The sequence below is a fragment of the Schistocerca piceifrons genome, chromosome 8 (genome assembly GCF_021461385.2).
Source record: "Schistocerca piceifrons isolate TAMUIC-IGC-003096 chromosome 8, iqSchPice1.1, whole genome shotgun sequence".
NCBI lineage: Eukaryota > Metazoa > Arthropoda > Insecta > Orthoptera > Acrididae > Schistocerca > Schistocerca piceifrons.
The window spans coordinates 235,436,359-235,508,447 of NC_060145.1; positions in this window are offsets into that span (position 1 = coordinate 235,436,359).

Below are 72,089 nucleotides of genomic sequence, written 5' to 3' on the forward strand. Positions count from 1 at the left end.
GTTTGTTCTGCTGTTCTGTCCATTACTAAATATACAAGATAATCTGGTCTTTCACGTTCAGAGCAGTTGGCCCTTAGGAACACGTTTGGACATACTTCAAACAGTTAGCATTCAAGAGTACTCGCCGAGTGGTGCAAGAACCAGGTATGTGCTAAGACGACGAATTTCTTTTTCTGCATGTATTCTGTTCATTGTCGTTATTACAAATTAAACAATTAAGACGAGTTCATATTTTTCAACAATCAGCATTTTCTGATAGATTTGTTGTCGTTTAAAACAGCTACGGCTCAGAAGAGCGCGGGTAACAAACATATATGGCCACATTTACTGTTTCATCATTTTATAATGGGCTAAATGGTTCAAATGGCTCTGAGCACTATGGGACTCAACTGCTGAGGTCATTAGTCCCCGAGAACTTAGAACTAGTTAAACCTAGCTAACCTAAGGACATCACAAACATCCATGCCCGAGGCAGGATTCGAACCTGCGACCGTAGCGGTCTTGCGGTTCCTGACTGCAGCGCCTTTAACCGCACGGCCACTTCGGCCGGCCTTTACTATGGGGAAATGCGCTTATCTGCGTTTACACACTACTCGTACAACCCCAAATATATCATATCATTGAAGAAGAAGTTATAATGCTCCAAAAGGGCTCTGCCATAATAAACATATTTAACAACTGTATAGCAGAATTTCAACCCTTATACAATGACAGAATAGCTCCTTCCACCACAATGTAGAAAATCCTCAAAATTGTATGTGTATTATTTATTTGTGACACTCATTTTCATCAGATAATGTCGGCGTGAATCGCCAGCACAGTGTCTACCTATTCAGTATCACCTACGTTTGTTACGGAAGAAAGTGATATGAGGAAAGTACTGAATCGTGGACAACAAAGACTTACATGCATTACAAAAGAGGAAATTTCATTTCTAAACACTCCCATCATTGCCAGCGCATGCTATAGGTATGTATAACTGTTCTAGGTTTTGATTTATTATGGTCAGTACGGTCTTAAGTGAACACAATAAGAACGAAATATGGAAATCGTGTAATATGCAATTAGTTAAACTCGTCGAAGTGAAAAAGAAAAGTAGCATACGACAAATACTATCTTATATGCTGATGACCAACTAATTATACAGGAAACAGAAGACAGTTTACAAAGAGCAATATACTGATTGAGCCGAAACGCAATGAACTACAACTTAACCACATCTGAAAATAAGACAAAGATAACTGTTTCCAAAAGGAAAAATACAGTCAGATCGGAAATAGCAATAAATCAGGAAACTTTAGTAGGAGTATCCCGCTTCATTTATGTAGGATGTGATATTAGCTTCAACTACGACAAAGATATTGAGAAGAAGGCTAACAAATATCAAACCACCTGAGGAACAATGTGAAAAACTCTGGGAAGAAACACAAGGAAGTAAACATAACTGAAATTCTATATCGTTATGGCTACAGCTACTCTTATATATGCTTCCAAATCATGGACAGTAAAAAAAAAATAAAAAAAATAAAACATATCACGAATACCTGCAGCAGAGTTGAAGTTCATAATTATGTAAGACTGTAATACATTGGGAAAATATGGAATGAAACAATATGATCAGATATATAAATCTTTACAGTAAATGGGAAGTTGGGAATAGAACGAAATAGATCATGTTGCTTGAATTACAGGCGGTTGATTGATAGAAAGATAATGGATTGTCAGCCAACTGGAAAGAGAGGATTAGGTAGACTTCGTAAGTGAAGAATGAATATTGGAGACTGTAAAAGGTCTAATCATTGGAAGAAGATGATAGTGAGGATTTGGTTTTTGTATTCTGTATGTTTATCAATGCTGCAACTAGATTCTGTTACTCCATGCTGTAAATTAAAATGCATGGGAAAGTATGCTGGACTGGGCTGATAATCGGTCGGATTGGCAAGGCGAGAAGTCACTTCTGGCACTAGATTAGCTATGCAACAACGGGTAGTGGTTGGTAGGACCATATGTGGTTGGCCTCCCTCGGGAATGGGTGTGTATGTGTGTGTGTGTGTGTGTGTGTGTGTGTGTGTTGGTCTTCGCATAATTTAGTGTAAGTAGTGTGTAAGCCTAGGGACCGATGAACTCAGTAGTTTGGTCCCTTACGACATGCCCGCGGTGCAGTACTTGCGAGTAACGGCAGCCTCGGCTGCTAGCCACGTTGCCACTACCTGCAACGATGGCTATGCAGCGCGGGTTGCATACCGAGCAGGGAGGTACACCTCTCCCGCTCTCTACCGCATGTCGAAGAACTCTACCCACCACGCAAGGCCACCTGACTGCTCTTCTGATGAACACACAGGGCCTATGACCACCAAAAATATAAAATTTTGTTTTGGTTTCTTTTACCTCGTGGGCTCTCTCAAAACGGCTTATGCTATCAGGTAGAATGAACGTATTACTTCAATACAAGAAAGCATTCGAAACGAAGTTACGTAAAACAATCTTAAATGAAACAAAACAATATGAGACACAAATATTGTTAAAGAGAAGGAAACCACGATTATTACTAAAAGTGAAGCTTAGATCTGGTCGTAATAGGATCAAATTTGGTTTTACGACTATGGAGTGCCACATTGCAGTCCAGAGACGTCCCCAAGTTACTTCGCAATGCAAGCTCGTACACTGACCGCGGAAAATGAGTTTGCACACAGCCACTACAGCTTGCTAAACTCCATAAAATTTATCGAGGGTAAGACGGAAAAAGCAGTCTAAAGATGACGAAAAGCTGTGGAGAACCGTACTGCAAGTTACGGCAGCAGGGACACGACACCGAACGAAGTGGTACTACACAGATTGTACAAAAATATGAAATATCTCGAGAAACGTATGCTTTAAGGTAAATGCAAGTGACAGTCACGCCTACAAGTTACGCTGTTGTATTGCACACCGAACGGAACTTGTACAAATGGCCTCTCAGTCGTGGGCAGAACAGTGTTCCGCGTAGTTATGAGTGGATTACAATCGAGGCAGGAACATTGTTGGTGCACGTATGGAGCTGCTTCCGTAGCCAAGGGAGCCAAAATGTTTGTTGTTTCAAGAAGTACTGTGTCGAAGAATTATACTGCCTACAGGGAAAGCTGAGAAACATGATCCGCAAACTCACAAGCCGGACGAAAGTGTGGATCGACTGCTCGTGACAGTTGGTTATTGAAGAGGATTGTGAGGAAAAATATAACGACTGCTGTAAAAGTCTCTCCACGAGCTGTAATTCCAAAACCATGCATCAGTTATGCAAATTCAACAGGAAAACGTAGCACCAAAGCTGGAGCCGAAACCACAAACCCTATAAAATGGAGCAACGAAAAAATATATTGCTCCTTGGGTCCTGTTTCTAATATCTGGCCGAGTTTACGTCCCAAGAGTGAGACATGGCGGGCGTTCGGTGACAATTTGGGAGCTATATCGTGGAATTCCATGGGCCCCACGGCTACTCTACAAAGTCGCATTTCTTTCACTGATTAAGCGACAATTATGGCTGGTAACGTCCTTAACATGGTGGTATGTTTGTTCGCCAACGGTGATAATTTTTCCAAGAAGTCAGCATGCTTCTCCCAATATTCGTTTTGTGAGCACGAGGATGAATTGTCGAATCTCCCGAGGCCACGTCATCAGACAATATTATTGGACCTCTATGGTCTACTTTAGAGAGAAGTGTACATGTATATCCGCCCCCAATATCGTTACCTGAACTGGACCCTATTTTGCAAGAAGAGTTATATCATTTTCGAGGAAGCCATACAAGACTTATATTTTTGTGATCCGTGACGAATGGAAGCAATATGTTAAGGGATACCAGGGGTTTGTAGTTGCCTATGTTTTAGGTTGCACTTTGTACCACAGGTTAGTAATCACGACGAAAAATCGCTGTTAAGTTTCTGATCTTATGATTCCCTGATGATGATGTGAGGACGTGCTGAAAAGAATTGCCTCCAAATTTTATACATGAAAACTCTAATGATTTTTAAATAAAACTAACGTTGTTAACATTCAGTATCTACATTTTTGCAGTTCTGTGTCTCTAGAGGGTTCTGAATTTTAGCGTTTAGCATGATGGTGTGTAATGTAACCATATCGTTACATGAGAAACAGGTTCTTGTAGTCGAGTCTCTAATGCGAAGACTTCGTGCACACATGGAGCATTCCCTCCTTCACCATGACAATCGCGAGCGCTGTGACATCTGCAACAATTCGACGCCTTCGTTTCGCTGTCATCGATCATCCTCCATACATTCCCGACTTGGTCCCACTTGAGTTTCAGCTGTTTCCAAAACTTAAAGGACACTTTGAGGACTTTAGTTTGGTAGTGATTAAGTGGTGCGTGTGGTTGTGGCTCCCTCAACTGTCACATATTATACAGTGACGGTGTCAACAAACAGGTTTCTCGCTGGGAAAATTGTATTCGTCGCTAGGGTAACTAAGTTGAGAAATAAATATGTAAAGACTAAGAACGAAAAATGTTTATAACCTTTGTTTCATTTAATAAGCTATAAGGCTTTTCACATAAAATATTTGGAGATATTACTTCACAACACGCTTTCCCAACTGTTAACGAAATTCGTAAGTCATTAGACTAAAGAAAATAAGATTTTGACTAAAGCAAAAAAAAAAAAAAATCTATCTTTATTAGAGTTTTATGGGGAAATGAAGCATCAAAACTATAGTCGCCACTGGTCTAGTCAGAGAAAAAGTTGATTCACACACTTTACACTACATGTAAATGTTGTCAACGTGATAGTGTGCGTCTCTGCCTTGAGACCGTAACGTGTAGAACATACAACTTCGGGATCTCATTATCAATGAACGTGCGATAGCTGTTGCGAGATTAGTGCCTGCGGAACGCATGTTCATTTGTAGGTATGTTTCACCTTGGAGGAGATGTTTGTGTTGGATGGTCTAAGTGCCCGTGTAATCGTGTACCTTTAGTTCGTTGTATAAGTCTAAGCATGGCAGACAAAAAGTCGTCCCTAGCAGAAATCACGCTAAAATCTTGTAATACGACGACAAGCCATTAAAATGGCCTCGAGTCCCATAGGAAGTGATTCCACGAGTTTCTTCTGGTGTTCCATATCCAGGTGAAGACACTCATTGATAACTGGTTTCCGATAGCTACCCAATTGAGTACAAGGTACTGCTTCAAATTGTCTGACGCAGTGTCTATGGGATAAACGTCTGTAGGTTATGAGGGTTAGACGAGGCGTGAGAGTGTTATTGAGTATTCGTCCAAATAGGAATATATGCATTCTGCCCTGTGGTCAAGGATGTTGTCATCTAGGAATATCGTAACGTCGGCATATCACACATGAAGATGTAGACGATAGAACACACGTCCGCCACCGGATATGTCAAAATAAACATACTGATTTATTTTCACTGTGAACTGAATGATTAGGCCATAATCATGGTATAAATAACACTCCTAGCACATCACAGGGTGTCGCTGCACTCGACGCGTTGCATCATATAAAAAGAGACACGGACCACACTGTACATCGCCAGTAAGTTACTGCACAGATTCTGTGTTCTTTGGTCAGTTGGAGTCTTGTATCTTTAAGCGTCACTGTGTTCAGTGGCACTTTCTGAGGTACCCAACTGCAGATGACCATTGCTTGCAGCTGCCATCGTAATATTTGGTCGAAAACACCTTAATGTGCACTAGCATTCACTGAGAACATCAATTATAAATCTGACGAGTTATTTTACAAGCGTTCCACTGCCTGCTGCGGCTTGGAGGCGTACTTCAGTTCGCGTACGCAGCATGTACTTCAAATACTGAAGAAGAAGCCCTCTCTATAGTCGAGTTTATGCTACAATGCGCTGCTCAACTGATACACAGAACATTGAGGATAATAGAAAACAACCCGTATGAAGCAATTGTATAACGACTGGAATTCACAAATCTAGAGATTTAAGGCGCTCTACGACAAATTTGTTTATATGGATAAAAGCGTATGGTGCCTGAAGATGGTAAAATGAAATCCCAAAACTTGTTGCTTTCAGAATAAAATTAAATATCTTAAAGTGTACGGCTGTTGGTGAATTTGACATTCAGAGTTACCAGCCGATGTCCATGACCCTGATAAAATAACAGAGAATACTGTCCAGAGTACGCAGCAGCGACCAGGGACCATGAAAAGGTTGCATACATTCGGTTACATGTGACAATACTGCTTGCAACGGAGCTATATAATTGGTAGCGCCCTCAGTCCCAGTGAGGAGACTGCAAAGAAACTGTATGACCCTGCCAGAACAACTCACTCAAGAATACCACTGAGCAGAAATCTCTGTAGAATCGGTGGAAAATCTTGCGGTAAAATGTCTCAGCGCGTTTTCTTGTCACCATAAGTCCGCCGCACTTGGTACGAGGCTGTTAACACGATGATACCGACAAATAAATAACTTGAAAGTATACATATGATCCGAACAGACGCTTACGACGTGCATGTTGAACCAGACTCTCTGAAGCATAGGATTTCGTGTCGTAGGGTCGAAAACGTTTAACATAATAAATAGTCTGATTAAAAGTCTGGGCATTGTGACACAACAATAATCACTGCCATTTCCAGCATGCAAGATATGAGTAGCTACATGGATAGTCATCCACACAGTACACTCCATCCTCCACCTGCGGCACACCGAGAAATTATGGATTCTAACCCATCTGTAGGACTAACATCAACAGCTAAGGAAAATACCAAAATGTAGAGAAAACTCCGTGCACTTCGAATGCAGTAGACGCAGAGTTTCAAAAACTGTAACAACAACCAGCTGTCAACATAGAAATATAGAGCATGTTGACCTGAGGGGAAAAGTAAGCTGTAACGGCCGAACAAACGCGGAATCTCTGTAAACGAAATCGGCCTCCCAGAAACACTCAGATACAATGTACTTTCAGCTGTGGGTTAGACGAATACACAAGGGTGATCAAATTCGAAATTTGAAGAATTTCTCGTCAATTTCTTTCCAGTAGTGTTAAGTGTCAAATCATTTCCAGTGGGTTAAATGTGCAGGGTGACGAGATAAAGATAAAATCTAAAACATCCTGGCAAGTTAAAAATTTCTGCCGGTCCGGGATTCCAACCCGGGTTAAAATCAGTTCTCACTCAACTGCAGAGTGAAAATTCATTCTGGAAACGGTGTTCTAGTCTGTGGCTAGGCCGTATCTCCGCTTTATCCCTTCTTCCAGGAGGACTAGCCTTGCAAGTTAGGCATGAGAACTTTTGTGAAGTTTGGAAGGTAGGAGATGAGGTACTGGCGGAAGTTAAACTGTGAGGACGGGTCATGAGTAGTGTCTATGTAGCTCAGTTGGTAGAGTAGCTGCTTGTGAAATGTTACCATGACAGGTCAGAAGTTCATATCAGCGCATACTCCGTTCCAGAGATAGAATTCATACTGGAAACATTCTCCACAACTTTTCTTCCAGGAGTTGGAGCCCCGCAAGTTTCACAGGAGAGCTACTGTTGAGCTTGTAAGGTAGGAGATCGAATTCGAGTCTGAGTCCGGCACAGTTTAAATACACCCGGAAGTTTCAATTCAGCGCACACTCCGCTGCAGAGTGAAAATTTCAAACTCAGTTGCTGCTGGGACGGTAGCCCAGCGCGTTCGGCCAGGAAACTGGCTAGCCCCTGAAAAAATAAATAAATAAAACTGAATGAAGGTTTCATCAATGAACTTGAAAAGACGGTCATGCGACAGAGCTAATGACGAAATATGTCGAATAATTGGTAAACAGATTGAAAGAAAAATATCGTTGGTAGGGTACTTGATCACGAAAGACAAAGTCCCCGAGTTCGAGCCCAGGTCCAGCACACGGTTTTGATCATTCATGGACCTTCATATTAACGCGTATACCACTGCAGAGTGAGGATAAAACTAACTTAGAAACAAATAATACGTAACACTCTGTTCCATTGCCTGTCGGTGATCATATTTTCCTTACGCTGTCCTTATGCTGGGTTACGTGGTTGCGAGCGGCGCTCCATTCTTTGTAGACACTTCGGATAATCTTCGTTATTACACTAACAACACGAGTAACTTCATATAATGGTCGATCACAGGCCTCCCGAACACTGCTGCGTCTCACCGCCATTTCGACACGTCTACGTCGACCCATATAACCACTCTGACTGTATACAAGGTACAGCAGTTACTTACGTCGGCAGTGGAGGGTAACATGACATCCCGGCGCCAGTTCTGTACCATGTAAAACACTCGAAAGCTACCCTGTCCTCTTTCAAGCGTGTCTAACATTTAGACTGGCAATCTTATAACGACCTGTCCCTTTTTCCATTTTCTATCGGGCTCTGAATGTTTGCGCTTGTTATCCTTATTAGCACGAGCTGAAGGATAACTATTCTGTCACCAGAGGTCGTGTGTCCTTGGCGAAGTGTAGGGCACTGATAATCCAGCTGTGGCTGCGCCAGCACTACAGCTCGAGGACGCATTCAGCGTGTGAGTTGCTTCACCATCGCCGTCTGGAACAAACGTGGGAAGCCGGCTGCGTCAGAAGGAGAGAATGCTGGCTACCGGCGAGAAATTGTAAGGCAGCAGAACACAAAGTGCTGTGGAGCGTTCAAACACGAAACGTTGGAAGAGACGATTGGTTGGCCGTTGGCTGGTGGACATAGGCAACAAGAGTGTGCTGTTTGATGGATGCAAGTACGTGAGGTCCGGTGTGGTATCAGCCTTGTGCTCTTACGGAGTGTGTGACTGTGGCTAGTGTTTGAGCTGTATGCATACAACCCTTTCCAGGCTCTGAACCGTATGAATCTTCCTGTTGCAAGGACGGTATCGAATTTACAGAAAGCTGATGGTGCGAGGTGTGTACGAAACCGTTCTGTGTGAAGTCTACTATGTTCATCTGTTTTGTTGTTAAATGGTTATGTGATTTCAAAAATTTTTCAAATGGCTCTGCGCACAATGGGACTTAACATCTAAGGTCATCAATTCCCTAGAACTTACAACTACTTAAACCTAACTACACATCCATGCCAAAGGCAGGATTCGAACCTGCGACTGCAGCAGCAGCGCGGTTCCGGACTGAAGCGCCTAGAGCCTCTCGGCCACAGCGGCTGCTTATGTGATTTACTGACCACATCTGGTTTTGAGTACAAGTTTAAGTTGAATTGCCAGTTTATGGAAAGGTACTCAGTGAACTGAATTGTATTTGTCGTGCTGAAATGTACGCATCGTGCATTATACTGTTCCACATATGGCAGGAATCGTGTTAATTCTACACGGTCCTGTCACATTAATGTGACAACCTGTGAAAAACCAGCATAACCAACTTTTGCAACGAGGACAAGCGGTTGGAGAGTCGCTGCGGTTTCGGGAGGCATCGACAGAGATGTGGAACCATGCAACTCCAGTGCTGTGGCCAGCTGCACTAAGATTCTTGGTTGAGGATTCATGGGGAAAACAACCCTACAGAAGCTAGTCCCACAGAATCAAATGTTCAAATGTGTGTGGAATCTAATGGGACTTAACTGCTAAGGTCATCAGTCCCTAAGCTTACACACTACTTTACCTAAATTATCCCAAGGACAAACACACACACCCATGCCCGAGGGAGGACTCGAACCTCCGCCGGTACTAGCCGCACAGTCCATGACTGCAGCTCCTTAGACCGCTCGGCTAATCCTGCACGGCACACAGAATCGCGAATGGTATTTAATTCGGGGAGTATGGTGGCCAGGGGAGTACGATAAATCATCCTGGTGTGCTTCGAATAACGCACGTACACTACGAGCTGTGTGACACGTTGCATTATCCTGATGTTCGATATCGTGCTGAGGAAAAATGAAACTGCAAGTAGGGGTGAACGTATAGTTGTGCTGGCTCTTCCAGAATGAGGAGATAACGCAGGTAAGCCCACGGAGACGTTCCCGACACCATGACGCTCCATACGCCGGTCTGGACCTTGCGACGACTGTAGCAGGGCCGTACAAGCCAAGAGTTATCAGTCCGACGATGCATAAAACGTGACTCGTCTGGAAAGGTTGCCTGTCGACATTCAGTGGACGCCTGGCGTGGAAATTCCAGCGTTAGTAGCAATGAACAGCAATCCGCAGAGATGCATGAACAAGTCGTCAGCTATGGAAGCCACTACGTAGCAGCGTTCGATGAACAGTCATTCAGCAAACGCTGTCGGTAGCCCTTTGCCTCATCTGCGAGGACAGCTGCCCAGTAGTTGCACGTGTATCCTCAGGCATCGTCCGTCTCTGTCATTCATGGTACTTGGTGCACCATGGTTGCCTCGGCAGCAGTTTTGGAGAGCCCCTTTTGCCAAGCATGTTATGCTGTAATAATCACTGTGGCATCCGAACAAACTTAGTCGTTACGGAAATGATTGCACCGTTGATCCGAAAGCCATGATCATACTCTATTGGATATCAAATAAATCGTTTCGTCTCGAAGTACAACGACTGCACGGTTTCCCGCGTCCCTCCTCCTCCCCGCTCCAACCAACTGGCTATATATATCCTCAAATGCTGGTGCTGCCACCTGCCGTCTGTAAATGGTTACTACTTGTTGACGTCGAACATAGGAGTCGGACACATGAAACTATATTTTGTAAATTGTTGAAAGCATAACTTCACTCACTGCTCATCCTATCTCTACCACTACCACCAGTTCAATAACGATCGTTTTATCACCATGTGGACTTTTCGTCGCGCCTGAGGGTGAGGTGCGCCATCATCGGTGCGACAGACTCGCAGGGTGCGTGCCCTCCGCGATGCAGTAGGCCGCCGGAGATGGAGCAGCAGATTACAGAGTCTGGTATGAAGGGGCGGGGGGTGGGGGGGGGGGGTGGGGGGGGGGGGCAGGGGGCGAGCCACCGACCCTCAGTTTCTCCTGACGCCCTACCCGCGGGCCGCCACATCGATCGCAGCTCCTGTCGGCGTGAAAGGCACACCTCCCCACTCCCACTTCCTCTTCACTGACAGTTATGAGCTTATCGTCCATTTGCATCGTACAGCGGCGATTAAATTCGCTTAAAAAGAACCACTTCGCCTTTGAAAAGCTCCCAGATGAAATGCAGATAATTATCCCTGAAAGCTACTTAAAATCCAATGCGACTTCAATGATCCTAGAGCGATTCCCTATCTTTGTCTTCTACACAAGTAAGCTTTAGGATATCTGGGTTTAGTGTGGAGCCGGTCGGAGTGGCCCTAGCGGTTCTAGGTGCTACAGTCTGGAACCGCGCGACCGCTACGGTCGCAGGTTCGAATCCTGCCTCGAGCATGGATGTGTGTGATGTCCTTAGGTTAGTTAGGTTTAAGTAGTTCTAGGGGACTGATGACTTCAGAAGTGAAGTCCCATAGTGCTCAGAGTCATTTGAACCATTTAATGTGGACCTCAAAATACTTAATGTATGTATCGTCACGGTGAAAATTTAACAAGTATATTTTTATGCAGTTAGTCCTTGTTGCGTCGCCACAATCCTCCCTTGAATACACACTCTTTTGCTTTCCCTGCCTGGCTTCGTGTAACATGTTCCGAAGTTCTTGCAAATTATGTAACGTTGTAACAAAACATCTTCCACGAGAAAACCGTGACCAGTCATTCGTGATGTATTTGTTTCTTTCAGTTAACTGTTTTGTTAGAATTTTAGAGAAAATATTCAGGTTTGGCATAAGGCAATTGTATGTTATCCAGTCGGTTTCTTCATAACTAGATCCAAAAGCATCGAATACTATTTAATGAAGCAGGTTGTAGCTATAATTGCAGCCTTATGATCATTCTCAAGTATCTTCATGCGAGTCGTTCTATGGGCACTGTTTACAGAAAATATTGCTGTTACTGAACAGTTATGCACCTTAGTGAAACCTGATAACTAATTTTCGCAGTTGGTTGACACGTGATTATCGAATCATGTTCACTAAGGTTCACAAATTTAGAATAACTGCCGTCCGTAAGCTGCCATTCCACAACTTTGGCTGGAACATGCATTTGCATGCCTTTCAATTTATTTTTTAAATCCTGGTATGGTCTAAAAGTAGTAGACTGATTACCAGTTACACAAAAATGCATGCTAATAACCACTAGATAGAAATTGGTCAATCAAAAAATGGTTCAAATGGCTCTAAGCACTTAACATCTGAGAAATTCGAACCTGCCACCGTAACAGCAGCGCGATTCTAGACTGAAGCGCTAAGAACCGCTCGGCCACAGTTGCCGCCTAGATTTGGTCATTCCATACTAAAACTATAAATGCGATAGTAATTTTGTCCTTTATGTTTTCACGACTAAACCGCCGCGTCGATATCCATGCGGTCTGGTATGCAGATAGCTTGAACCTTGAGGAAGAGCGTAGGCTATTTCACAATGTGAAAAGCAAAGAATATAGCGACGCCTAAGAGGGTGAATCAGAGAACGGAACACCTCTTTTTATATCAATACACATAAGCCGTGTTAAAATTATTAAATTTATTGCATAAGGTACACGTTGTACAATGTATAACTACTTCAGTAGTGCGATGATGTGTGCGCACGCCTCTGAGCATGCCCCGCTCGCCAGCAGAGCTGCATGTGCTACTGCGTCGGCAGACGTCGGTGCGAGTACGTTATTACACCGTGGTATACCCACGGTCCGTTCACGTTACCCTTATGTCAACATGCAACAACCACTCAGAAACGGCAAGTGGCAGCACCAGCAGTAGAGTCTAAATGAAGCGTGTCGGTGCAGACGGAAACAGTGCAGTCGTTGTTTTAATGCGGAAACGGAACAGTTTATCATACGTCCAAATGGGGATGATCACTGGCTCTCGGTCCAAGAGTGGAAGCTTTCCCTAAACGGCTAAGTATTTTGGTGTGCCGCCGTGGTTAAAGTACAGGGTGTATCAAAAATAATCATCCGATATGACACGTCGATATTTCTGTAACTAATAAACACATACTACGAATATTGCTTTTTGATGAATGGGAAACTCAAAAAGATTTTTTCGTACCTTTTCATAGGTGTTCAATATGCCCTCTTGAGATGCACGGCATATGTCAAATTGTTCCCACAGTTCAGCGAGCATCACTTGATTACAGCTTCTGCTGTTATGCGATGTCTCAGTTTGTTAGTTGTTGTTGGTAAAGGAGGCAGACAAACAGAGTCTTTTATAAACCCCACAAGAAATAATCACTTACAGTCAAGTCCAGTGACCCTGGAGGCCAGTAATGTAAGGCCCAATCATTTCGTCCAGTGCGACCGATCCATCGTTCAGTAATGCTTTGATTTAAAAATTCCAGCACTTCCAGACGCCAGTGTGGCGGCGCCCCATCCTGTTGGTAAAAGAAGTGGGGAAAGAAATTTCTCAAGCATATCGAGGTATGTGCTTCCTCTAACGATTTTCACAGCAAAGAAAAATGGACCATACACACAAAATTTTGAACAGTCCCTCTCTTGTTTTACAAATTCATGTGGTTGCTTGGTGCCCCATGTTCTCACATTTAGAAGATTCACCTTTACATTTAAATCGAATATTGCCTCGTCACTAAACACTAAGCGTGGAAGGGAACTGTCATCCTCCATCTTCCCAACAACGAAATTACAGAACTCCGCACGTAGTTGTTTTTCACCTTCACGAAGAGATTGCCGTAGCTGAATTTTGTGTTGTTTCATATGTAAACGTCGACGCAAACACGCCAGACGGACAACGGTGGCATGTTGAGCTATCGAGCTGCATGGTGAACGGTTTCCTGCCGACTCCTTGTGAAACTATGTCGAGTGCGCTCGACGTCTGCGTCAGGCACTCAGGAACGGCTCGGCGAATTGCCTTTACACAAACAACCTGTTTCTCGGAATTGTTCATGCCATCGCTAATTCTCTGTGCCGTAGGAGGATCCACACCATACCTAGTACGAAAAGCCGCACTGAACTATTATTACTGACCCGCACTGCAGAAAACGTACGTCGAAAAACGCTTTCTTTTGCCTGGACACCATTTTTATTAAACCGAAGTGAGTGCACACCGCTGCTACCTAGCGGGAATCATGTACCGTTCGAGAGTTTGCTCTTAGCAACACTTCGTTGTTCATACATCTAAGTTAACATAATAGTTATGATTTTTTGAAATCGGATCTTTTTGATACACACTGTTTACTGTGCACGGCACGGGCCATATATGAATAGGATGAACGTCGGCTGCTGTTGAGAAGTCGACCACCCTCATGAGCGAATGGGCTCCCAACTCTCAAGAATGTCACCTCAACGAGCTTTCAGCGAACGTTGCTGCATATGGACTTTCCACCAGGCGCCTGCATCTTGTACCCATGCCGGCTGCTAATCATCGGTGACGAAAGCTGGAGTCTCCAAGCTAATACAAGCATTTGAACGAGGTCTGACAGCGAAGCGGTCACAGCTGGAGCCAGCACTGGGAGCTGTGATCAGTAGCTGCAGGCCAATACTTCGAGTGCAGTTTCAGTCCATCTATAGTACACCGTCCAGTGTAGTTTACATCTTGGAGGGGCTTTGTCAAGGAGTTGGCCAGCAAGCAGCAACACCAGCTGGCGTAGAGCGCACACCTTGGAAGGTGAATTGAGGCAACAAGTTGACAACACAAGCATATGCAGCCCCATATGCAAGGAACAGGGCCTGGTAGGTGTTTCTTGTGGGTCCAGCAGTTAGGCGGACAGTACTAGACTGAATCTTGCAGTGGATGCCTGGAGAAGTCGAGTGGTGGTGGACTTTGTGCAGCTGGTGATAGCAGCCTTGTATGTATGGAGGATTGGATGGTCATTATTAGCAAGATGACTGGAATTGGTAACGTAGTCTACCTGTGGAGAGCTACTGAGGAAAGACAATGAGGGCACAACAGAGACCGGCGAAAGCCGTATGGAGACTGCAGCGAGTTTGCGTGGTCAGTAGTAGGGCAGCCAGCAACGGGTCAGCCTGATGGAGTCTAGGCCTGAGTTACAAGCCAATGAAATTGTTATTAATGCGTAGTATTCAGTTGCGGATGGTGACTTACGGTTGGACTCCAGTGGAGGCCATGCTGATGATACGCAAGGGGGTAATATCCATGGTGTGGTTTTGAGCGGCAGTGCACAAGAGGTATGTTGTGCTGGTGCTCGATGAAAACATTGGTGGTACTGTCGCTGGCATTCTGGTTGTGATTCACCTTTTAGCTGTGCTAGCAGCTAGAGGGTTTGGTGTTTTTACTTTTGTCCTGACAGCAGGGCCACTCCAAAGACTAAGTGTGTTGGTTACAATACGTTTCGGTTGTTGAAGATTTATGTAAATTAGATCCGGGATTCGAGCTCTTATATTATTGTTAAGTTGTGTTTAAGTGTTGATCTTGTTATACGTATTCGTTTGGGGTAAGGATTGATTTCGCTGGACCTCTGTATCTTGTCTACGTTTCAGCACTGTACAAGCCTATTCCTGTGTCGTATAAGTTGTCAGTTATGCGTTGCCTTTAACTGATTGCAGAATTAATATTGGTTTCACGTGTTTATGAGTGAGTTCATACTTGCATATTACTTCTGAAACGCTTCCTGAACTTGTGCCCAACCATTACTGTGCAATCCATCTCTCATAGTTAATTACTGTATTTATAGCTTTGTTGATATACCCTGTCCTTCTGTGTTCTTGCTGTGGAACGTTAATTTTATGGGCATGGAATTTTTCCGAGTTGGAATTTTACGTTAGATATTAAGTTCAAGTTTATTTGTAAGAATCGCTAGCAAGTCATATTTCCTTATCTTTTTATTATGTTCGTGGCCTCTGATTTGCTGTATTATATTATCAATCATTTTTTTTTAAATGTTGGCAAGTAATAACGGCCGCACAATCATCAGATTCGCGGTGTAACAATTTTAAGCAGTTAGCCTCACGAGAAAGCATATTCTGTGCAATTGATGTTGCCAAAAGCAGCCACTCGTTTCCAGAACAACACAATAGAAGTCAATGTGTACCTTCTGTTCACGTGAAGATGAACCTAAATGGGTGGCTGGAGATGGTAACGGATTAAAAGGACTAAATACGAGGAGATCCGCGTTTGCATCAGTCTCTCGCAGAAATATGCCCTTGGCACGACACATATTCATTGCACAAAAGATTTAGTGTTTTTAAGCGGCTGTCACACAAATACTTTTGGACTTTTCCTCTAGAATGGACTCCACTATTTTCAGTTCAGTGAATTTGAGGCTTTTTGGTACATGTTGGTTTCCATCCGCTGTCGGTGTATGGTGTCGACGTTTCTCTTGCACGAATTTGTATTTTTCACTCTAGTGGAATCTTTGGACGGCGCGCATAATTTTACGAAGCATACTGAACTGCCATACATGCGTCTGAGTGAAGGGAAGAAAGAGTTTTTGTCCATTGGTACAGAAATCGTCCGAGATCGTGCAGTAAAGGAAGCACGAAGATGGAATAGAGGATTGACATGGATAAGGACTTAACGTCTTGACGGAAGAAAAAATGGCTCTGAGCACTATGGGACTTAACATCTATGGTCATCAGTCCCCTAGAACTTAGAACTACTTAAACCTAACTAACCTAAGGACAGCACACAACACCCAGCCATCACGAGGCAGAGAAAATCCCTGACCCCGCCGGGAATCGAACCCGGGAACCCGGGTCTTGACGGAAGAGAGATAAATAGAATGAGAACAGGAAATTACCCGTTTACAAAGGAAGTATAACTGCTTTCAAAATTGGTGATTTCGATAGATCACGAAAACATCTAAACAGTCGGACACATATTGCAATACCTATTCTCACTAAGGCGAATGTGTCACACTATCTCACTATATTTCGAGTTCAGGAAGGAAACAAAACCACCTTCTTCCGTAACGATTCAGAGGTATGTCGAAAAATCTGAGTTTGGATTTCTGAGTGTTCTTTCAGAAGTCCAGTCCACCTAATTGCGCCATCTCAGTCGAGTGAACTATGACTGCTTAACAATGTTCGTAAGTATATACACAGACTGAAGCGGCGAATGAAAATTTGTTCTGTAACTGGGATTCGAATCGGGGTCTCCTGCTCACTATGCAGAGGAACTTACCACTACGCCACCGTGGCACAGGGGTTTCCACAACTTCACTGACTACCGCAACATGACCCCTCCTCGGTCCAAACTCCCATACACATTTCAGCTCATTTGGCATTCCTTCTAAACTCGAACAACATTGCAATTGCCATAAAAGTTTTCTGGGCATGGTACCGCGTCAGAATGTAAAAACATTACTGCTGTTGGACAAAAACCAACGTTTCGACAACGATTGCAGCGGCCTTCTTCTGGGTCTACTTTTTTTACTTTATGACGCGGTACCATACCCAGAAAACCTTTTTTGTCGACTGATTCTGGCCGCGGAGCTAGCGCCTGATAGTGTCCCGGATATTTTCCACCTCTTCATCTCAGAGTAGCTCTTCTAATCTACGTCCTCAATTATTTGTTGGATGTATTGTTATCTGTGTTCTCCTCTACAATTTTTAACCTCTACAGCAACCTCTAGTGCCGTAGAAGTTATTCCCTCATGTCTTAACATATGTCCTATCATCCTGTCCCCTCTTTTCATAAATCTTTTCCACATATTCCCTTCCTCTGTGATACTGCGCGAAACTCATCATTCCTTACCTTAACAGTCAACCTGAGTTCCAAAATTTCCTGTGGCACCACATCTCAAATTCTACGATTCTATTCTTTTCACGCAATCCACTTTTCACTGCCTCACAATGCTATGCTCCAAATGTATATTCTCAGAAATATCTTCCTCAAATGTTTTATTTCCATCATTCTTCTATGTATAGATTGAACAATAAGGTCGAAAGTCTACATCCCTGTCTTACTCCCTTTTTAATCCGAGCATTTTGTTCGTGGTTTTCCACTCTTTTTTATTCTCTCTTGTCACTTGACGTGTTGTACATTACCAGTCTCTCCCTAGTTTCCTCAGAATTTCGAACATATAGCACCATTCGACATACATTGTCGAACGGTTTCATATAGGCATTTATCCTGCTTGAACCTGCGAGACAACACATGAAGCAATGCAGGTGGCTCGCAGTAATGTTCACGAAGACTACAGCTACTTTTGTGGCGTATGTTACTACTGCAGGCTGCAGAGAAGACCAGTAACAATTTCACCATAAAACTATGTTCGAGACGGCGTTCATGCTTGGAAGATCCTATCTAATCAATGATTAATTATATGGAACCAGCCATCTACCTGGTGTAAGAAATGTGTTTCTCCCGATCAACCACTATCTTTCCCTTCATCTACAGCCCAAACTCTATGATCCCTTGTGCCGTTCTGTTGTAATTGACGATGTCATTAGGCTATCATACAAATGTGTAGGGGTGGTCTGCTGCGCATCCCCATGTAAACAGTGTGTGCTGCACGATGTTAATATTTATCGACTTTTTTTTACCACCTAGTATGATGGTGCATTCATAATATGCTTGCGGGATTGACGGACTCTTTTACATACAACTCACAATGACAAAATTAGTACACGAGGGCGTACTGCAATGTAATGCATCCAAATTTTTATGTGAAAACACTTAAGACCTATTAAGTAAAGCAAACTTTATTAACATTCTACATTTCTATTCTTCATGTCTCATACTCACTTAGCTAGAAAAAAATTTCCACCCTTTTAGAGGTTTGCTACTCACTCAGGATTTATCGTTGCAACAGTGCACATGGAGTGCATAAAATGACTGTATTTTCAGATCAATAGCACAAGCGATTCTATGGTACCAAGATCCACTCTGAAACACCTGTATTAGTACATGGTGTAGCCTCCACAAGCGGAAATGCAGGCGAATATTGTCCTGGAATATTCCACGCCTGATTGACCTAGTTCTGCGACGACACATCCGAAACACTGACTGCAAAGAAATGCCGCCGGCGCCTTTTGCGCCAAATATTCACAAATCTCAACGTCACACTGCCAATAAACTCTTCCAGGTACTGGATGGCATTTCGCCGCCTTATTGGCACAACACATTCCCCCCTCCTGCATGACAGTCACCCTCTCCCCGAGACCTAAGCAAAGTCAGCCATTTTGCGTCCTTTGTCAGTGACACCTTCACCTTCCCATACGACCACCATGTAGATTACTCATTATGCGCGACAGCCCACCAGCGTTCAAATACTTTCCTCCCACCCCTTCCTCCTAGCTTCCAGCACATCGACAACGTCCCACAGGCACAACTCCGTACTCCATTAATAACACAAGAAATTCAACAGATACTCCATCAGAAACGCACAACGGCTCCCAGTCATGACTGCGTAATCTACAGATGCATGCAAGAATGCCCCCTATCCTTCTTAGAAATCCTAGCTGTCATTTATAATATAATATTTCACACAGGTTTCTATCCTGAGCTGCGGAAAACCTCTAGAATCTTCCTCAAACATAATAAACCGGCCACTGAAACCTCCCATAACCCTCACCTTCGTGTTCAGCGAGCTCCATCCTATCCCGACGTATCCATGAACACCTACAACAACACCTACCGAATCTTGTCCATCATTGTGGCTTCCGTCAAAAATTTTCTTCTGATGACAAATTCCTGTTCCTCACTCATCTCTCCCACCAAATCAACAACCGGAAATCCGCCAGGTTTGTCTGCCTATATCTTGATAAAGCTTGTGACTGTGTTAGCTTCCTGGGCACATCTTTAAGCTCCAAACCCTTCCGATGTGTTATGTCCGCCTCATTGCATCCTTTCCCTCTAAACGACTCTGTTATGTGACCAGCAACAACATCAACTCCCGTAGTTTTCATCCCATTGCAGGTGGGCCCCAAGGTTATTTCCACCCACCCTTCCTGTATACATTGCCGATATGCTCAAGCCCCTTCGTCCTGTTCATCTCCTCTAGCACTGCCTTCCTCTACCTCTGCCCTACACTCCAGAAATGACAACGACCTCTCTGGCTCTATTTCAATTGGTCCAACCAGTGGATCGTCAAAATCACCGCTTCCAAAACCCAGGCAATAGTAATAGGGCGAACCACCCGCAACTTCCATTCACACGATTCTTACCTTACCATTTACGACGGTCCTATTATTATTCAGTTAACTAAATGTAACTGAAGCCCAACGGTACCGGCCGGCCGCCGTGTCATCCTCAGCCATAGACGTCGACTGAAAGCGGGCATGGACGGGAATGTGGTCAACACACGACTCTCCCGGCCGTATGTCAGTTTACGAGGACAGAACCACTGCTTCTCAATCAAGTAGCACCACAGTTTGCTTCACAAGGGCTACCTGTTTCGTTAACTAACATCCTAAAATACCTTCGACAATCATTTGATCGCCGACTAGCAATGAAGCCCCATCTGCTAGCATTCAACGAAAAGCCCACAATAGATTGAAATTACTGAAACTATTAACTGGCCAAAAAGGGTTTTCACCCTTCCACAGTAAATGTGGCATAGACATCTACTCCTCCCTCCTTTTATCCCAGTCTAGATTTCTTCGAACGTCATGCACTCAGGCTAGCCTTTCGAATCCACTTACCCTTTCCCAGTCGCAACGTTCATCAACTTGAAAAATTTTCCTCTCATCTATTCAGCATATCCGAAAAAACAACGTTAACGGCAAACTCGACACTGTCCACCCGTTATCACCCCCCCCCCCACCCTGCTCACTGCTCCTGATACTCTACCATCACATATCACATTCCCTTCCCCCCCCCCCCCCCCCGGCCTTTCGCGCTCTTCACATCATCTCCCAACTCACCATGTGTGGACCAAACGACATCATAAGTATCTATAAGGGAGAAAATCGTTTTTACCTTCTCCCTAGCCAACGGTCCTGCCTCGTCAGATCACCGAAGTTAAGCAACATAGGCTCTGAAATCCACCCTGTATACAACCATCCAACCAGGTCAAAAATAACGCATCCCACCTCTCCATGGTCAGGACTCCCTTCTTCTCAACACCTCTCCACTCACATCCTAAGCCTTGGTGGGGAATATCATCCGCCTTCACTCTCTCGAATTCCTCGTCCATCCATCAGCCCGCACAGACATCCTCTTAAGCACTATCCCAACAGCTATATCACCATGGTACCACTTCTCTGAACAGTCTAGGCCCATTCATCACTTCACATTCGCTTTTTTTCTTTAACTTATGTTCTGGTCACTCTGTCTTCTACCTTTCGTGAAACATTCTGTTGCGTTTTCATGTGTGTGTCAATCTTTTAATTAATGAACTAATCTGTTTTTTGTGTTTTAAATTATGTAACTGAATCTATGTCTTATTATAGTGTCAAACATTCATTTTGTCAACTTCCGTGCCTAATTTTATACTGTGTTTTAAACTTTTGCTCTCATAAGGTTGAACACCGGCAACTGCCCGGGTATCTGGTTTCTTTGTAGTGTACCCCTGATCTATCAAGGGAAGTCCTAGGAATTCCCACACGATAACGCAGGTCTATATATCAGCAGCCAACACCGTCACATAGTCGACAAAGCCTTTGGCCGAAATCGTTCATTCGGCTTCAAACAAATCAACTCTGTGATCAGTGCTGCAAATTGCGTGCTCTGCTTGCATCCTGCAGGTGAGGTCAGCATTCTTCACCATCTCCACCAGCCGCCTGTACGAACTGAGGATGACGTCAGACCCTACGCGACTGGAATCGTTGGGCCGATATGAGCCACAACTTTCAGATTATTGCATTCTCCACGCCGACAGTCGCAGGCTAGGCCGCCTCCACATCTCGGATGGAGCCCCCTCGCAGACAAACAGAGTGCACATTGGCTTTCTTTCCACCCCTGAACGCTATCTGTCTAAGGGGTTACATAATGCGCCTAACGTTAAAGGACCCGAAAATCAGTAAAGCCCCACTCCCTTGTGCTTGCTCGGATCGTATTGAAGAAGTGGCCACCTGTCCATTCAGAGGGCGAATGGGCGAGGCCAGGAGGGCAGTCTCCACACTGGCTCTCCGACTTTAGCGACGCGAACGCGTTTCTACCCGCCTTCATTTCTCGTGACATAGCCCAATTACGGACAGCTACAGGTCACGTAAAAGCTTTCGACTCCAGAGGCGTCCTTTTACCGCATTACATAACCTAAGTACACAGAAGCGCCACAGAAAGTGGTACATCTGCCTAATATCGTGTAGGGTCCCTGCGAGCACGCAGAAATGCTCAACAATGTTCATGTCTGGGGAATTTAATGGACAGCGGAAATGTTTAAGCTCAGAAGAGTGTTCCTGGAGCCATTCTGTAGTGATTCTGGGCGTGTGCCGTGTCACATTGTCCTACTGGAATTCCCCAAGTCCGCCAGAATGCACAATACACATGAACGGATGCAGATGATCAGACAGGATGCTTACATACGTGTCACCTGTCAGAGTCAATTCTAGACGTATCAGGGGTCCCATATCACTCCAGCTGCACACGCCACACACAACGACAGAGCCTCCAGCAGCTTAAACGGTCCGCTGATGACATACAGGGTCAATGGAATCACGACGTTCGTGCACAGATTCCTGCACCAACAACACAAGTATGGCCGGCTATAAAAGCAGTATGGCTCAGTATTTTTTCATCGAACTTTCAACGACCTCGAGCTGCTGCACTACTCAGGGCAGAAGGAGATCCGACACGATATTAGCAGGTATCCCACGACTTCTGTCATCTCAGTGTATACGATATATACTGTAGAAAAATATTGCTTCCATTACGACTTGCGCAAGTGAAGAAGGAAATCGGCATATTAAAACAGGTCGTAATTTCAAATGAGCTGGAAATAGTGTACACTATTTATAATAAAATTAAAAAGAATATAAAGAAGAGGAATAAAACACGGATACAGACGGCATTCGATAAGGTGAAATACGCCAATATGAAACCTAAAAACAAAACAGCACATAAAACCGAGCACATATTCCACAAAAATGGGATTAAAACTGTGGTCAGGATATCAGATAATATAATAATGCTAGTGCAGCACAACTTCCCACATGTGAATAATAAATATGGGAAATCTGGGGTCTATAAAATATCATGCCGTGACTGTGAAAAAAAGCTATATCGGCCACACAGGCAGGTCCTTTGAAACTTAAAGAGCACACCTACAGCAGCAATAAAACAACATTACGGTTACTTATGCAACACAAAACAATAATAAATTTGGCATAAGGTTTCAAAAAGTAAATGGTTCGATATTTTGGAAGAACTGGAGAATTTTGTAACGAAGAGGAAGAACCGGGTAATCTCTTCGATGAGTAGAATAAGTGTGCAACAAATGCATATTTTAATATTTACGACGATCCATTAGTTTGAGGCAGTCACTGCAGCCTTCATATGTACTCTAGCTAATGATGGTCTCTCCCCGCCACCGACCGCCGCAACGTGTTTCCCGGGTTGCGTCTACATTTGGGAGAATCTGCCCAGTTTCCGTGAACACCTTGTAGCCGGAGGAGGAGCACCAGCGAGCTGCAGCTGAAAGCAGCCTTGTCGTCCTCTCCGTATCGTCTCTTTTCAAGTTATGGCCAATGGAGTAAACATTTAGCAGATGAATGTGCAGCTCCATCAGCCGATGGAAATATGTACCGCAGGGATCGCACCTTCGTATCTTTCACTGTGGAGACTTTGTTCTATTTTCAAATATGATTTACTGCATTAACGAAGTTCTGTATTTTTCTATTTTAGACATAACTGATTGGGAAACTATTGTAAATTTATAAAAAAAGAACTGTAACGCATTCTGATAGGTTGCCACTCACATGCCCCTACTAACGTATCATTCTTGACTGTATGTGTGACATTGTGTGTGAAACTGTCTCAACAAATTTTTATTTTGATCATCTACTCATGAGCTACACCAGAAAGGCGCAAGAAATTAAACTACCATCTTGCGCATTAATAACGACATCTTAGCAATGGTTATAAGAATGCAGAAATACAAGTCTCTTAGGAACGAAATAAACAGGAAGTTCGCCGAGGGATGTGGCCGAGCGGCTCTAGGCGCTACAGCCTGGAACCGAGCGACCACTACGGTCGCAAGTTCGAATCCTGCCTCTGCCTCTGCCTCGGGCATGGATGTGTGTGATGTCAAAATGGCTCTGAGCACTATGGAACTTAACAACTGAGGTCATCAGTCCCCCAGAACTTAGAACTACTTAAACCTAACTAACCTAAGGACATCACACACACCCATGCCCGAGGCAGGATTCGAACCTGCGACCGTAGCGGTCGCACGGTTCCAGACTGAAGCGCCTTTAACCGCGTGGCCACACTGGCCGTCTGTGTGAAGTCCTTAGATTAGTTAGGTTTAAATAGTTCTAAGTTCTAGGGGACTGATGACCTCAGAAGTTAAGTCCCATAGTGCTCAGAGCCATTTGAAACAGAAAGTTCATGGAAACTAATGCTAAATGGCAGCATGAAAAATGTGAAGAAGTCGCCACCAACTCAGTGCTCGTTTTACAACGTTCAATCATATGAGCATTATCAATGCATCTGTGAGACTCTGACAGACTACACCTATTCAGTTCAGTATGTAGTCGACTTTTATTCAAATAACAATATAAATTAAGAACGTTAACATGAACGTCTTTAGTTTTATTTATTTTCGTCTGACAACTATAAACCACACTGTAGGTTTCGCGAGTTACTGTAGTTTGTAATTGTTGCGGTACAACAGCACTGAATTTACACCCTGCAAGTCCGGGGGTTAGAAAAGGTCCAAGGTAATCCTGCCTGTCGTAAGAGGCAACTCAAAGGAGCCTCATACGCTTCGACCTTTGTCTATACAACCTTCGGTGGTATTAAAAGCAAGGGCGGTAACATTAAGAGTGCAAAGACAATTCCACTGTTAAAAGCAGACGAGAAAGCGGATAGGTGGAAAGAATACAATAAAATCCACTATGATAAGGTCTAATGACGTGATAGAGGGAGGAACAGTAGTCGATAGGGAATAAATGAGGGGATACAATATTAGATATAATGAGGCATAGACATTCAATCGGAATTTCTAAAATCATTGGTAGGAGTCTCAACCTATCGACTACTCATGCTCTTGTGAGGAACGTATGACACTGGCGATATGCCATCAAATTTTGGGAAAGATGTCATCCTCAGAATTCCAAAGATAGCAAGAGCCGAGAAAAACTAGAATTATTTCACAGACAACTTAACAGCTCATACATCCAAGTACCTGACAAGAATTATATGCAGGTAAATACAACAAAAAATTGATGATGCGTTAGCCGACAATCAGTTTGACTTTAGGAAAGTTGTGGCTACAATGGAATAGAAACTGAGGGAAAAACGAGATGCGTTCGTAGGATTTGTTGATGTGTAAAAAACGTTCGACACTGCAAAATAGTGGCAGATGTTAAAAATTCTGAGAAAAAATATATGGACAAACTTTAAGGAAAGACAGGTAATCTAAAATATGTTGAAGAACACAGAGGTAACAATAAGAGTGGAAGACCAAGAACGATGTGCTCAGATTAAAACGACTGCAACAGAGGGGTGTAGTCATTCACCCGTATTATTCAATTCATACATCGAAGGAGCACTGACGCAAAAAAGAAAGATTCAAGAGTAGCATTAAAACTCCGGAAGAAAGGGTGTCTGTGATAAGATTGGCTGAGTGAAAGTGAAGAAGAATTAGATGATGTGTTGAATGGAAAGAACAGTGTAATGAGTACAGAATGTGGGCTGAGAGTAAACAGAAAAAGACGAAAGTAATGAGAAGCAGCAGAAGCGAGAATATCGAGAAACTTAACATTAGGACTGGTGACCACGAAGTGGAGGACTTTAAGGAATTCTGTTACCATGATAGCAAAATAACACATGACAGAAGAAGAAAAAAAACCAGAGTAGAGCCTTAGGAAGGGCATTCCTGGCCGAGGTAAGTACAGAAGTCCACTGGTAACTAAAATAAGACATAATTTGAAGAAGAAATTTCTGAGAATGTACGATTGGGGCAAAGCACATGGACAGCTGGAAAACCCGTCTAGAAGATATGAAGATAGTAACTGTTCCGAAAGAACAAATACCAATGATGACCATGCAGCATCTCTAGAAAGAACTCATAATTAATCGAAACCCTCAGCTGCCAACAGGTGTTGTTGATACACGTCAATGGTGACAGTCGCTCCATCCTCTGGGCTCTCAGTGGCTCAGATGCGTCTGCCCTGTAAGCAGGAGATCCCGAGATAGAGTCCTCCATATAGTCCCGATTTGTCCTCATCCGATTTTCATTTGTTCCCGAAACATAAAAAACAACTTCAAGGATTTTTCTTCGATTGTGATGAAGTGGTGCAAGCGATGAGGTTGTGACCTCGTCATCAAAGTCATTCAGCAGGGACGGTGTCAACAAACTGTTCTCTTGAAATCTTAAACATTTTTGTTGGCTGAGATCCAGAAACTGTACGTTATTATGTTGCAGGATGTATATATAGCCATACAACTGATGTGGCTATATTTACATCCTGTAACAAACTGTTCTCCCAATGTGAGACCAATGTCATCATATTGAAAAGACATGAGGAATAAGATACAGAATGAACGTTTCTTTTGCTTTAAAAGCTTTACGAATTTTCACATAAACATTTAGGCGGACTTATTTTTTAACACTCCGTCGCACATGACAGAGAGCGAGGCGGACTGAACGTTAATGGTAGAATTTATCGAGAAATTTAAAGGATGTAGATGTTTGTGGGAAAAGTCGCACAATGGGTATAGCAAAGGAGACGTAAGAGATGAAGCATTTAATGGTTTCACGTGGCACATAGAGAGAATAAAAAATATATTTTTTATGAATAACATTTCTGATACTTATTGAAAATTAAACTTAAAACACGAAATACGGACAGGTCTTGGATTTTATTTCCTATACTTGTCGGCAACGAAACCTAAGATCCGAAATATAGACCGTCGATGGACTTTTATACGCAAAATATACTTGCTTCATTTTTACAAGTGTTAAAAAATGCGGCCTGTATCCTAGTCTTCTGTTATGAAGACCGTAGTGAGACACTTTTTTACAATTCTAAACGTTACTACCCGTACATGCTTCATTTATTAAGCACCTGTTGTTGCATTTATTAGACGATGTGCGCCACCACCCTTTGTAGTCATTCTAATGTGAAATGAGTTTCTTAAACTGACAAGGGACGTAATTTATTCTGTACACAAGTACATAATGTTGAAGTTTTCCTGAACATCTTCTCTTTTACTTATTTTGCTTCAGAATGGTGTATTTTCGCAGGCAGCTATAAATGTTGCTGCATGTTGCAGGAATCATTTTAGATACCTAACTGTGTGGATACCGCTGCACTGAATTTTATGTCCTCGTAACTTCGGCCGGTGGCTGGATACCTTAAAGAAGCTAACAGCCTCTCCTTGAATCTCTCTTATGACTGTATTCTTTTTCGTTAAGACTAGTTTTATATTCAGCAGCTCCGAAAAGCATGTTTCATCCTTTCTCAGATAATTAATAAAATCATCGGTTCTAAGCTCCTTAAGGAAAAGAGCATCAATGAGTTTGTTTCGTTGCATTAGCCACTTCTGTATCCACAAATTTCTATCAACCTTTTCCGTCATTATTGCTTCTAAAACAGCCAAGAAAATCACTGTCTTTAGTTCTGTGTAAAACCAAGCAGCATATCAGCGAACATAGCCTCGATGAACTTACCATAACAAATTCGCAGCGAGCGAAAGAAACAGGGTGGAGCTCCAACTGCTGAGTAAAGTCCGTCGGGACGTATCTAGGCTGCACACCAAATTGGTCGGCCGGTTGTAGTGTACGTAGGACCCTTAAAAATTGCCTTGATCCGCGCATCTACTGCAAAGCGTAAAGAAGAAAAGGTGCACGTAGTTGTATCAATTCAATTACCCAATTTTTTGCATTAGTTTTAGTTTCACAGGGTATGAACATTTGCTCATCAAAGGCCGCACATGGGCATTACCCATGCGTATTTTGATAGTACATTTTTCACTCAAAAGTAGACCAAGTGAAAAAGGTTTTACTGTTTTTCAGGTCTTCAATTTTTTCCCTTTTGTAGCATATGAAGATGACCACTGTGTGCCGAATTTGCTTATGATTGTGTCATAAACAGTGAATGCGTTTTCAAGACATGCATTATACAGGGTTCAGCGTCACCTCCAAAATAAATATGACTGTGATGTAAATTTTCTAACAATAATAGTTTAAAAAATAATCGTTTTCATAACTTGAAGCCAATGTACTGTCCCTTACACAACGCAGGTGTCTATAAAATTAGCTGTGCCACATGTCCAGCTTCTTGTACAGGACAAACAGGACGAGCAGTTTCTGTTAGATACAAAGAACATCTCTTAGGAAAAAAAGGAACAAACATATATAACTCATCCTTTACCGAATATATTTTAATTACAGACCACAAACCTAAAGGAGTTTTTACAGAGCACAAGCCCAAAGAATTTCATTACGTCAGTATCCTGCACACAGAGAGGAAAGGATTCGCACTTAATATTCTTGAAGAGTGAGAAATTTTCAGACCTTTTCTTTGAATGACTGGCTCTCTCTTATGAGCAGTTACTATTACGCAATACATATTCTAGTGGTATAAAACCGTTACTTAGAAATGCCTAAAGTGGACACCCTTTTCCCTAAAGTAGACTCTGATGTATCGTTTCCGCTCTGTTTTTGATTTATTATGAAGGTTGCCCAGAAAGTAATGTACCGCACTTTTTTCTTCAACAATTCTTTATTGAACATAATAAGAATGACCCACATGAAAGAATGATGTTTCATCTACACACCACATTTTTCCCCATAATCTCCATCTCGCTCTATGGCCTCCTTCCAACGCGAAACAAGGGCTTGTATGCCCTGTCGGTAACAATCCTTGTCCTGGTGGCGGAGCCAGTGCTGCACTGTGCGAATCACCTCCTCGTCGTCCTCAAAATGTCTTCCACGTAATGCATCTGTCCTCGTGAATGACATCAGCTCGCTGCAACATGTCAGGTCTGACAGCCGTGGATGGTCTCACCGACCGCTGCAAATCGTGGAGCTCTGGCGAACCTCCTTCTGATGACCTCACCCTCTGTGCCCAGCGACTAACTGTACTTCTGTCGACTGCAGATATTCCATAGACTTTGCACAAGCGTTTCTGAATATTCCCCACAGTTTCTTTCTCCGCAGTGATAAATTCAATGACGGCACGTTGCTTGTAACCTAAAATCCCCTACAGACACCATTTTAAAACTGTCCTGCAGCTACCCTATCCATCAGAAGTGACGGAAACTTGGCGCGCTCACCCAGGAGACTTACGTAAGGTTTCCCATTCGTTGCATTGTTTTGGGCTGAGAAAAAAATGCGGTGCATTAATTTATTGTCAACCCTCGCACACTGTGGTTGTCTCGTATAAAATTGTACCTAATATTTTCTGTTCCAATATCTTTAGAAGGCTTCATAATACTGGCTGCTGTCGTGTGAAGTGAACACTTAAATGCTATTTAAAATATTTTTCGTGTGTATCTTCAACTGTTAGCAGATGTCGGGATTTGTTTCGTGTCCACATTGTGGCAACTTTGACATACGAGCCACTCTGTCTGATGCCACCATCAGTGACTGTTTCGTCTTGCAGCACTTACAAGTGAAATATCTCCGCTCGAACAGGAATTCGGTGCTCCATATGTATTTAGATGCTTTACATACCACTGTGATGATGATGGTGAAAGCATTAGATCGTGTTATTCTTAGCCCCGCGGGAATAGCCGAGCGATCTGTGGCGCTGCAGTCATGGACTGTGCGGCTGATCCCGGCGGAGGTTCGAGTCCGCCCTCGGGCATGGGTGTGTGTTTTTGTCCTTAGGATAATTTAGGTTAAGTAGTGTGTAAGCTTAGGGACTGATGACCTTCACAGTTAAGTCCCATAAGATTTCACACACATTTGAACATCGCGTTATTCTTAGTTCGCCTGTCGACGGTCTTTAAAAATGTATGTGAGGTTCCTCAACAAAATGCTTGGTCCTCTATGTAGAACCACAAAAGTCACATTTGGGTAAAGCAATATCTGGACATTCCTCAGAATCACGTTCTTGAACTGCAAAAGCAAATGTCACTTGATTCACATTCTTGAATTCAGCAACATGTGTAGGAGTATTGTACCCAGCTCATGCCAGGATTACTGAAGCATACGCTGATACACTGGAGTAGACAATTGGTTACGAATAGTAGAACGTATTTTCATTATGAAAAGTTGTTTCCTGATTCACTCCAGAGAGTGCTTATAGAGCCTGCTATCCTTATTGCGCATGTTTTATGTTGCCTGAAGAAATGAGCATACGTAGGCTGTACGTATTTTGTTGTTTTCGGCGGAATGATAGTGCATTCACTGTTTTTACATTTCCCCATGTTTGCTAACTCTAATGGTTCAAATGGCTCTGAGCACACTGGGACTTAACTTTTGAGATAATCAGTACCCTAGAACGTATAACTACTTAAACCTAACTAATCTAAAGACATCACACACATCCATGCCCGAGGCAGGATTCGAACCTGCGACCGTAGCGGTTGCGCGGTTCCAGACTGTAGCACCTAGAACAGCTCGGCCACTCCGGCCGGCTGTTTGCTAGCCTCCAAACGTGTGTGTGGTGGAATGTTGTCTTCAATAGCCGTTTTAACTTTCAGACCGAAAGTTTCTTGCTGAAGACAAATAAAGTTTTTTTAATATTTTTATATTATTTATCTTTTTAAGGTGTTCAATCACTGAAAGTGCAACGTCTATTGTACAGCCACGAGTCGTACTGTGTGCAACATGAACCAAGGCAACTACTGACTTTTCCCCGCTTTTAGATATCATCGCACCAGAAATTAGTTTGTAATGAAATCCACTTCGATCAGTGTTCCAAATGTCCGCGCCGATAGCTGAGTGGTCAGTTGGCCGTCAGCGACGGAGCGGCAGGACACTTCCTGCCGTCCCTCCCGTCTAGTAGCGTACCCGAGTTTGTTTACTTCGCGCTAGCGCGATACACTAGTTACGAGCTCACGGTAGTAACACGACGAACTCCTTTAGGAACAAAACTATCAAAATTACGCTCCAAGCTGAATGTCCGAGACCGCGAGCATATGAAGTAGGAAACGTCTTGCGTAATGAACTACTTCTAGATCCAAAGGACATAATTGGTATTCACTTTTCGATCGCGGCCAGTATAGTAAATGTTAATATGATTAACGAAGAAGCGTGCACGAAGGTGGTTACCGGCGCAGCCGGCAAACTACAGTTTAGGCACTGAGATGGACATGTCGGCAATGTTACTGTTGAACATGCAGGCCTAGGCGTGAGGACCCTTTGAGTATTCAAGCTACCTTTTGAGGTACCCGCCGAGACCATCTTCGCTCTTAAGCCGTACAGAACTGTCATTAGCCACGTGGCTAAGCGTTTACTACCACTTTTAGAACGTATCCCGTACTAAACGGAGTAAGACAGGTCAAAATCGAAGTAACGAAGCATGTTTCTTCATACTTAAACATTACCGGTTGTCGCGCAATTATCATGTACTATGGACAACCGAGCACATGCTCAGGATGTGGACAGGAGGGTCACTTTCGCTCTGATTGTTTGCAGCTGCGGATCATCCAGCTTCTATCAGGAGAAGCGGTACAACACGTTCCTCTATCGATGTTACCCACTACTTATGCACAAGTGACGGTACCTACTACGTCTGGAGCATAAGTGGCGGCAACTGCGACGTCAATCGGTGGGGATCGGGATCGTTTACTACCGCAGAAAGACGGACAGGTTACTAATGAGGCACATGCCGTCCGCTCTATGCAGACGGAGTGGACATATAAACCCGAACAGCTGGTGCCACCGCACAACGAGCGGATGGATGTTGATACACGAGTCGTGCCAACCAGATCTTTCCTCTCTGAAGGAGCAGAGGAGTCGGAGCTACACGCACATTCTGACAAGTCGGATCTACACTCACCTTCTCACACGGAGACGCACGTCCCAAAGAAGCGTTCGCCCCACAAGCATAAGAAATGGCGACGGACGCCGTCTGTCGACTGTCTCTTGCGTTCAAATACAAAGGATTGGACTACTTTCGACAGTGAGGTGGATGCCCATGATCCGGAGACGTCTACCGCCACTGCTCACTCTTTGGGAACTGAGAGAACTGAGACGATGGACTTTTCTTCTCCCGGACATCCGTGCGGAGATGGAGAGGACGATAGAACACCGTCGCAAGGAATCACAACAAGGGCCTCTTTGGAAACCGACGAACCACTTCCACAATATTTCTCCAGTAGATCGTGGTGGACGAGGTGGAAGACGTCTCTTTGGAGAGCACATCACATACAAATGTGGGGGAGTTACATAATCCTTCCCAACTCCTACCGACAGCATGATAATGGAAACGTCAGGGTGGCGTGGGGGTGACCAAACCTGTCGCCACTGCGTACATCGATGAATGCCGTTGCCTTCGAGGGTGAACGACAGCCAAATGGTTCAAATGGTTCTGAGCACTATGGGACTTCTGAGGTCATCAGTCCCCTAGAACTTCGAACTACTTAAACCTAACTAACCTAAGGACAACACACACATCCATGCCCGAGGCAGGATTCGAACCTGGGACCGTAGCGGTCGCGCGTTTCCAGACTGTAGCGCCTAGAACCGCCACCCCGGCCGGCTGAACGAAAGTCATATCGATTAGTGACGATTAACATCAATACCATACTGTCGTGCGAGAAGCTGTCATTACTACGCGACATACTATATGCGGCAGATATTGACGTGGCCTTATTGCAGGAGGTATACGTTCTTAGCTTCCAAGACATAACCGGATACACGACATGCATATCTCACGCGTCGGATACGGGCAGTGCTGTAGCACCACAGATATACGTTACCTACCGAATGCCAGGTGCATGGCACTTACGGTCCAAGAAATACACCTCTCAACGATTACACACCGTCCGGTATCAGTAAGAGGTGTGAAGCTTCATTGTTCTTTACTGAGGAATTGACGCAATTACGCCACGGCATGGTGATCGGGGGCGATTTTAGTTGTACGCAATCTCTCAAGGGCCATATTCTTCAGCATTCACCATGCCCAGCACTCGGAGCTGTCATTCGCGAGCTCGGTTTGGTAAATACTTGGAACATCATTTATGCTGGTAGACAGGGTTTCACGCTCTTTACCGAACATTCGTCTAGCAGAATTGATAGGATTTACACATCCCACTCTCTCAGGGATGCGGTCAGGGCAGCCGAGCTGTGGCCAACAGCATTTACTGACGACACTGCTTACATCTGTACCATCACGCTTCGACACCAACAAGTGTGCAGATACCGCAGCCCGCGGAAATTTGACACCGCTCACCTGGCTTCACCGGAATGTCAACCGGCAGTGGGAGACACACGGAGACTATGTCTACGACGACGAGGAATGCATAAATGGCTGGACTTCGCCAAGCCGAGCCTGCGACGTACCTTGAAGACTTTTAGTAGGGAAGCATCACTACAGATTTCTACTACGCCATCCTCAGGGAGCGTTCCATTATGCCCCATCACCGGACCGCCAGATAACTTTCAACCGAGCAAAAGCGAAGATTTTGACTTTGACGCGTCAACACCTGGAATGGTCACCACAAACGTTAGGAATCGCCAATGAACGGCCCTCCATGTACCATACTGCCATGGAAAGAAAGCGCAGACACAGGACATTGATCCATGAGGTGACGACAGAAGATGGCGGCCGTCACATCCAAAAGGAGACATAAGCAATGCATACGTTACCCATAATTAACTGCTGTCGCTGATTTGACGCAAGCAACGCTTACTCCGGAACTCCAACGGAAACTGCTATAAGCGGTGACTGAAGGGGTGTTGGATGGCATAGGAAAAGGGGCATCCAGTAAGTCACCAGGAGCGGATGGGTTACCCCTCGAGTTTTATAGGACGTTCCAGAGACTATTGGTGCAATGTTGAACTACTATATGTCAAGAACTCATGATAACAGAGGTACAACCTCCGGCTGCATTTGTGGAAGGTATGATCATTCCAGGACGTAAACCTCGCGGAGGTTCACACCTTACAGATTAACGACCATTAACTTTTCTGAACTGTGCAATGGGAACCTTCACACGTCTAACGGCAGCTCGAATTCGGCGTACATCCCATGTCCAATCAGTGGATCAGACATCGATGGGTAGGACGCATAGTATCCGCTCCGCCCTGTGCACCTACAGGGATCTGATTGCCCTCGCTAAGGTGCGTCGCCTACCGGGAGCTCTGGCTGCTATAAACTTCAGTCAAACATTTGATCGCGTCGGTCATACGTACTCAACTGCTATTCTTCAGAATATGCATAGCCCGGGCGCTTTTGTCGAGGTGGTACTCAATCTCCTGCGTGGCGCTACATCGACAGTGGTTGTCAACGGTAGATTGCCGAACACCTTGCAAATTCGCCGCTCTGTTCGACAGGGATGCCCATTATCGACAATACTGTACATTTTAGAATTATAACCTTTGTTGTGCGGGCTGCGACATGCCTCACAGGTATGTCACTTGGTGGCTTCGTTTTCAGGTGCACTGCATATGCTGCTGATCCGATGTTAACTCTTCGTGACGAACATGATGTTCGAGGAGCCTTGGATTGGTTAGCCACTTATGGCGAAGCTTCGAGGAGCCTTATAAATGTACAGTACATAACTCGATATCTTTGAATATTGGCACTCGAATGACACCTGGAAGCGTCACCCCACTCAGACTCTGCGATAAAATCCGCAGTCTTGGTCTCGACTTCACGGACAATTTCTCACGCTCGACGACAACCATCGGAGCCTCTTGCAACACATCAGGCTAGACTTGTGGATCACTGGACCTTCATCAACGAACCGAATTTGTTAACGTCTATCAGGCATACAACGCAAACACCACTGATGCCTGAACACCTAGCTCGGAGCATCATGGCGGCATTCGGTGCCTTCATCAGCGCTGGAATGATATTCAAGGTTCGATACGACTCCCTCCTAAAGAACGAGGTGGACTTGGTCTTGTCAGTGTTCATTATCTAGCAGTATCTCTATTCTTTAGCAGGCACGTTAAGCTTCGGCGACGATGTCCGACCAGCCTCACTATCCTACTGATAGAGGCTCTGGCACCATATTCGCTTGACCCTCCGGTGGCACTTACCGAGATACCGGTGCCCTTTTCCTATTTTGTGGTGTTTTACCTGGAGTATAGCTACCTACGGGACGTTCCAGTCTCTCGCTTACCAACGGCCAGTAACATCTGCCGCACACTGATTCGCCGCCAGTCGCCTGATGTCATCGATTTGACATGCGCTACCGTGCGTTGGAACATACTATGGCGCACTGTCAACGCGGTAACACTCGTTCTACCTGGAACTTCATGGTGAACAGAAAACAAATTACTTGAGAGAGACTAAATTGGATCCATATTGTATATTCGCCTTTATATGTGAACTGCAACGTCTAAGACACAGACGGGACGGGCTCTATTGTAAGCCGGCGGAAGAGATCTGGTACTTTGTGCGTCAGATTTTGCCTCTCTTTTTACGAACGTCGCCCTCCTGTGTCGATTCCCGCACTCTACTCAACCCGGACGATGTTTTTTACCCGAGGACGAAACGCAACTCTGTCACGTGGATCAGAGGCCAAGCGATTCATTATTTATTTGGAGGTGTTGTCATAGAACTCACGGATTTTTTGAACTATTTAAACGACCGTCATTGTGCTGTTTTGAAGAACCCAAAGTACAGTCAATATTTTTCGAAGTTCTTGCGGGGCATCTTACACGATCCGCCCCATAGCTGGATTATCCATCGCAGGAGATAAATTTGATACATACCCACAAGGAGATGAACTGATTAGTACCTACACCGCATTACAAAAATATATGCCTTGAAAATTGGGCGGCGGCGTCCGTGGAATATCGACGCCGCATGTGCTTGTTACAGAGGTGTAGCTTTTTGTTTATTTTGCTTTCTTTCATAGAAAAGTCATGGAAAAAGCGGATTTATTTTTGTCAATAAATAAATGAATACTCTACTATGGCCATTTACCTTTCTATATGATACAGTTTGGCGACGGAGGCCTCGTGGTCAGGCCTTGTACAGTGATCCCTGTCCACTTTGCCCCCGAGGCCAAAGCTTCTATTACCTATAAAAAGAAATTATATATTAAAGACAAAAAAGCGGTCGGCGTGACGGAATGCCATGCAAAGGAGCCCGGGTTCGATTCCCGGCTGGGTTGGAGATTTTCTCCGCTCAGGGATAGGGTGTTGTTTTGTCTTCATCATCATCATCATCATCATATCATCCCCATCGACATGTAAGTCGCCAAAGTGGTGTCAACTCCAAAGACTTGCACAAGGCGACAGGTCTACCCGACGGGAGCCCTAGACACACGGCATTTTATTTCAGTGTTCCATAGGCAGTGTGGCTGTAGCTGGAAATGAGCAGGAGATAAATTTGTCGCAGACCTACAAACATCTTGGTCGTCCTGTACATTTCTGACTGTTAAGAAAGCAGCGATGTTTGTACAGCACATTCTGTATTCTTTCTTGAGACGTGCTATGAAGGCTGCAGAACTTGTGAATTTTTTGTGCCCAAATTCTCTCACTGGGTTCGCAGGTGCCAGTAATGGACATATCTTACTTCATTCCTTGTCAGAGTGTGACGGAATGTGTTGTTTGGTCTCCAGTTCTTTGGTTGTCTTGTTTTCTCGAAGTGGGTGTTCATTACGTGTTTCTTTCTCCAAATAATCCAGTATCACTTTGGTGTTTAATTTGCTTTTTATAGATGGCTGCCCCTTTAATAACGAGCTGATAATCACCATCAACGCGTACAAGACGTTCTCCCGATAATTTTGTTAAAATACAATACTGAATTTCTTTTCTGATGAGAGTTCGTAGACAGCAGTACTGTTAGTTGCTCTTTCATGAGCACCGTTTCCGCCAGTGCCACCAGCACTTCAATCTTGAACACTATTAATAGCGTTATTATCTATAAAACCCTTTTCTTCATCCACTATCCTATCCAATTTACCTTCAGTTGAGCCGTCAAATTAATATTCATCTTTCTGAATAGTCAGATACATCATCATCCCGTCCTACATCGTCTTCCGGTGGGTAATGCTACGATAACTCGGAAGCCCAATACTAAAAACGATCCAAACTTTAACGGTTTCTTTCATTTTGGTGTAAACGTATGACAAAACTGACACAAGTATACTAAACACGTTAACTACTTGCTGGAATAGCTGATCGACTGGCTTGTTCATCATCCCATCATCAAAGGCTGCAAGCGATATTGCGTACAAACCAAGAGCAACATGGTTCGGAGCGTGAGGTGCGTCTGTGTTCAGATATTTAAATACAATTTCCGGTTCCAACCGAGAGAAATAAAAATGGTTCAAATTGCTCTGAGCACTATGGGGCTTAACTTCTTAGGTCAGCAGTCCCCTAGAACTTAGAACTACTTAAACCTACCTACTACTTAAACCTACCTAAGGACGTCACACACATCCATGCCCGAGGCAGGATTCGAACCTGTAGCGTGTATAACCGCTCGGCCACCCCGGCCAGTTCTAGCCGAGAGACATGCTTTGTTAGCGACATATGATGTGCTGCGTCACGTAGCTCTAATTTTACTGTTTTTATGTAAGTTTCCATTACTTTAATTTTAAGTGGTTTTAATCTTAGTCTTGTAAGGGAGTGTTTTTATGTGTAGAGAGAATTATTGCTCTTCAGTTTTTACGTCAGTTGCTACATATGAATACAGTTTTCTTATACACTGAGGTATCAAACGTCACGGAATAGAGACATATACAGGTGGTGGTAGTATCGCATACACAAGGTAAGAAAGGGCAGTGCAGTGCAGGAGCTGTCATTTGTACTCGGGTGATCCACGTGAAAATGTTTCCGACGTGATTATGGCTGCAAGACGGGGATTAACAGACTTTGAACGTGGAATGGTAGCTGCAGATACGTAGACACATGGAAAGTCGTTAAGGAATTCAGTATTTCGAGATCCATAGCGTCAACAGTGTGCCGAGAATATCGCATTTTAGGCATTACCTCTCACAACGGACAACATAGTGCAGACGGACTTCACTTAACGACCGAGAGCAGCGACGTTTGCGTAGAGTTGTCAGTGCCAACAGGCAAACAGTACTGCGTGAAATAACCGTAGAAATCAATGTGGGTCGTATAAAGAATGTATGTTTTAGGAAAGTGCGGCGAAATTTGGCGTAAATGGGCTACACCATCAGACGACCGAGGTGTATGCCTTTACCAACAGCACCACATCGCCTGTTACGCCTCTCTTGGGCTCGTGACTATATCGGTTGGATCACTGACGACCATGAACCCGCGATCAGGTCAGATGACTCAAGATCCGGGGTTCAAGTGTGGCACAAAGCCAACGAATCCATGGTCTCAAGTTGTCAACAAGGCACTGTGCAAGCTGATTGTGGCTCCATAACGGTGTAGGCTGTGTTTACAAGGAATGGACGGGAACGCTTGATCCAACTGAACCGACAGTTGACTGTAAATGATTATGTTCCGACCTAGGAGACCGTTTGCGGTCAAACAACGATAGAATTTTTGTGGATTAAAATGCGCCATATCACCATATCGCTGCATCACAATTGTTCGTAATTGGTTTGAAGAACATTCTCGACAGTTCGAGCGAATGATTTGGCCATCCAGATCACACAACACGAATCCCATCAAACGTTTAGGCGACATAAGCCAGAGGCCAGTTTGTGCACAAAATCCTGTCCTAACAACACTTCCGCAATTATGAACGGCTGTTGAGGTACGGGTAAAATACAGGGAGCGACAGGCTATTTACAACATGTACAGAAAGCAGGTGGCTTATAACAGTCGAGGGGCATGAAAGAGTAGCAATAACTGAGAAGCCAGGGAGACAGGGTTGTAGTGTATCCCCGAAGTTGTTCAGTCTGCACACTGAAAAAGCAGTAAATGAAACCAAAGACAAATTTGGTGTAGGAAAAGGAGTAGGAAAAAGAAATCAATGAGGTTTGCCGATAATATTGTAATTCTGTCAGAGACAAAACACTACTTGGAAGAGCAGTTGAAGAAAACGAACATTGTCTTGAAAGGAGGATAGAAGATGATCACCAGAAAATCAAAACAAAGGTAATTAAATATTATCTAATCTAAGGGAATCAGATTAAGAAACGAGGCACTTCATGTAGTAGATGGGTTTTGCTATTTGAGCAGCAAAATAACTGATGATGGGAGAAGCAGAGAGGATATAAAAGTAGACCGGCAATGGCAAGAAAACATTTGTGGATAAGAGAAATTTGTCAACGCTGAATGTGGATTTAAGGGTTAGGATGTCTTTTGTGGAAGTATTTGACTGGAGTGTAGCCAAGTGTAGAATAAAACATGGACGCTAAACAGTTCAGACAATAAGAGAATAGAAAATTTCGAAATTTAGTGCTACAAATGAATGCTGAAGATTAGATGTTTAGATCACTTAACTAATAAGGAGGTACTGCATAGTGTTGGGCAGACAGGAAATTTGTGACACAACCTAATCAAAAGAAGGGATCAATTGATGGGACACATTCTGAGACATCAAGCTATCACCAATTTGGTATTGGATGGAGATGCGGAGTCAAAAATCTTAGAGGGAGACCAGGAGATGAGTACAATAAGAAAATTGAGAACGATGTGAGTTGCAGTAATTGGAGATTAATTGGAGATTAAGAGGCTGCACGGGATAGAGTAGCTTGGAGAGCAACATCAAACCGGTCTTCGGACTGAAGAGCACAACAACAACATAAGGGCAGCAGGGCTCAATATTTATGCAGGGGTCTTCCAACGATTTGTTGAGTGCGTGCCACGTCGAGTTGCTGCACTACGCTGGGAAAAAGGAGGTCCGAACGACGTTACATTTACATCTACATCTACATTGATACTCCGCAAGCCACCCAACGGTGTGTGGCGAAGGGCACTTTACGTGCCACTGTCATTACCTCCCTTTCCTGTTCCAGTCGCGTATGGTTCGCGGGAAGAACGACTGCCAGAATGCCTCCGTTCGCGCTCGAATCTCTCTAATTTTACATTCGTGATCTCCTCGGGAGGTATAAGGAAGGGGAAGCAATATATTCGGTACCTCATCCAGAAACGCACCCTCTCGAAACCTGGGCAGCAATCTACACCGCGATGCAGAGCGCCTCTCTTGCAGAGTCTGCCACTTGAGTTTGCTAAACATCTCTATCACGCTATCACGCTAACCAAATAACACTGTGACGAAACGCGCCGCTCTTCTTTGGATCTTCTCCATCTCTTCTGTCAACCCGACCTGGTACGGATCCGACACTGATGAGCAATACTCAAGTATAGGTGGAACGAGTGTTTTGTAAGCCACCTCATGATAGGAGGTAACCTAAGACTTTATCACGTTAGTGTAAATCTTTTCGAGATAAAATGTTTTATTCCTTGGCGTTTCCCTATGTTAATGTTTATTTATAATCTTTTTAGGTAATTGTGTATTTTCTGATGAATATCCAGATACCTGGTGTCGAAAATTGGGTAAAGTAAAACTTTGTTGCCACCGGTTAGCTGTTACCTACTCACGCCATTTCAAACGCAACAAATTCAAATGATTCTGAGCACTATAGGACTTAACTTCTGAGGTCATCAGTCCCCTAGAACTTAGAACTACTGAAACCTAACTAACCTAAGAACATCACACACATCAATGCCCGAAGCAGGTTTCGAACCTGCGACCGTAGCGGTCACACGGTTGCAGACTGTAGCACCTAGACCCGCTTGGCCACCCCGGCCGGCTTTTCAAACACACACACAGTTTTTCTGTCACTCACTGTCACTAACGACAGATGACACTAGGTCATTATGGAAGTAAAACTAGGTTTGCTGTTCCAAATCCATCACCGCTCAGCCACTGAATGAGGTCATCCGATGTAACATAATACTGCTGAGCGGATGGATCACTGAAACATAAACAGAGCTCCGCTCTCGGTGCCGGGGTTACATTACGGGCGGCCGGCAGTGCGACACGTGTGGGCATTAGCAGGCGGTGGCATGACGCCAGAGACCGCGCTCCCAGGCAGCACCTGGTGCGACCGCGCGTCACCCTGCCACCCGCAAACACACAAACTGCCACACACGCGGTCTGCAAACGCCGCGCCCTGTCCAAACACTTTTTCTTTTGAAGTTCCCTAATGGGCAGTTAAGTGAACCACAGGGCGGCCAGCGCATTGCAGCACCAACTAGGGGAGTGATGACCACAGATGTTAAGTCCCATAGTGCTCAGAGCCATTTGAACTATTTGTAGACGACTCAGTTCCAGCCAGAGTGGAAGGAAACCTTTTATTTCCTTCACAACAGAGAGAAAGAGCAAGAGTGAAGCACATGCTATACGTCTAAACTGTGGGATACAGAATTGAAAATGAATTGAAATAAAAGGCCAATGAAACAAGTAAAATGTAGAATGAAATTTTCAATCTACAGCGGAGTGTGCGCTGATATGAAACTTCCTGGCAGATTAAAACTGTGTGCCGGACCGAGACTCGAACTCGGGACCTTTGCCATTCGCGGGCAAGTGGTCTACCTTTTTTTTTCGTTGTTGATAGTTGTGTTTGGTCGCTGCGGACGTCACATAACATCCACTCAGTTTCATTTGTTGATCCTTCTACTCAGTTTTTTATTACACACGCCAACCGGCTCTCTGACCAAACACGTTGAGCTACCGTGCCGGCATCCAACTGAGCTACCCAAGCATGACTGACGCCCCGTCCTCACAGCCTTAATTCCGCCAGTACCTCGTCTACTACCTTCCAAACTTCACAGAAGCTTTCCTGCGAACCTTGCAGAACTAGCACTCCTGGAAGAAAGGATATTGCGGAGACATGGCTTACCCACAGCCTGGGGGATGCTTCTAGAATGAAATTTTCACTGTACAGCGGAGTGTGCGCTGATATGAAAGGAGAGCTTCTGTGAAGTTTGGAAGGTAGGAGACGAGATACTGGCGGCATTAAGGCGTGAGTCGTGCTTGGGTAGCACAGTTAGTAGAGCACTTACTCGTGAAAGGCACAGGTTCCGAGTTTGAGTCTCGGTCCAGCACAGTTTTAATCTGCCAGGATGTTTCAAGTATAATATAAGTCGCACCTTGGCATACGTGCTACAGCTACTTCTACAGTCCATGAGCCACATTATGGTTTGTGACGAAGGATACTTCGCGTATGTATCACTGTCATTTCTCCGCTCGCTTTCTATCCAGTCACGAATGGCTCGTTAAAGAATGGTTGTTGGTTAGCCACCGCGTGTATCCGACCATCTCGTAACATCCTCGCTGCTGCAGATGTGCTCTTTGCATTCCGTGCTAAGGGCGGTATTGTTTAGGACTGAACTGGTGCCTCAATGCTCGTATCTGTGCTGTGCGACAGCGTTCCAGCCGATATGAAATACTCATCATGCGATTTTTCGAAAACTTTTAGATCAAAAAGATTGATTTTTGCACAATTTACAGCCTGATATCTTCACTCGCCAAAGAAATGAATTTATTTTCATTATCCTTTATACTTTCCGCCTCGCATTAAATTCAGTAAAACATTATACGCAATTTTGAAGAGTTTACAGAGGCTGAAACGCGTTGCGTAAACTTGATGTGTTGTTGACTTTAGCCCACACATTGCAATAAATGAAATGCAGATAAAATATCGAAAGTTTAGTTAAAATTAAGAAGAAAACCCTATCTTGCAACGTTCTCGAGGCATTGGGTTTCATACCCGCCATTTCACATCCTTGCGAATCGTGTGCTCACAACAATCGTCATACGTCATAAATGACTCTACAGATGGGAACGAATTTTTTTCTTCAAATGTTAGCACACAGTGAGGCCCGTATGTTGTATAATAAAAAACTCGAAAGTTTCTCATTCATTGTGACGTGGCACTAACTCGACCGCAGCTGCGAGAGATCTGTGGCTCAGGATGCATACAGACGTCCACAGCATTGTAGGAAAAGCGAAGTGACGTGCTTATACACGTCCACAACACATGAGGAAATGGCGCCGCAGAACGCGTGTAGGAGTACACGTAAAGAGCAGCGAAATTTTTTTGAATATTTGACTTGTGGTCTCTTTGCAAGGCGAAGCATCTACAGCTACAGCTACATCTACGTTTACGTGATTACTCAGCTATTCACAATAAAGTGCCTGGCAGAGGGTTCAATGAACCACATTCAACCTGTCTCTCTACCGTTCCACACTCGTACGGCACGCGGGAAAAACGAGCATTTAAATTTTTCTATGCGAGCCCGATTTCTCTTATTTTATCGTGATGATCATTTCTCCCCATGTAGGCGGGTTCCAACAAAATGTTTTCGCAATCGAGGGAGAAAACTGATGATTGAAATTTCATGAGAAGATCCCATCGCAACGATAAACGCCTTTGTTTTAATTATTGCCACTCCAATTCACGTATTATGTCTGTGACACTATCTCCCCTATTTCGCGATAATACAAAACGAGCTGTCCTTCTCTGTACTTTTTCGATGTCATCCGTCAGTCCCACCTGATGCGGATCACACACCGCACAGCAGTACTCCAGAATAGGGCGGACAAGCGTGGTGTAAGCAGTCTCTTTAGTAGACCTGTTGCACCTTCTAAGTGTTCTGCCAATGAATTGCAGTCTTTGGTATGCTCCACCCACAATATTATCTATTTGATCGTTCCAATTTAGTTTATTTGTAATGGTAATCCCTAAGTATTTAGTTGAATTTACAGCCTTCAGATTTGTGTGACTTATCGCGGAATCGAAATTTAGCTGATTTCTTTTAGTACTCATGTGAATAACTTCACACTTTTCCTTATTCAGGATCAATTGTCAATTTTCGCACCCTACAGATATCTTACCTAAATCCTTTTGCAGGTCGTAATCATCATCTGATGGCATTTCAAGACGGTAACTGACACCATCATCTGCAAACTATTTAAGACGGCTACTCAGATTGTCTCCTATGTCGTTGATATAGATCTAGAATATTAGAGGGCCCTTAACACTCCTTGGGGAACCCCGGATATTATTTCTGTTTTACTCGATGACTTTCCGTCTATTACTACGAACTGTGACCTTTGTGACAGGAAATCACGAATCCAGTCGCACAGGTGAGGCGATACTCCGTAGTTACGTGGTTTGGTTAGAAGACGCTTGTGAGGAACGGTGTCGAAAGCCTTCTGGAAATCTACAAATATGGAATCAATTTGACATCCCCTGTCGATAGCACTTATTACTTCATGAGTATAAAGAGCTAGTTGTGTTTCACAAGAACGATATTTTCTGAAACCGTTCTGACTATGTGTCAATAAATCGTTTTCGTCAAGGTAGATCGTAATGTTCTAATACAGTATATGTTCCAAAACCCTACTACAAATCGACGTCAGCGATACAGGCCTGTAATTCAGCGGATTACTCCTACTTCCCTTTTTGGGTATTGGTGTGGCTTGAGCAATTTTCCAGTCTTTAGATACGGATCTTTCTGTGAGCGAGTGGCTGTATATAACTGCTAAATGTGCAGCAATTTTATCAGCATACTCTGAGAGGAACCTGACTAGTATACAATCTGGACCGGAGACCTGGCCTTTATTAAGTGATTTAATCTGCTTCGTAACTCCGAGGATATCTACTTCTATGTTTCTCATCTTGGCAGTTGTTCTTGATTGGAATTCAGGAATATTTACTTCGTCTTCTTTGGTGAAGGAGTTTCGGAAAACCAAGTTTAATAACTCTGCTTTAGTTCAAATGTTCTAATGTGTGTGAAATCTTATGGGACTTTATCTGCTAAGGTCATCAGTCCCTAAGCTTATACACTACTGAGCCAAAATTATCCTAAGGTCAAACACACACAACCATGCCCGAGGAGGACTCGAACCTCCGCCGGGACCAGCCGCACAATCCATGACTGCAGCGCCTCAGACTGCTCGGCTAATCCCTCGCGGCTTTGCTTTAGTGGCACTGTCAACAGTTACTTCACCGTTGTTATCGCGCAGTGGAGCTATTGATTGCGTCTTGCCTCTGGTGTGCTTTATGTAGGACCAGAATCGCTTCAGGTTTTCTGCCAATTTTCGAGACAGAATTTCGTTGTGGAAAGTATTAAAAGCATCTCGCATTTGAAGTACGCGCCATATTTGAAGTTCTGTAAAACTTCGCCAATCTTGGGGATTTTGCGTTCTTTTAAAATTGGCATGCTTTCTTCGTTGCTTCTGCAACAACGATCTGATCCGTTTTGTGTACCATGGGGGATCAGTACCATCACTTATTAATTTATATTTTATACATCTCTCAATTGCTGTCGATACTGTCTCTTTGAAAACATTCCATAACTTTTCTACACTTACATTATCAGATCGGAAGGAGTGAAGACTGTCTCTTAGAAAGGCGCTAAGAGCATTTTTATCAGCTTTTTTAGGTATATATACTTTGCGTTTCTTTTTGATGGGTGTAGGTGTTACGGTATTCAGCCTAGCGGTACAATTTCGGATGACGTTTTGGGGGATATCATTGTAACATACGAGTAAATTAATATTTTTGATAAATATTAAGTGGTGTGTGTGTGTGTGTGTGTGTGTGTGTGTGTGTGTGTGTGTGTGTGTTTGCGCCCATTGTGCTTGCGCAAATTTAATAACGTAGGCGGTTGCTGAAAACAGAGATTATTCTATTGTAAATATTGTCATTGTTGTCATTTAAGATGGATTCAGGTCGTTCTGTTAGGTGTTTGTATATTCGGAGTGTTTCACGGATGTCTAGTCTTTGAATCTAATCTCAGATGATCTACCTGTCTGCCTTATATGCTCTTCTGCAATACGATCCTAGCACCTAATAGCTTCCAGACGTGATATTTGTTTACAGAATGTGTCAGTATACATGTGATGTGCTACGACAGTGAAAGGAACCTGTGACCACTCTAGGTATTCTATTTTACTTCTTTTATTTTTATCGTTAGATATGTGTATAATTTTTTTTCCAAAGGAAACTCAAAAACCATGTTCTGAAAGGACTTTTCGTTTCTCCACTAGACATTTCCATAAGTTATTCCAAAAACAAAAAAAAAAAAAAAACAAAAGATCGTAAGACAACACATACATACAAACACACACACACACACACACACACACACATCATATACTCATGGTGATTGAGGTTTAAAGATTTGCAACTCGTCGTGGAGATAAATAAATAAAGACTGGCAACAGTAAAACGGTTGTTTCATTTAATGTCAATAACAGTCACGAAACAGCCTAGCCTAAAACGTTCGCATTTAAAGATCTTCATTCACTCATAGCAGGAATTCCAGTAGGGCATGAAACCGATAGTTACTGACAAGGTGTGACACTTGTCTTCGCTCCCTGCCGGTTAGGATCCTTTTATATCATTGATGATTATAGTGTCAATGTTTATACCGTGTCATTATCGTTGTACTACAATGTCTTTCTGACGTATCTGAATGTCCATCTACGAAACTGTGGTCAGGGAGGTTGAATGTCAGCCAGTGAGCCCGGATTCGATTGTCGGCCAGGTCGGAGATGTTATCCTCCCGGGGACTGGGTGTTTTATTGTCCTCATAATTATTTCATCATCATCGACATGGAAGTGGAAGCAGTGGTGTCGAATAAAAAGACTTACACCAGGAGCAGAAACTGTTTTTGACGATTACAGCTGTTGTAAATATTACGAAATGGGTTTGCAACTTGCGAATATGTGCTGGCGTCAGTTTTCAGTGCCTCATGAAAATCTATGCCAGACCGGGACTCGAATTTACATTTGCCGCTTAAAGCGAGCAATCGCTCTACCATTTGACTATCCATTCACGACTCAAAGCCAGACACAAACTTCCATCTGTCGTGTCATCCATTTGTCGACAACCTGTACTCGTACTGTATGTCCATTACTTATATTCTAATACAAAAAAATGGTTCAAATGGCTCTGAGCACTATGGGACTTAACATCTTATGTCATCAGTCCCCTAGAATTTAGAACTACTTAAACCTAACTAACCTAAGGACATCACACACATCCATGCCTGAGGCAGGATTCGAACCTGCGACCGTAGCAGTCACGCGGTTCCGGACTGAAGCGCCTAGAACCGCATGGCCACCGTGGCCGGTTATTCCAATACATCTGCGACACTTAACTTGAACGCCTATTGCGCGGCGTCGGCGGATAAATACAATATTTCAGTGCCTGTGTAATTCCTTATGTGACGAATGTCCCAAGGAACTTTGCGTCCATTCTGAATAACCCATTCAACATGAGCTAAACCAACAGTAGTATCAGACAACATTTCCAGATGATATCATTACTGTGAAGAGATGTGTGCGAAAGTAAGATAACAGGAGCTCAAAGAACATTTTATTGTTAAGTGACACTTCCCAAATGAAATAGTGTCTGTGAAGAAAAGTATACAGTCGTAATGTAAATACTACGCTAGATAAATTACAATAAAATCGGTAGGGGAACTTAATCAGTAAAAATACAGTAATCACTTTACAAAACACCGTATCACGCTACACTTGAAGAAGGAATCATCTCTGTGCCAAGAAGTGTATGATCTTAAAATAAGTACGACACCCCGACCTAACTACAATACACCAACGAAAAAAAAAAAGTTAATAACATAACCACTCTATCAATTGGTCAAAGCAAATAAGTATCACAGAGCAAAAATTACTCACTGTCTGCAGCTCGCAAAAATAATCGATATCGTGAATTCTAAAACGAAAACACAGTCAAGCCTAATGTCAAAATGAACATCAAACTCATACATGCTAAATAGCAACATACCTATCTCAAGTACTTCTCTCGAAAACTTGACTGCATCTGAGCACACCTACAGTCCAAGAAAGTGGTCGGAGATGTTACCACGGAGTCAAAAGATACTTGCCAACAGCGTTGATATCCTCGAGGACGGGCAGAATGCATAAAACAGAAAGAAACGCAACATGAAACAGACGGCAGGAAGAAAACAGACGGCAGGAAGAAACTAACACGCTACGGTGATGCCCATTTAGTGACAGACATGAAATTCACGTAAAGACATTGGTCCCAATGTACAGCCTCCAACGGCCAACTACGAAGGGAACTTATGGAGAAAAATCTAAAAGAATCCAGAAGTAAACCATACAACCTCTTATTAGTGTTCCAGGAATAAATTCAAAACAAGCGAAAAATTTCGAAAAATAACTTACTTTTTGTCTCCGTTTGATTTTAAAGGTTCCCGTGTTTTGTTTTCCGAATAAACATACATTTCCATTTCTTCAAGAACGTCTATCTACCCACCTGTATCAGCGAAGTGAAATATCTCCAGAGTGTCATTATCACAAACCACCTTACGTTTTGTCGTTCGTTGTTGTTCCTTAAAAGCAGAATTCCCGATGGTATGCAGAGCTGTGTACTCTCGAAACATTTCTTTGAAAATCCAATCGGTTTGCCAAATATACATTACATCACAGCCCCTATATTTAATTTTATAGATCCCAGAACTCAAGATATGATCGTGCCTCTAGATGGAACGAGTAAGTGACTTGGAGAATGTATTTTTACTAGTAAATCCAACTTCAGTGTTGACTTTACGGAAGTACTGTGCAACTTTTTAGGAAATGGGACATTTGAACTCTATTCTTGAGTGCATTTTTTTTGCCGGTTTTAATGTGGATTAGAGTGATATAGTGCAGCAAATTAGATCTTGTTTGGTTGCAACAGCGGTGTGTGGGCGAGCGTTATGGTGTTGGAAATCACCCCTGGAATACTGTACATGAATGGCAGCACAACAGGTCGAATCACCAGACTGACGTGGGATACTGTCCTACGAAATCACACCCCAGACCATAACTCCAGATGTTAGTCCAACGTGTCTAAGCACGCAGATAGGTTGGTTGCAGGCTCTCAAACTGACTTCTTTATAACACACACACGGCCATCACTAGCATTCAGGCAGACCCAGCTTTCGTCAGAAAACAAAAAAAACCTCCTCGCTGGCCGCCAATGAGCTCCTGCTTGACACCACTGAAGTAAAAAATGGCGGTGGTTTGCGGTCAGCGAGGTGCACGCTACAGGACTTCAGGCTCGCAGCTCCTTGAAATAACCGATTTGTAACAGTTCTTGTGTCAGCTGCTACTCATATTGCTGCTGCAGATGGAGTACGACGCACCAGAGCCGTACGACAAACATGATGGTCTTTCTGCTCGGTAGAGCCACCAAACCAACCGGAGTTTTGTTTCTTTGCGAGCTTACATTCTCGTGACGCCACAGCCAGCAATCATACATAGTGGCTACATTTCCGACAAGTCTTTCTACAGTATCGCAGAAGGAACATCCAAATTGTCGTAGCCCTATTACACGAGTTCATTCAATCTCATTGGGGTGTTGATAATAGTACATTTGTCGCCTTAAACGCATTCATGACGAACATCAACACCACGTTCAGTCCAAAAGGTAAGTAACGCTCAAGACGGTTATAGTGTGTATTTAAGGCAAACCTGCTTCGCACTATCACCACTCTTATGCGATTTGTGGGAAATATTAATAGAAATCATCTTTAGAGTGCATATGCTTGCCTACCAACGTTCATTTAGTTAACACAAAATTTCTTCTTGGTACTGACCTCAAGACGTGCTACCTCGGTTGGCATGTTGTGCGCCTACCCTTTGGCGGCGAGCGACGCTGTTCAACTATGCCTACGTCCGTGCGCTATAGAATATGGACATGGTTGTTACGTGGAATATGCTTGTTATGACCTGCTCTAAAAGCCCTCTCATTTTCTACATTAATTTCAGATACATCCTTCATTGACGATTACAATGGCTGTTACAGATCAGTGTCTCTATCCGACACAAATTGTGTTATCATCAGCTGACATAAAACTGTCAATTCGTTTCTTATTAGCAGCCTTTTGCAACCACTTTCACAGCGACGGGTTACATGGCTGCGAGAGGTACACCATTCCTAGAAGACACTTTGTACAGTCAACGTCGTTTCCACCACAAACGTCCGCAGCCCGTGGTCGTGCGGTAGCGTTCTCGCTTCCCGCACCCGGGTTCCCGGGTTCGATTCCCGGCGGGGTCATGGATTTTCTCTGTCTCGTGATGACTGGGTGTTGTGTGATGTCCTTAGGTTAGTTACGTTTAAGTAGTTCTAAGTTCTAGGGGACCGATGACCATGGATGTTAAGTCCCATAGTGCTCAGAGCCATTTGAACCATTTGAACCACCACAAATCTGGCAAGTCAATGTGTGTTGGTCCATCATGGACAGGGGCCATCAGCTCGATAATTAATTGTCAATATCAATGAAAGTCTCCAACAGCAGTGTAACTAGGATGTTATTTTATTTTATTTTATTTTGACGACAACCAGTGCGATTGAGATGCATATGGAGACTGAAGATGGCATAGTGCAATGCCGAAACTGGTTATCGTCAAAATAAAATAAAATAACACCTTGGACCCACGGCCGTTGAAGAATTTAATTGATATTGACAATCTGGTACCTTGGTTCAGAGTGTTGTCTTATGATTCTCCGCACTCGATCGCTCTTCTTGTTAGTGTGCCTCTTCTCCAGATCTTCCGTCCAAACAACTGACATGACCAGAATGAGATTTTCACTCTGCAGCGGAGTGTGATATGAAACTTCCTGGCAGATTAAAACTGTGTGCCGGACCGAGACTCGAACTCGGGACCTTTGCCTTTCGCAGGCAAGTGCTCTACCAACTGAGCTACCCAAGCACGACTCACGCCCCATCCTCACAGCTTTACTTCTGTCAGTACCTCGTCTCCTACCTTCCAAACTTTACAGAAGCTCTCCTGCGAGACGAGGTACTGGCAGAAGTAAAGCTGTGAGGACGGGGCGTGAGTCGTGCTTGGGTAGCTCAGTTGGTAGAGCACTTGCCCGCGAAAGGCAAAGGTCCCGAGTTCGAGTCTCGGGCCGGCCCACAGTTTTAATCTGCCACGAACTTTCAACTGACATGACATCCACAACACTGATTTTGTGGTATCACCTCATTTTTATCATTAATACTATGTGATATGCTCACATTGTTCGCCACTAATGTGGTAATCGGTGCCGAGATCTTTTTTTCTCGCATTGACATCATCTTTCACTTACCTACATTTTCTTATCATCGGTTAACAATGAGACTTCCCTGCATACAACTGCATCTTGCAGCGTTCGTGATCCTTCGTGACAAATATTTTACGTACGATTTGTGGTGAAAAGTTTCATGGGTAGTGGAAAATCGGAAACGTGTGATTCAGGGTGATTAATCACGCAATACCCCCTGGGAATCCAGAGCTAGAGTTTGGGTTGACGAATGCTTGGACAGTGTTAGCTGATATCAGGTATAGTGCTAACGGTGAAGTATGGAGAAGGTTCTGTTAGGATACGGGACTGTTTTCCGTGATTAGTGCGTCGTTCCCTTATCACTCTTAAGAAAAACTTTAATGTGGAACGATGTGAACACATTTTAGTATTGTGTAGAATATAGGACATGTTCGGAGACGAAGATACTTTGTGCCAGCAGGACAACTCACCTTGCTATAAAGCAGCATCTGTAAGGTAATCCTCTGTGGGCAATAGCGCTCCTTAAATGCACTGGCCGGGTCAGGGTCCCAACCTGAACCTAACGGAAGATGCTTGAGATGAGTTAGAACGTCAACTTCGCTCCAGATACCAGCTACTCTGGTTTCGGCTCTTGAGGAAGAATGAGCTACCAGTTCCCATAAACATTCAGACACCTTATTGAAAGTGTCCCCAGCTACAGCCGCCATAAAAGCGAAGGGTGGAAACACCACACATTAATGTCCACTAACAGATTTCTGGTTACTTTTGATCACATAGTCTGTACCGACAATATGAGAGATGCGATAACGCAGCGTTTGGGGAACATGCGATATGACGTTCATTACTGCTGAACATTCGCCGTCCAGTGTGATCTACTGGGCTGTATTAAATGTCCATTGAGCCGAACACACGTGAGCAGAGTACGAAAAGACGTAATCTACCTGTGTGCCAGTATCTACGATTCGCAAGAAGTGCTACGAGAGATTTGTTGGTTTCTCCTGCTGCTGTGGTAATACTTTGCGAGAATCTCTTGTTCATCTACAGAAACGTCCTTACGTTTGAGCGTTGGATGCATGCTTGTATCCTGAAAGCGGACTTAGTGATACTGGTCGGGTAGTCTGTGCGTCCAGTACGTTACCCTTTTTATGTATGAGAGTTACTTGCACATCGGACTTTTCGCCGCGCAAGAGGGTTCGATGAATACGAGCAACAGAAGGAGCTACTTCCGTGTGTGTTCCATGTAAAATGCAACTGCAATCCCAAGAAGTTCTGATCCCTTGATACAATAAAGTACCAACTTACTAACATGCGCCGGCCGGAGTGGCCGTGCGGTTCTGGGTGCTACAGTCTGGAACCGAGCGTCCCGCTACGGTCGCAGGTTCGAATCCTGCCTTGGGCATGGATGTGTGTGATTTCCTTAGGTTAGTTAGGTTTAATTAGTTCTAAGTTCTAGGCGACTGATGACCTCAGAAGTTAAGTCTCATAGTGCTCAGAGCCATTTGAACCATACTAACATGCGTAGTGCTTTCACAAATGTATATCTACAAAAAATTCCACTGATACTTCCTCCACACCTGGTGGGATTGGTGGAAGAATCCAATTGAGTTACAGATCCAGCTCGCAGTTTTAGTTAATTACGAACTTTCAATACAGGAGCCTCTCTCGTCTATTGTGAAAAAAGCTTATCATTTAGCGGCGAGTAATCCATTCTTCTCCTGCATTTACTAATCTGGGATCTTACGCAAGATGGTGCCAGATGAGTTGGGCAACTGCTTGGGGACATATTGGTAGACGGGTTTACATGGATGCACAATCGATAGCTGCAATGCTCGCGTATGTTGTGGATCTGAATTCCGGTCCAGCATATGCTTAATATCATCCCTCAGGTTTTCTCGACTCGTCTGATTGATAGTGTGCTTTCGGGTATTTTGCCAAGTTGTTGATTCCATTTTACGCCCAATATTTTGATGACCGACCCAGATGCCTTCTTCAAGAGCCACGAGTTCTGCTGTTTTGTGCATTAACTGCTTGAACTCCATCAGACTGTGAACTACAGTTGATCTCACGCCACTATTTACAGCCGAATTCGAATATCAACTACCACGACACCCTTTGACGCTGTTTTGCTTTTCGGACCTCTCGCTAATGTTCTTACAAAAAGTCTCTCTGCGTTTGCCAGCTCCGTTGGATGGGAAGGAGGCCGAGACTCGAATAAATTTAAGGCTGACACCTAAGCGTTATTTAAATTAACACTTCGTACCTGTTTTTTTGGCATCTTTATTCTGATATAGTTCTTAATTATACACTGAAAACAGTCGAGGAGGCATGCTAGAAAGATCAGTTACATATCCGTGTAAACAACCAAGCAAATCACTTGTCACCGAGCAATGCCTCAAATAAATCACGAAATGAAACTTGAGGAGACCAAGATCATAGTGCAAAATCCAAGCTTTTGGGACAGCATAATTACAGAATTTATTGAAATTATGACGTCAGAAAACGTAATAAATCGGGACGGATGTTTCAATTTGAATAATGCAAATGTTCCCGAATTCAGCTTATTCAAATCTCGCCCTCCATCGCATCCACTATAGTAGCAAAAGACTTAGAGAATTTGCTTTATACGGAAGAGCAATGCGCGCTCTGAAAAACGAGAAGTACCAAAGGGCGTAGTGAGTGGCCGGAGTCTAACTCGGTTATAAATAGCGGTGTGAGACCAACAACAGTTCACAGTCTGGTTGGAGTCTAGGCAGCGAGTATACGTAGCTACAAAACTCTCAACACGTGAAGAAGACAGTTGGGTCTGTCGTTTTCGTGAAGAAGATGAAAATAACAACTGGAGTGAGAACCCTGAAGCACACAATTATCACAGCTGTTTAATTTGCCAGAAAATTTCAAAACAATATACGTTCTGCTCTTCACTCATTCGTTTCAAGTACCTTTCGTATGTGTCCTAGGCAGAGTTAATAAATCAGTCAATAGTTACTTTATGTATGATTATTTAAGGGATTTTCTGTACTTTTGCTTCCCTTCCTTGTATAAACGTCTAGCTCAGTGGAGTACCAAATACTAGTAACGAAAGTCTTAGAGATACATCTGTCGTCATTTAGGAGTTATTTGATTTCTCTTAAATACAAAAGTTACTGAAAGGACGATCATATCATATTCTGGATTAACTGACAGTAAATTTTATGAAGATCGCATCTACCCTTTTTTTTTTAGGTTGAACGAGGTTTGTATGAAGGCATCCGAACTCCTTCAAAAGGACGCGATATAATACCCGAGCCAACCTCAACGTCGGCTTTGTTGTCTGCTACGCCTACAGGTAGCAGGGATTGGAAAGTTTCGTTTTGGGGCGGCAGCATGTGTAGACAACTTCGTAGCAGCCACTGTAAGCGTCACAGTTTGGAATTTACTGCGTCCCGACCGCTCCGCCGTTTACAAGGGGCACAAACATCGTCGGATTGCAGGCTACGTCGACAATTTATTGCAGTCGCTCTTTCCTCAGGCGAAGTTGCCGCTACTTTCTGAGCCAACGCGAATATTTCAGTGCGAAATTCACCTAATCAGAGTTTTCAGGGAACGCTCTAGTATTATGCTGTAAACATTTCACTTTTCCGTCCCAGCGGTACAAAGAGATTCTTCTCCTTAAGTGCAGCTGCAAGTTGGAAAACTCGCATTCGGGTTCAGAAAGAAAATATATTCCAGAAACGGATCCAATAACCGTTCTTTTAACGAATGTCGATGTAATTCAACTTCACATAATCATGAACAAGGTGCTCCCTCCTAACGCTGAACCGCAAATACCTTTGTCATCTATGGACGTAAATAAAAAGTATTAGCAGATTTTTACTTTAGAAACATGTCCTTCTTGGTATATAGAATGTGTATCGCATTTCGATATGGGACTAGAGGCGCCTTTTATTTTACAGGCGGGGATGGAGGAGGGGGCGCGAAGGACATCGACCTGCTGCTTGGTTTGTTGCGGCCACGACGTCATATCCTGTGCGTCTTTACACTCCTTTTCCTGAATTATATGTTGGATATATACTCCGCTCTCGGTATTCCACTACGTTTTTGCCTATAAGACGAAATCTGAATGAATGATTCATGTATTTTGGCTTTCCGCCGTAGTCTGTGGCCGAACGCTAAGGTGGGATTTTGTTTGGAGTTGTGTAGTTTGGTCTTGCACCTTTACCGATCAGTACTGACAGCCAGCCGTGATCTCGGAAAAAGATACTCGTAACATCGATTATATGTACCCTACAAGGTACACTGTCGATACGGCTAGCAGTCGATTACGCAGTAAAGAAATTAAAAACCGTCCTTTAAGCCAGGGGCTAATGAGTTAGTAATTGCACATAATTTATATTTTAACTGTAGATGTCCGGGAGAAATGTTTCGACAATATAGAAGCATATCTGAGCATAGCACTGTTGATTGCTTGTCTGGAGTAGGAGGTGAAAGAGCTGAGTAAACTATTAAACGGTACTAAATTAACCAAAGCTTGTTCCAGTCCATGATGGGATAATTGATACAGCAACCGGCTTCCGTAATTATATAAAGAGACAGTCTCGGTTGCAAAATTCGTTTTATAATATAAAGTTTTATTACAGTTTATTTGATTCACTCCCATCGATCACACTCACTTCATGTCAGCGATATTTAATTAAAATCAGATTTAAGCGGGCAGCACGTTGTATGCGTGCAGATTCATTCGATGTTTTGACGCTCGTAATTATTGAACGTTTATAAATAAATAAAAAACTTAAAAAGTTAAGAATGAAACTAGATAAATACCGGTAATGAACGCTATCGAAAAAGCAGGAGAGCTACGTACTATGTGTTTTACATTTAATCTTTGATGCGAAAGGAAATTTACAGCACATGTCCATCACGTACTACCATTACGGTGCAAAATGGTAGACAGTGTATAACACTGGGACACAGAGAGTTTTGAACAGCTGATAAGCCTCTAACGACTTAACTCTCGTAGTAACATATTAAGTTACTCATACAAACCATCTGCATATTACTATTTAATTAGTAAAATGGTTCAAATGGCTCTGAGCACTATGGGACTGAACTTCTGAGGTCATCAGTCCCCTAGATCTTAGAACTACTTAAACCTAACTAACCCAAGGACATCATAAACATCCATGCCCGAGGCAGGATTCGAACCTGCAACCGTAGCGGTCGCGGGGTTCCAGACTGTAGCGCCTAGAAGCGCTCGGCCACCCCGGACGGCATTTAATTAGTAGTTTAGTATGAAATACAGAATGTGTTCTTGGTACTTAGTGAACAAACTGAAGTGTTCCTTTAAGTGTATTTAAAGTTGTGTGCAGTGGGTCGAGCACTACTTGACTCCCACTTGCTCCACAGATATACCGGTCGGCGTAACAAAAATAAAGGTGTAGATCAAAGAGCCACACAACAAGAGCCTTCTGAACATCACCCTAGGCTCTACAGTGGTGAACAGCCAAGTATGTACAAGGTAGACCAAATAAAGTGCCAGAAAAAACTAGAATTAGTACATCCTTTTAGAGGTTTCCAATTCACTCAAGATTTATTGTTTCAACGCTGTATAAGGAGAAAATAACGAGTACATTTACTGATAAGTATCACAAGCGGTTCTGAGGTAACAGGTATCGACCTATGCTGAAACACCCTTGTTAGTACATGGTGTAACAACCACAGGTGGCAATGCAGGCTTTGGGTCCGGCATGGATCGTACAGAAGACGAATACTATCCTGGTGTACGTTGTGCTATATATGCTCGACCTGTACACGCGGTTCTGAAAGAGTTATTGGTTGACAAGTCGCACGAGTCACTTTTCATCCTATCACGTACAAAACGTGCTCTTTTGGAGACAAGTCCGAAGATCATGCAGGAAGGGAGAGAAGTTACTGCACATCTTGCAGAGCACATTGAGTTTCACGGGCTGTGTGTGTGGGCGAGCGTTATCCTGTCGGAAAAACACAGTACAGCAAGAGAATGGGTCTAACAATGTTCTGCACTTGCTGAGCGCTGGCTAGCGCCCCTTTAGAAACACGGTGAACGAGAATTGTAGCTTATCGCATCACAGACCATAAGGCATGGTATGGGACCTGTGTGTCCTGGGAGAATGCACTCTACAAGGAAGCCTTCACTAGGACTACGTTGTGAGCGCAAACGACTGTCACCTGCGTGCAGGCTGAATCTTCTTTCATCGTTAAATACCTCGGCAAGCCATTCCATCTTCCAAGTAGTCCTCCAACGGCACCCTTCGAGCAGTGCATGTCGATGCGGTAGCGTGAGTGGAACAGGGGCAAGAGGTTGGTGTGATCTTAGTTCCACCGCTAATAACCGGTTCGCAACATTTCTTGTTGACACGTCTGGGCTCACAAGTCCTCTTATCTGTGCTGCGGTAGCTGTACGATCTGCCTCTGCGCCTCTTAGAATAAGACAATCCTGGTGGGTGTTTACGCTGCGTGTCTAGAGGTGTCAGAATCTTCACGAGGTCACTGATACTAGCAACGCTACACAGCTGATGGAGCACATCCAGCTTGTGTGGCAGTTCTCTGAAATGACCGTCTCTCTATGCAAAAGGCCACAATTTGACCACTTTCAAATTCACTCAGGGTAAATATCGGGTCGGATCCCATAGTCTGGGAGAGAGAGATAGTTATAGTTGTAATGGGAGAGGATATGAAGTATTTGTAGATGTAGGGACTATCAGACTTGTTTGTAACGGCGGAGAAGATGCTGTAGGTGGAGGTCATAGGGGAGACAATGTGGTTATTGGAATCTAGTTTGCGGATAGTACAGGAGAGGCGGAGGTGTGCGATGTACGTGAGGTGGGGCCGGAATTTGGTGAAACGTTAAAGAATCCATGTGGGGGAAGGTATACGGGTGTGGAAAGCGAGACGGTGTGCAAGGTGTTAGAGAATTTGCTCAGATACTTCCATGTACTTGCGACGTTTGAAAGCAATGATCGTCGCTTGCACCTATACACAAGAAAGTAATTAGCACGCGGTATTTGTACAACTGTGAGAGCCCTTGTTACAGTACCTATTGAACCACTGTCATATTTCTTCCATGATCCCAACACTATTAGTCGTAATGTTATGTACTACAAGTCATCTAGTTTCCCGATTTTATTTTCCGTGTAGGAAGTCCTGAAATTCAGAGCTTAAAGATGCATAAGAATATTATATTTGGAAGGGAGAAATCAATACACTATATTTGCGTCCAACACGATTTACACCGTTTTGTCTGCGGCCCAATAAAACATATAAAACCGAGAAAAAACGCTCGAAATGATTAAAAGGAACTCAAGTTGGCTCGCTAATTAATAATAAAAGAATGAATGCTTTCTCCAAGAACTGCTTTCAATTTGTATTTTCGTTGCTTTTCTGTTATCATGGTCCACAGTGTGAATATATTTTCTGAATTTATTTTATTTACTTTCGTTTTGTCTTGTTATATTCTCCAAGATGAATGTTATGTGGGAACATGAATTTGTTTTAAATGTGCCACAAAGGACATCCATGCACATCGGAATTTGAAAATAGCCTTGGGCGACTGAGTAGTAAAATGAAATAAATTGTGATGTAAAAACTTAATGTGTTCCAAGAGATTAAACCATATGAGTTGGACGAAATTATGTTGACCCTCAGAAAAACGTTTTCCTCTACAGACATTCCTGAGCCACGCGACAGTGAGCATATACCCATCTACTCGTACATCTTTATGACTACTCTATAGTTCACAGTTAAGCGCCTGACAGGAGGTTAATCGAACTCACATTCTTTCAGTGCGAGCTCTGATTTCCCTTATTTTATTATATTGATCATTTCTCCCTATATAGGTGATCGCCAACAAAATATTTTCACATTGGGAAGAGAAAGTCGGTAATTTCGTTAAAAGTTCCTGCAGCGATGAAGAACGTCTTTTTTTAATGACTGCCACTCAATCTCGCACATCAAATCCCTGAGTCCCTTTCCCCTGTTTCTTGATGACACAAAACGAGCTGCCCTTATTTGAACTTTTTCGATGTCCTCAGTCAATTCTGTGTCTTGCGGATCCCACATTGCACAGAAATACTCCAGAAGAGGGTGACCAAGCATGATGTAAGCAGTCTCTGCCCGCCCGGTTAGCCGAACGATCTGACGCACGGCTTTCTGCAGTGGGAAGGAGCGCTTGTTCCCCGGCACAAATCCGCCCGCAGGATTAGTGTTGAGGTCCGGTGTGCCGGCCAGCCTGTGGATGGTTTTTAGGCGGTTTTCCATCTGCTTCGGCGAATGCGGGCTGGTTCCCCTTATTTCGCTTCAGCTACACTATGTCGGTGATTGCTGCGTAAACAAGTTCTCCACGTACGCGTACACCACAATTACTCTACCACGCAAACGTAGGAATTACACTCGTCTCGTGTGAGACGTTCCCTGGGGGAGGGGGGAGGGGTCCACCGGGGGCCGAACCGCACAATAACCCTGAGTTCGATGTGGGGCGGCGGAGGGGTGGACTGCGGTAGTCGTCGTGCGGTTGTGGACCACTGCGGCTGCGGCAGGAACGGAGCCTCTTTGTCGTTTCTAGGTCCCCGGTTAACGTACAATACAATACAAAACAAGCAGTCTCTTCAGTAGACCTGTTGCGTCTTCCAAGTGTTCTGCTAATAAATCGCAGCCTTGGATCAATTTTTCCCATAACATTACCTATGTAATGGTTCCAGTTTAAGTTATTCATAAATATAATCCCTAAGTATTTAGCTGCGTGCACAGAATTTAGATTCGTGTGATTGTTACATATTCGAAAATTTAGCGGATTCTGTTTATTACTCATGTGGATGACTTCGCACTTTTCATTACTGAGAGTCAAATACCGCTTTTAGCACTATAAAGATATCTTATCTAAATCATTTTGCAATTTGTTTTGATCATCTGATAATTTTACGACTCGGTATATGACAGATCCATTTGGAGATACTCTAAGAAGGCTGCTCAGATTGTTTTCTACATCTTTTATATGGATTAGGAGCAGCAGGGGCCTATAATAGTTCCTTATAGAACGCCATATATCACTTCTGTTTGACTTGATGGCTTTCTGTCCATTACTACAAACTGTGGCCTCTCTACCAGGAAATCACGAAACCCATCGCACAATTAGGACCATACTCTGTAAGCACGCAATATGACTACAAGTATCTTGTGAGGAGCGGAGTCAAAAGCGTCTGGAAATTTAGAAATATGGAGTCAATTTGAGATCCCCTGTGGATAACACTCAGCTCTCCCCGTTAGCAAAGAGCCTATTTCTCAAGAACGATATTTTGTAAATTCGTGCTGACTATTTGTCAATAATTTGTTTTCATCGAGGTAATTCATTATTTTCGAACATAGTATGTGTTTCAAAACCTTGTTGCAACTCGACTTTACAAATATGGGTCTGTAGTTTAGCGGATTACTCGCATTTCCTTTCTCGAATATTGGTGCGACCTGTCCAAGTTTCCAGTCTTTAGCTATGCATCTTTTGTCGAACCAGTGGTTCTATATGATTGCTAAGTATGGCACTAATGTGTTAGTATACTGTGAAAACTAACTAGTATACATTCTGGACAGGAGGACTTTCTTTCATTAATTTTCTAGCTGAGTACCTGTCGTCGCCAGGCATGTTGTTATTCTAATTTTCTATTTGTCCATCTATTCCTTCCCCTCTCTTTGCCCTTCTCCTCTCCTCTCTGTCTCTCTCTCCAAGTTATTACGCTCACCCGATGGAAGGGTCGTGGTTCTTACCCTTACAGTATTTGTTTCCGGATTATAACTGTGTACCATATTTCACTGGATTCGTTCCAGGGGTTTAGAAGGAGCTTTTTACCCTTGGCTTTGCCTACATACTTGCACATCAAATGTATTTCACACACATACATGGTGAGTCAAGAGGAAAAGTACATGCCTTGAAACGCGATAACATTAGTGATTCTGAACAAAAAGCTTCATACGGACATACCCCCTATTGCGAACAGTTTCCGAGATAGAACAATTTTTTCTTTAATAACTCGAAAACCCCACACTCCAACATAAACGTGTCTCAGTAAACAATTAAACTAAATTAAATTTGCTGCAAGAAGGTCCTACTTATTTTTTGTCCAGGACTAACAATTTACGCGGAGAGATCGCGGGAATATTGGAAATATCGCGCAATACACGTGCGATGTAGCTTAGGTACTTTTTGTAGGCCAGCTTGAGGTAGTTTCCGATTTGATAGACCACAGGCGTCCTGTATCAAAATGTTAGTCTAAAACTTTCTCTATATCACTGTGGTACGTTGTAAACAATGACAATGAATAGTACAGAAAATATATAGAAATGTACATTAAAAGTGTTCTAACTCGGAAACTATTCGGAATATGGCACATGTCCACATCAAGTTTTTATTCAGAATCAGTAATGCTACCACCCGCCAAAACACGTATCTTTCCTCCTGAATCATCCTGTGTATAACGTATTTCACCGTATTTTTACACATATTTCAATTACGTCTCTAACGAATTTAGCCATGCAATTTCATATTCACGCAGCTCATTGACGTCTTATCTGCTGGACTATGGGCTATACAATGATACACTTTAGCAGGTACATGCAGTGGTGTATGTAGCTGCTGTCTGCTAATTATTTTGTGAATACAGTTAAAACGGATTAAAACATCGAATAGGATGCGACAGTTCTTCACGTATCTCAGTATTTAACGTAATTTCTCCTGAGCTATGTGCAGTGTGATGACATAGTTTTCTAGATAGGTTTAGCTGCAGATGCAGATACTGCCTGCGAAAAGTGTTGCAAATACAGTTAGTAGCAACGAAGCAACAAATTTAAAAGTCTTGCATGATGCGTCAACTTTTCACACGTATTTTTATTCATACTTCAGTTACATCTCCTGTGAATTCCAGCCTGCTACATGCGGCAGTTTTACTGCTTGAACAGCAAATCGGTAAATGATAAAATCCTTCCTTTCGTCATTTTGTGAGGGTCTTCAGCGAGAAATGTTTCGTAAAGGCTTCAAATAATGCGTACATTTTGTTGCAACTCGCCAGGTGGGCTCTTTCTCAAATATTAGTACAACTAAAACATGGGTATTCGCGCGTCGTCGGGTACTCGACCTATTCACCCCCACCCAATTGTCAGGCAGTTGGATTTTGTCCGAATAGCAATGATTTCCAATCAGCAAATGATATGTGTATCAAACCTGGTTCAAATCGGTCCAGTGATTTAGGAGGAGATGTGCGGCCTATAAACAAACATACATATACACATGCATCCATTAATATAGTATGTATGGATGTAAGATGCTTCACTTCACCAGGGATATATACTTCAAATTTTCTAATTTTGGCAGCTATTCTCGTTTCGATTTCTGGAACATTCATGCTACGATGATGAAGTTCGGAAGGTCTTGTTAAGTAACTCCCCATTAGTTGCACTGTCATCGGCAACATATTCTGTACTCCAAGTTGATTCTGTCTGAAGTATAGAAGAAACCCCTTGCTTTGATTCGATACTGATAGTAAGTAACTTATTTAGTCAGTGTTATTAACACAAGGAAGATCTAAAAGAGAGACCGTGTATAGGTATAAGAACAAGCGCTACAAAATTTCTTATAACATAGAAAACAACAAAATCTCTAGCGAGTCGGTCTACTCGGGTAAAAGCACTGCCTGAGTAAGGAAAAACATTTTACCATATACTAAATCACCAGTAGAAACACACTCACACTAAAGCGAGTGTGTTTACTGTGATCCGAAAGGAGTGCCCCGATGACGAGTGTAGTTTTGCCTAACATTCTGAAATTACGGGGCATCCCCTACAATCGATTTTCTGTACGTATCACAAATAATAAGAGCTGTAACAAGAAAATTTCCTTCAACTTTTGTAGTCCTGTCTTCCTCAGTTGCGTGTAATATTACGGTATATTGATAATTTTTATTTATCGACCGTCTAACAGCAACTGAATAAAACACAATTTTAGTGCCATACGCGTTTCGCCTTTATTTTCTGCAAGGCATCATCAGAGGCCTGGAATATGTACATATTTTAGTTATTTTATTTACATTTTTGTCACTGTGCCTATAGGTTATAAACAGTTCTGGTGGTTGGTATTTCCTATTAAGTAGTAATGTTTTGAACTGTACTTACAGGTTGCGTGGACAATTTCTTACATATTACGCTCCTTTTGCATTTTTGGTGTTGCTCTTCTTCTTACGAACGCCAATTTGCGGTTTTTTCCACATTCCACAACACTATGCACTGAACGCTTGTTTTAATGCAATGTTTTGGTTTCTGTTGCCGACTGTCAAAAGTTTTTGTCAAAGATCGAATGTTATTGCCAAACTTATGGGTGCAACTATTGAAGTATCTGTGGTCTGTTCGTGTATGCATTTGTGTGTGTGTGTGTGTGTGTGTGTGTGTGTGTGTGTGTGTTCGAAAAAACGGCACCTAAACATGATGCTCTATGAGACTCATCTACAATTGGAAAAAAACGTAGGAAGCGCCGCAGTTTTCATGGCACTAGTAGAAAAAGCTGAACACAACACATACACAGCAATGAAACATTTACAAAACAAACATAAACAGAAGACAATGAAACTAACAGCAAAAAAGATGCAAAAATACATTTACATTTTAAATGTGAAACCACATGAACACCAACACACATTCCATCCACGCTTAGTTAACCTAACAGAAAGAGAACTACACGAAAACGAAAAAAATGCTCTTGGAAAAAGGTTTGAAACACTGCACCAATAGCAAAGTGAACAATCAATACATAGAAAATCTCGTAGTAGGAACCGAACACACCCTTACACGTGACGAACAACAAAATAATTGTGAAATAAACATAGGACTGACCAGAGAAATAGTAAAAGAAGAAATAAAAGGCATAATAAAACAAACAGCAGACACACAATAAGAACAACCAAACAGAAGCAGCTGCTATGAAAAGGTTAAAACAAAAGTTAACAGACAATAACGTATTAGTAACAAGAGCAGACAAGGGAAATGTAACAGTGCTCATGGATAAAGAGCAATACATCACAAAAACCAAGGAATACATAAACACCAACGCCATACAAAAACTGAAGTCAGATCCAATTACACGATTCCAGGCAAATGTGAAACTAATACTGAAAAAGATTGAACACACACTCACAGACAAACAGAAATACTACTTAACACAGAAAAACCCACAAGCACCAATGCTCCGCAGTCAACCGAAAGTACATAAAGGCGGAATGCCAATGTGAGCTGTTATCAACTTCAAGAAAGCCCCAACATACCGCAAAGCCAAACACCTCCAAAAGTTAGTTACAAAACACTATAAAGTAGAAAACAACAGAACAGTGACAAACACAGGAAACCTAATAGAAAACATATAGAACATAGAGGTACCACACACAGCATCACTGATTTCCTTCGATATAGAAAATATGTATACCTCCATCCCTATCACAGAAACAATAGAGATCATAGAACTAAATTCCTCAACTCACAGCAACCTCACCACAGACGCCTAACTTAAAAATGTTCGCATTTAAAGCAATAAAAGAAATAACAGATATGCTCAGACTGACAACTGAACAAAACTACTTTCAGTTTGGGAAAGAATACTATCTACAAACTGATGGACTACCCATGGGATCCCCAATATCAGGGACACTAGCAAACATTTTCATCAGTCACCTAGAAAATCAGATATTTGATAAGATAACCACAAATGAAAGTTTCAAAATCATATATTGTTACAGATACGCAGATGACATTATTTGTCTGGTAGATGAGCCAAGTGAAAAACTAGATGAACTCCATTCAGAAATAAACAAAGCTCATCAGAACATAAAATTCACACTTGAAAAAGAAAAAGAAAATCAAATAAATTTTCTTGACATTACAATTAAAAAAGAAAATAGTAAACATACATTTAACATCTTTAGAAAACCAACAGCCACAGACAATAATACATTCCACAGCCAACCACCCCCACAACCAGAAACTTGCAGCACTAAGACACATGTTACATAGATTAAAGAGAATCCCACTGAGCAAGAGAAACTATGAACATCAAATGAGTACAATCATACAAATAGCTAGGAAGAACGGGTATGACACACATGTGGTACACAGGCTCAATCAAAAAATAAAAACACAAATAAAAAACAAATACATCATTTCCACAATACAAAAGAACTCACAAGCTGAAAACTTACAAACACACTCAACAAACACACACAACGACAACACCACACAGAAAAGAAGCAGATGGTACACCATGACCTACACACATAAACTAACACACAGAGTTGCGAACATCCTAAAGAGACAGGGCTTCAAAATAGCATACAAGCCTGGGCAAATCCTTCAATCACACCTAAGCCAGCCAGCTACCAAGACGGACAAATTCCAAAAATCTGGAATATATAAACTTGAATGTCAAAGTTGTGATGCAGTATACATAGGCATGACATGCAGGAATTTTGAAACAAGATACAAAGAACATATCAGATGTTGGAAGTATGAAACAAACCATTTCACATTTGCAGAGCATTTACAACACTACAACCATCATCCTACAAACATGGAACAAGAAATGAAAATAATGAGAATAAGCAACCATGACCAACATCTTATACAAATGCAAGAAAACTTCCACATCCAGAAAGCCATAGCAGGAAACAAACATGTGATAAATCAGCACAGGCTCCCTACTACACTTAATAAAGGAAATGATAACATAAAACAAAAAAACTCTTCCCCATACCATCTAGACACACACACACACACACACACACAGAGCACAAAAAAAATTAATATCACAACAAAAAACACTCTCTCTCGCTCTCTCTCTCTCTCTCACACACACACACACACACACACACACACACACACACACACACATATATATATATATATACAGAAACGCACACACAAATGCATACACGAACAAACCACAGATACTTCAATAGTTACACTCATAAGTTTGGCAATAACATTCGATCTTTGACAAAAACATTTGACAGTCGGCAACAGAAACCAAAACATTGCATTAAAACAAGCGTTCAGTGCATAGTGCTGTGGAATGTGGAAAAAACCAAAAATTGGCGTTCATAAGAAGAAGAACAACACCAAAAATGCAACAGGTGCGTAATATGTAAGAAATTGTCCGCGCAACCTGTAAGTACAGTTCAAAACATTAGTGCTTAATAGGAAATACCAACCACCAGAACTGTTTATAACCTATAGTCACAGTGACAAAAATGTAAATAAAATAGCTAACATATGTACATATTGCAGGCCACTGATGATGCCTTGCAGAAAATAAAGGCGAAAGGCGTATGGCAATAAAATTGTGTTTTATTCAGTTGCTGTCAGACGGTCCATAAGTAAAAATTATCAATATACCGTAAGAAAATTTCCTGTTTATTTTACATTGTTACTTTTATTTTCCGCTACTTTCTTGTTCTGGTATAATTTGGTCAGTTCTGTAGTAGAAGTTTAATTTAAGTTTGTAGAGATGGCTACATTATTAAGTTGTGAGGTACTTTAATCAAAAATAAATTCTTATAGTGGCGTATGAAATTAGTAGTCTGTAATTTTTAATATCCGCTGTGTATTACATTTTGGACAATAATCGGAGGGATATGTGTCTCGATTGTTAATTATAATTTCCCGAATAAGATATCTGAAAATTTTCTTTTCATAGTAGGGACTGGGGAGGAATAACCACGTGCCGCAATAACACAAAGTACGAGAGCTGAAAGCGTTTAGTTCGTCACTTGGTCTTGCGTATTGTCTTTCTCGTCTGAATAAAATGACAGATTGACTTTTGCTAGAACATCGAAGCACTCATACGAACAATTCGTGCGTCATAATATCTGCATGTAATTTGCTGAAGATGCAGTCATAATTGCTTCAAATCGGTATCTGAATGTGAAACTGAACAACAAGGCCAACCCTGTTATGTGAGAAGATCACTTCTCTCTCGGAGTTCGTCGATTGTCAATAGCAATACAATTAATTTCTATATGTAGCTATTTTTCCTACATTACGTCCTTCGGAAGACATTCACCGTGCACTGCGTTAGTTCCTCCACGTAGACGAACGGCACTCTAATAAACGGTGATTGTGTTACGTTATTCGTTCAGAGAGGGTCAACAAGTGCAACACAGATGCAGCGATAGTTTTAATGTTTCGTCTGACTGAACCTGGATTTCACTCAAAGTACTCAAACATAAGAACATATTCCTGCAGCCAATATTCAACAACAATGGCAACAACTTTACATGAATAAGTGTGTTGAAAAAATGGAAAGGGAACGAGAAGAGAAAGAGATGAGAAGGAAATAATGACTTCCAGCCGCACAGGCATTGCGGCAATGCATCGGAGAGAGTTTAAAATCTGTGCCGGACCGGGGCTCGAACCCGGGAAGCTTCGCGTTTCTACAACGGTTGCATTAACCGCCCCTTTGGCCACCCGGAGACGCTTGCCGTCAGAACCCGATTTTGTCAGACCGCAACGGCCCCCGCGCGTTAACTCCCTATTTGCAGATTTCTGATTCTCGTAGAAGTTACTACGTTGGTTGTGGATTCGCATTGAATATTCTACGCCAAACGGCCGTTGCCGCCACAGAATTGTATATATAGGTTTGACAAAACAGACACCACTAACATCTATAACACTAACTTTGCCATCATGCTATTCCATTCTTTATTTGCAGAGCCTGACACAGTACGAAGTACGGTGAGTATTTCCCTATACCTACAGATTTGTGCTGATTCTGAGCTCAGGAGCCCAGTCTTAACTAAAGTCATGCAGCAGTACAACGGTGACATGATGATACATGATTTCCGTTTTACGGTACACAGCATAAATGAGTCGTTAAGGGAAGGCACACAATGAAAACTCAGAGCAGTAGCAGAATAATTGTCTGGCAGTTAGACTATTGTATAGTTTTGGAGCCTTTGGCGCTATTACTTTCCTTTGGTTTGAACACTGTTTTTACATTATCCCTTGTGGAATTGCTATCTGAAGGTCACTCATTTAGGTTACAGAGTTCACTGTTCTAAAACGTGAAACGTAAGCGTTCTTTTGTGTTCTTACTGCTATTGTGTGCCCACCTCACCAAGCAGAGCAACACTTGGACCCAACGTTCTCAATTATTTATCAGGTAACATCCATGCTCCGTCTTCCTCTTCAGTAGAATGGAAATTATTCCTTGATGTCTTAAAACATGCTGTCACCCTGTGTCACGTGTTATTTTGCTTCCAAGGGAGCAGAATTCTGTCGTCTAATTCGTGATCCACAGTTATGATATGATTATTCTCATTTCTACCATTTCTCACTACTCTCGTCTTTCTTCTATTTTATTCTCAGTCCACATTTTACTAAATATTCATTTTACTGCATGTGTCATAAGCGCAATTCTACCTCTCTCACTCTGAGTATAACAATGTCGTCAGATATTCTTATCAACCATCCTCTTTCATCCTGATTTTGCCAGCACTCAAGAAATATTAACCGTGCCTGTTAAAGCGCCACTTCCGAGACGTGGAGATGCTCCGGATGGAATCCATGCGCCGGATTAACGACGTGGGTTGGTGTGCCAGCCAGCCTGGATATGATTTTTAGGCGGTTTTCACATCCCACCAGATGAAATCCGGTTTGATACCCAAGTCACTCCTCAGTTACACGACTCTCAAAGTTTTAAAAAACGTTCACTGGCTTTCGTATGAATAACATTACATGTAGGCAGTTGGGGTACCCTGGGAGGGTAATGGAGTGGCGACAGAAAACGAGTCTGGCCATCCCTCAAATTAATCGGGCCTCACTCGCTCATGGCCATGGCGACCCAGCGCCAATGCAAGATAAGGGTACAAGAAAAAGAAATGTTAGCGGATCTACATTGCACATAAAGTCGTTTGTGAGGACAGGTGAACATGGAATGAGAGGTTTCGGTGCTCGTCCCGTTATATGGCATCTGCATTTGCTGTGTCAGGAATCTCCATTCACAGAGAACGCTTGAAACAGTACCGGGATTCACGTAAGTAACAATTTAGCGCGGTAAGTAAGAGTGGAGAAAAGAAGACAGTAATCTGTCGACTAGGCTGTATTACTTGGTAACTGGGCCGCGGAAGATGCCGACTCTGACGCAGTCATTGTGGACAGAGCGGTAGCGACTGCCACTCTGCCTGCCTCCCTCCCTCCTGTTCCCTCGGGGATGGCCGCTCACAGCTCTTGCAGAACAAGCGGACGTCGCCCCCTCGGATTAACTGCTGCGTCCGTCCGTGGCGCGGAGCCAGTGTTGGACCAACTGTTGCCGGTTTTGCTTCTGGCAAAGTGAGCCGGGCGCCTGTTGGGATAGACGCCTAGCAATACAGAACACTCGCGCATCGATTTATCTCCGTCCCGTAATGCGAGCACAGCAACAAAGAAATGTCCAGGAGGTGGCCATTGGGATATTTCTGATCGGACGTAAGTGGGCGCTTTGATTCGTAAAGTGGACTACTTTCTGTTGCCGCATACGCTTTGAGAAACTACGCGATATTGCTGATGTCTCCTCACTGAATGGCAAATACCCATATTTACTGCTTCTCTTAAAGGCGCACATGTGTACAAACTGTTGCCATCGGCTTCAAAGTTTGTACTTCTATTCAGTTCTCAAATGAAACTCTTTGTTATTGTGAGCAACTTAAACAAGTATCGAATGGTTATGCAAAAGTGACGGAAGAATTACGATTTATTTGTATGTACGGAAAGCTGTACAAAAAGGAAACGATACAAGTTGTCGTTAATTTGACTGTGACTGTGAAGAACTAGGCATATTCGACGCAAAAGAGACATCATGGTGTAAGGAACTTATCGATCGAGTATTATGAGCCCACAACTATTTTGCAAATTCGAACTGTCCTCACGCTGCGACAGTTTTTAGCAACAGCTATCAACTCAGTTTCCTAGAGATATTCTTTTGCACCCCAGCTTAATGTAAAAACGACTGGGTTCATCCTCACTCTCACAGAAGACACAAATATTACGAGCAATGTCAGGAAGAAATGCAATTGTATGGTATTAATCGTCTCATATTTTATAATCGCCAACTTACTTAGTAAACAGAAGCTCTTTAGTATCAGTTTCTTATCAACGTACTTGTTACGTTCGAGTGGAGACAGCTATGAGGTATATGAAGTATATTCTACACATCGACGAGTTCATACGATACTCGTTAATCTCTGACGAACATGAAATATATTATCGTAAAACTTTACATATAAACAGAGTGTAATTAAATTCCATTTACAGACTGCGAGGACAGTTTCCTTACAAGAAAACAAGAAAGAAAGCCTAGTAAACGTGGGCTCAAAAATGCTTACCTTATGAGCTATGAGCAGTTTTTCATCTTGGATGGATATGGGAAAAACCACAGCTGAAGAAAAAGATGAACTGTGTTCCCACGATCACATTAGTATACTGGAATTGTGAATGAGTACTCCCATAAGTATTAAATTTTATATGTGGATTATTTTGGTACTTTCAATATTTAACGCTTCTGCAGTAAAAACGCCTTTCATCGTGGTACTCAGTAAGAGAGTAGAAGAAGACTGCTTCAAAAGTTACACGCTCGCAATAAATATATCTTCAGCAATGAAACATTCGTACTAGAACAAAAAGGAGGTGAAATTGTTGTCTGTGTTTCTAAATTCTAACTTTCGCCCAACATAAAGTAACTGTGCGGTGTGGAGGAAAGTGAGAAAAAAATTTCAACTAAACGATTCTCGCCTTTCTAAAACAATCTCCTCTTATGAAGTCTGCATTTTTGGCCAAACCAATAAATGAAACTCAAATTAGAAATAGCCAAAGAAAGAAAATAGTTTTTTCACGTTGTGGTTCTAAAGGGGTTCTAAAGGGTTAATAGTGAAATTGCTAGTTGCTCAGCTTCACTTGTGGCTAAATGTCGTTGCCGACTTCTTTAACAGTTTGTTTTAAACTTTTGGCTGATGTGAAAACATCTAAGCAGTTTACGACCTAACAAAACAAAAATCCCGTGAGGAGTTCTAATAGGAATACCGTCATATATCACATGTTTTCTCAAGAATTCAAAAGTGGATTTCCGCGAGGATGTAGCTCCTGCCCTCTAAAAGAAATAAGCAGCTTATGTAAAATGTAGAAGAAAGGGAATAAGCGGCTTACAATGAATGAAAGAAGAGGAAGAATAAGAACTCTTTTGAATTAAACGAATCCTATCCCGAGAGCGGCAAAACGTCTGCTGCAGATTACAGGAAATAAGCTCGCTTTCGATGTCTCCGTACGAGCCGAAATCGTTTCAAACAGAAAGCATACTCACTGTATCTCATTTGATATTTTCTTTTAGTAGTACAAATGTCATGCGACCTACCTTGACAGTAGAAGAATCTCTGACTGTGTGCGGTAAAAATAATATTCGGTTCTACCTATAGGAGGAACATTTCCGATCGGTACAGGCTACCAGAGAGCAAACCTGTGCGATGTTACTTGTTTGAGTTGCTGCAGCTGGTTCAGTAGTGCAATATTTGTATTGTGAGTGTAAAGAAGGTCGCCTTATGGCCTCTTTGAAACGTAAAACAAACAGAAAACTCCGCATTCTCCGTACGAGACTTACAAGGCTTAAAAAAATCGGCACACAGTTCTGCGATTTTTGAAAAAAAAGAGAAACAAAACAAAGCCTGAAGTATTCTATTACAATAACTATTTCCTAGTGCGAATTTCAGATACTTAAGACGTTGACTACGAAAGCATCGGTGGGTGGGTAAATAGCAATGCTTATGGACCAGGATTTGGGCAAGTAAATGATTCGGATATAGTAGGCAAAATGTATTTGGTAGAGGAAGGGAACGAACCCGAGATAGTGGATGAAACACAATATCTCGCACACAAAGATACTGACAAACGTTACTGTCTTATTAGAGTACGCAAGATTAAAATGGGAAATGTTGTCATGAAAAACTGAGTGAAGAATAGAAAAGAAA